At 37.1% G+C, this 72,089-nt stretch overlaps 1 protein-coding gene across 1 annotated transcript; it reads left to right on the top strand.

The window, feature by feature from the left end:
* The first annotated feature begins 54,751 nt into the window (after positions 1-54,751).
* LOC127122383 (uncharacterized) lies at positions 54,752-55,263 on the top strand. The gene is made up of 2 exons (XM_051052723.1): positions 54,752-55,060; positions 55,126-55,263. Exons 1-2 carry the CDS (start codon positions 54,752-54,754, stop codon positions 55,261-55,263), a joined length of 447 nt encoding a protein of 148 aa, XP_050908680.1.
* The last annotated feature ends 16,826 nt before the right edge of the window (positions 55,264-72,089 follow it).

The following is a 72,089-nucleotide window of genomic DNA, read 5'->3' as shown; positions in this document are numbered from 1 at the left end:
CTCTCAGAAGGCAATCGAGGGGAGTGTATTGTCCTATTACATCGCCCCGCAACCCATTGAGGATTATCAACCGAGGAAGTTTGAGTTCCCTGATGAGGACATCTCGAGGTGCTCAAATCGAAAGATTGTGAGGCACCGATCCCGGAGGAGGGGCCTGACCCTGAATCCGAACGGATTCTGATGTCTGATGGGGGGAGGTTAATGTGGATGAGTTAAAGCCGTTTTGGTTACGCCGAAAACATCCCACATTCCTTTTGTTGCCCGGATAACATTTGAATGCACCAACAATGGTGGCTGAGTACGAAGCTTGTATCCTGGGTATCGATCTTCGGTGCGTACGTCTACTGGGGCAACGCCGCGCTCGCTCGGGTATGAGATAGAAGTGGTATTACCTACTGAAGTCTAGATCCCATTGTGGAGAGTCCTGATGGATGAGAAATTAGAGAAGGCTGAGTGGATAAGGACTCGGTGTGACGCGTTGAGCCTGACTGAGGAAAAGAGGCTGGCAGTTATTTGTCATGGGGCAGTTGTACCCAGTGAATGAAGCATGTTGTTGACTGAAAAGTGCGACCTCGGGCGTACCACGTGGGAGAGCTGGTATCGAAAAGGATCCTTCCTTCTCAACGATCGTAGGGGAAAGTGGATATACAATTAAGGATCTCATTCGTGGTCAAAAAGGTTTTTTCTGACAAAGCTTTATTGTCGACGACCACGAATGACGAAGATTTTCCATCCCCTGTGAATGCGGACGCAGTTAGAAGATACTTCATAAAAAAAAAGACCCGCTGGACAAAAAGAATAAAATAGTCCAGGCAAAAAAGGGTATCCCGGTGGACTAAAAACCCGAGAGGGCGGTCCAGGCAAAAGAGGGAATGAAACGAACAACTGCGTCCAGCATGATCGTTTGTGCTTTGGATATGACTTGGATAATCCTCGACAGAGATCGATTGGAAGTGTCTTGTTCAGAAGACAGAAAGTGCGGAAAGTCTTGAGGACATGGGGGGTGTAACCAGGTTGGAACCCGATGAGATCACGGTTTCACATTGCCATTAGGATAGATTTTTCCTTTTGTGCGCAATCACCTCTTTTCAGGGATTGCTTCCTGTGCGTTGCTCAGTTTTGAGCCACCTTTTTGTTTCAGTCAATAAAATGCATGTTCAGTCAAATAATTTTGTTTTGTCTTCATTACCGCTTTGATTGCAAAAACATCCGTTTAGTTTGATAAAGAATATTTGCATTTTGAAACATGGAGATCCCTTCCGATGCATGCTTATAAGATTGAAAGCGTGAAATCTTATTCAGAAGTTTGAGTGACCTAGGTGTTGAAATGTTGGCACGCCTGGGGCACGCTTTTATCTAACGATCTCTTGTGCAGGTGCTGTTAGATGTCTTCATTCATTTGCAGGTTGTGATGTGAAGCCTTTCGACAAAAGATTCCTGCAGAGTCCAATCAGGGGCAAGGGATAGAAGAACGGCGAAGACGGCGAGAAACGTGTGACGATCCTGGAGGGTTAATCAAGAAGACTCTTCAAAGTCTGCAGACTAGAGGGGTAACCCGAATCGGAGGAGATCGTTTGTCTCGAAGCAAAGAAGAGACGAGAATACAAGATGAATCAAAAGAGACTGGATGAGTCTAGGAGCTCTCAAAAGTGGAAAGTCAACACTGTGGTGGGATGGTGAACACCAGTGTTCGACGAGTCGAAGGACGGTCCGTGTCCAATAGGCCGTATCTCCCCAGTGGGTGTGAGAGTGTCATCTCCCTAGCAGATTTGAGATCAGTGTCTCCTCTGCAAGTCTGAAGGTTACTGTCTTCCCAGGAGAGGTTGTGTTGATGGTTTTCCCCCAGCAAGGTCCCCAAACGAATCGGGTTCGGTGAAATTATCCCCATTAGAGATGAGCATTGGTGTTTTCCCCTAGCAGGGTAATCCCCAAGCAGTTCGGGTTCGATGGAGGTCATCCCCAGCAAGGGTTGTCTTTCCCCAGCAGGGTGGAAATTGACGTGGCAATGAAATCCTCAGCATAGTTCCTTGAGCTCCCCGGTGTTGTCTCTGAAGGAGACGTGTTTTTATGCATTCATCATTTTGATAAGCATAGCATATTGCATCATTAGTGCGTAGCATTTCCATGATCATGGAGCATTGCGCTAAAAAACTCATGCATCAGCATTGCAAACATAAACTAGCCCTAAGTCGTGGTGACCATCCGAGAATGGGTTGTCGGAAGAGTTTAGCATCGCGCCATTGGATCGACTTCAGAATTGGGTTCCCCAGCAGGGCAGAGAGGTTGGTGTTTTCCCAACAAGTGACTCCTTAGTTGAGTGGGTATCCCCAACAATGCTACTCCCCACAAAATTGGTAGCATCTTGCAAGCTTGGATCAATTCCCCTAGCAGATGTGGGTGTGTCTGATCTCTCCATATAGAGTCGACCCCTTAAGCATAAAGTGTCTGTCATTTCCTTCTGCACTCCCCGCTGAGTTATATCCTCGTGGATGACGGTTGTTTCCGTTCCCTCCCTGCACACATAACGGGATGGGTTTTCCCTATTGAGTTCTTTCCTCATTAGGATGGGTCTTGATTCAGTCTGTCTTTTTGGATCGATCTTAAATTGGCTTCCTTGTGGCTGTCTCTTGTGCGTCCCTGTGGTATAAATGAATAGTTGCTCACTAACCGGCACTCATTCATCTTATCCTCAGCGGAATTTGTTGGCTTCTACCCACTAACCGGTAGTTGTAAGTCCTATCTTTGTAGTCTTCTACCTACTAACCGGTAGATGTGAATCCTCTGTTCTCCCCTTTGTGGAGTCAACCCTTGTGCTCATCCTAGTCGATGACGGTTACTTTTCCGTGGTTTTCTACCTACTAACCGGTAGATGTAATCCCCTTTTTGCGGTTATCATTATCTAGTTTTTGGTATTGATAGTCCTTTTCCCTCTTGGATATTTGCTTTGATTAAGCAATCTTATCCCCAGCGGGTCTTCCCCTTCCTTTTGGATAATTGCTCCAAGTAAGCCATTTTATCCTCAGTGGGTCCTCTTTCATTTCACTGTTTGCCGGTGATGTTTGTTGTTTCCCCTTTTGATTGGTCGTCCTTTACATACCTAGTCCTGGTATCCTGATGCCTTTCTTTTCGGTTGATTTATCCTTCGACAACCTATAACCCGGTTATGGATAATCTTCCATGCGAGTGTATTATCTGCGTTTTGACGGCTATAGATAATATATCTCATGCGCTCTTTGGTTGAACCCTTTGTTTGTTTCCCCAACTGAGTAAGATTCGTATTCCTTGTGGAATCGAATGTCCATCCTTTAACAAGTTTGCTTTCGCTCTCTTTAGGATGATGAGTGTTTTGGAATACAAACCAATTCACGCTTTGGTCGGTCACCTGTTTTATGCCTACAACCCGGTATCCTTGGTGTTCCTTCCTGTCTGCTCCCTGTCGTGACCTTGATCCCCAGTGAGCCACCTCTCCGTTGGTTTCGATAAACGTCGAGTTTTTCCTATTCGTCCGTTGACGTCTAGTGGTATTCTTTCCCAGGTCATCCGTTGATGTCTGGTCACCTCTCCGTTGGTGTCGATAAACGTCGAGTTCCTCCCTTGCATCCGTTGATGTTTGATCGAGTCTTTCCCAGTTCATCCGTTGATGTCTGGTCACCTCTCCGTTGGTATCGATAAACGTCGAGCTTCTCCCGTTCGTCCGTTGACGTCTGGTCGAGTCTTCCCCAGTCATTCGTTAATGTCTGGTCACCTCTCCGTTGGTGTCGATAAACGATGAGTTTTTCCCATTCGTCCGTTGATGTTTAGTTGTATCTTTCCTGTGATAACAAAATCAAAATCCCCAGTAGAGTCGTTGGTAGACATCTTGTCTGGTTCAATGATAAATATCAGATCCCAGTGGAAGCTTCCGTTGGTGAATTTTCCTTTCTTGAATCCCCACAGAGTGCAAATTTCTACGGTTCTTTGGTATTCAATCCCTGTTTACCTTGAAGGTCTGACAGTCGTTGCTCTCATCCGTTCAGGTCCCCAGTTGATTGAATAGGGGCATCTGTAGCACCTCAAATTTGCACCTCCCATTTTGTATATACATTTTCATTTTAGGTCATTAACATTGCATTGTTCATTGCATAGTCCATCAAGTCATCAGGCAGGACTGGTCAGGAGGTTCAACTGTGCAAGGCAACAAGAGCATTTTCTATGGGATCAAAGCCCTAGGGTTGGTATAATGAGTTCATGTGACCCAAGGATCATTTTTAAGTGATTTGGCCAAGAATTGAAGGCTCAAGGCTCAGCAGTCAATGTGCAAATCATCTGAAACCCTAAAAAGTCAACAAAAGTCAACTGTCAATTCAACCATGGATTTGGTGGTGGGAAATGGTTAGAGATGCCTCAATCATGTGTGAACAAGTCTCATTTGACATTTCAAACATCAACATTGAAGAATTTGAAGTCAGATCAAGACTTTCCAAAAATAGCAGGTGACCTGTAATTTGAACTTTCCAAAAATGGAAAGGTTTTTGACCAACTTTAACTCAAGATTACATCATCAAGAAAGCTTCAAATGAAATTTTGTCCAACATTAAAGTTGAAGATATTTCTCTCCCATTTCCAAAAAGTCCAAGATCATGGATTTCTCATGTGTGGTTAAAGAGATGTGATCAAAACATGGCAAGGTGTACTTGAAGATTCAAATGGGCATAACTTTCAAACCAAAACTCCAAATTAGATGGCTCTTTTTGCATTGCTCTTATTTTGACCTCTAGTTTCCAAATCTTGCATTACATGGCATGCATTATCATCATATAAACATTTGCCATTTCACTTGATTTTGGGAGGGAAAAATTAAAGTTTAAAATTGGTGCATGGTTTGAACATTCCACCATTGCATTTAGCTCCAAAACAGAATTTTGAGTGAAATTGAGTCAATTTTCGTGCACTATTCACCATGCATTTCATGCATAGGGTGAAAAACCAAATTTTCCAAAACACCTTGAAACTTAATCCATTCCATTAGCCTTTGGTTTAGACTTAATTAAACATGATTAGGGAGAGGTATAAAAGCCAAACCCTAACAGTTTTCAGGAGAACAACATCCATTTTTTCAGATCTAGATCCAATTCTTCAAACTTTTTCTCTCAAATTTTCTTTGAAATTCTTCAAATACAATCCACTTCTCTTGATCAATTCATGATTCTGAAGCATCATTGAGCAATATTGGACTTGGAACCAAGAGAATCCGTGCCTGTTGGAAGCATATTGAAGCTTGAACTCATCCATGGCAAATGCAAATTCTGGTGGATTCGTGTGTAATTGAACCTCAAGCTTTCATCCAATCAACTTCACAAGCTTCATAGAGGAACATTGGAGCATTGCAAGGCTTGAATCAACACAAATTCCAGATCTGGTCTTCAAGAGGTCATGAATCGAATCTCCTAATTTTGAAATCTATTGTGCTATTGTTGTTGATCTTTTTATGCTGAGTATTTTGAGCTTTGAACCATGAGATTTCGTGCAAAATTGAATGAGATAGGACTGTTTGAAGTTTGGATGATGATTCTTATTTGCTTCGATTCATGCATGTTTGAGTGTTTCTTGATGAATTAGTTATGGATTCTTGATGTATGTTGAAGGATCTTCATAATGATATGCTTAATTTTAAATTCTGGAACAAATGTTCTTGATGTTCTTGAGAGGCTACTGTTCATGCATGAACGCGTGTTGAAGAAGATGAAGTTCTGGATAAGGCCACGATTTTGATTCCAATTGCCATGAAAAAGCGTTGCTGAAGGTGTTTGTGTAGGGTTTGATTTTGATTGGTGCATGCGTTTGCCATGCAAGCTTCTGATTGGTCCATGCTTTGACCACGTGCGCCAAAGCCAGCGTTTAAATGAAACGTGGCGTTTCATTCTGGCGCGCCTCTCTCATTTCAAATTCACTCCCGGTTCGATCCTCAGCCAGTGTAGTTAATTCAAATGCTTTTTCATGATTTTCCATTTCCCTCCTATTTCATATACATGCTTCACATCTCTTTTTTTAATTTTTCTTCATCTTACAAAATTCACAACTAATTGAATATTGATCCAAAAATTATGTGGGTTTTTTCATTGTGTTGCATTTTCTGTCTATTTTTTTTTTATCATTTTTCCATAAATTGTGCATGGCTGAATATTTTTTGGTGCTAGGAGACTTGAACATGTATGTTTACTTGACATTGCCTTGCCATATCATTTGTGAAATGCTTGATTCTTGCCCAATGCTCATGAAATTTTGCATGCTATAACTAGACTCTTTGCTTGACATTTTGGTGTTGATTTGGTATTTTTATCAATTACCATTGCTGTTTTATGAATGTGCTAAGTTAGGTGTGACAACTTGTGTCACACCTTGTGACGTTCAACTTGATTGATGAGTTTGCCATGCCAAATGATATCCAATTGTCCTGATTTTTTGTATGATGCATGTTATAGATGTTGTGATTGCTCATGATTTTTGTTGGAATTTTTGGAATCATTTCTGATTTAATTGAGATTTTTCCTTCTGGTTGGTCACATTTGAGCTTTAAAATTGCTTTGAACTTCATTTGATTGTGAAATGCTTGTTCCTTATCCAATGAATGTGAAATTTTCTACACTATTTCTAGACATGTTGAGTGTTGTTTTGGCTTTGGTTTGAGGTTTTTACCATGATCCATCTCTGTTTTATGCCTATGCTAACTTAGTGTGACATTTGGTGTCACACATGTGCTTGTTATGCTTGCCTTGACTTATGCAATGTGATTACCATGCCTAATGTTGTCCAATGCTCCTAATTTCTTGTGTGATGATCATGTTGTATGTCCTGTTTACTCAAGAATTTTTCCAAATTTATTTGAATCATTTTTGATTTAATGTGCATTTGTTTCTTCTGATGTCACAATATTGTCACAATTTGCATAGCTTGCCATGTTTGGTTCATGAAATGCTTTTGGTTAATGATATTGATATGGGACCTTTTGGATTATGTTCTTGACTGAATGAGGTTGATTCATGTTAAATTTTATGTTCTGTTTTGAATGTTTGACTTGTCTTTGACCCTAGGCTTTGACCTAGTGGTTTGGACTCACTATTTGGATTGTGGATTTCAGGTTAAGAAGCACATAGCCATGATTGGAGTTGCTCACTCATTTGAGTTGATTAGTTGATTGATGTTGGCTAATATTGAGTTGTTTTGTAGGTTTTAAGAACAAGTTCCATTGAGCTTGTGCCTTGCACATTGTTGCATAATGCCTTATTTGTCTGATTGTGTGATTGACTGTTGTCTGTCTGTTTGTTTGACTTGTAAACTGATTGGTTTAGATTGTTTTCAGGTACCTAAGTTGCTTAGAGTTATTTGAACTTTCTCTTGATTTGTTTGGTTGCTTAACCATTGAGGTATAACTCTCTGACTTCATGTAGTCTGGAAGACCTGTCCTATTATGTGGGTAGGCACCTGTCTGAAGCCCTCCTTAAGAGGCAATGCTTGTGTTTGTTTACTTTTGTGCCAAGCAGGTAAAGACCTCTAAGAGGCAAATTGGCAGATAAAAGAGATGTGCAATCCATCTCCTGCTATTCAGTGTGTCATTCACTTTGCTCACACCATGTGTTGATGCATTGTGGATACTAACCCAAGATCTTTGTTATGTCAGTCATATGTGGAGAAGAGTTCCTACTTTCTGAACTCCCACACTTTCATTTGTCTGAAGCTCTCCCAGGCCAGGGATAAGAGCTGTGAGGTCTTACCCTCACTTCCCATTTCATCTGCTTCACCCTAACTCTCAATGTTGGGGTTAAGAGCTAACTACACCCGATTCCAGTTGGCTTGTGTTTCACAGCCTAACCTTGTATGAGCCCCATTGTTTGCATATAGTGTGTGTGCTTGCTTTTTGTGCTTGTTTGACTTCGCCTGTGCTGTTTAGGATAGCTTGCTCCCTGTGCAAGTTAGATAGAAACCTTAACTTAGGGATCGTATGCATGACAACTTCTAGGCTCGAGTCTTAGTCTCCCTAGTAGTTTGTGTTTCCCTTTGTATCTGGTTAGGCTAGTCCTTTTTCCCTGCGTAGGGGAACTACGTCGCCCTGATCCTCATACCAGATGAGGTACGTAGGCAGGAGATGAGCTGATCTCTTCGGGCGCCCTTTTTCTTTTTCAACCCTTTGTGTTGTGTTGGAGTCTGACATAAGTCCAGCGATTGGCAGTTGGTTTCCTGTGTCTTGTTTGCTTGTTGGAGTCTGACATAAGTCCAGCGATTGGCAGCTGGTTTCCTGTGTGTGTTTGTTGGTTCGGAGTCTGATGTAAGTCCAGCGATTGGCATTCGGTTTCCATGTTTGCCTGTTTGTGTGGAGTCTGACGTAAGTCCAGCGATTGGCAGTCGGTTTCCTGTTTGTGTTTTGTTTGGCGTGCGTTAGCCGAGCTACGAGTTCTCTGATTCTTCTTCTGTCAGAGAAGATACGTATGCATAGGATGCGACATCCTAGCGAGTACGTTTCCCCCTGTCCCGAACTACGTCGACTCTGATGTCTGTGCCTGACAGACTACGTAGGCCCAGGATGCGATATCCTGCCGAGTTAGTTTCTTTTGTCTTTCCTGTGTCTCTTTCCAGCCTTGTGTGTGCAGTTTGTGTTCAGTTTTTAGCAACCTTGTCCTTCCTTTTGTGAGTGGATCCCGTCGAGTACGACGGATGCGTAGGGGTGCTAATACCTTCCCTTCGCATAACCGACTCCCGATCCCATCTCTCTCTGGTCGCGAGACCATGTCCTTTCCAGGTTTACTTTGAGCGTTTCCTTTCCCTCTTTTGGGATAAATAACGCACGGTGGCGGCTCTGTTGTTTTCGTTTTCCCGCCGGTTTTTCGCGTAATGCGACACATACAACTTCCACAACAGCTTCCATATCAACACTTCTCCCCCTTTTTAGTCAAAATTGACCAAAGGTGACCAATCAGACAAAATAAATGTCTATTAGCCTAGAAGAGAATGTTAGAGCAGATGTTATAACATTAAGCATGTTAAAACAAATATTCAGGAAGTACAAACCATCATTATACACAGCTGATAGCTGAGATAATGAACAAATCCAAGGAACTCTTTAAGAGCCCTAAAAATTACACAACAGGCATCAATGAGGACTGCCACACAATACAATTTTCAAAAAAATACAGTAAAAACATCAGCCTTCCAAACAGCAGACCAGCTTCCACCAAACTTTCCAGCACACCTCCCAGTCTTCAATTCAGGCAGGAACCATTAATCAGAAGAAGAAGTATCACCTTCACCTTCATCTTCATCTTCAGAACCCTCAGAGCTTACAGAGCTTCCACTGGATTGTGCTTTTCCATCTGAATCCTTACCAGCCTTCTCTATCTCCTCCTTTTCCAAGCTACAAATAAGAGCTTCCAAAGCTTCTTTTCTTGCCTTGGCCACCTTCATATCCTTCTCCAATTCCTTGCAGGTATCTTTTAGTTGATCAATTAGGCTTCCTTGAGATGCAGGCTCTCTTCTGACAAATGTCATAACAACATCATTTACATGACTTCCCTCAAACAGCTTATAATGAATGGATAGAGGGGTTTTTCTTCTACTTGGCATGTCATTTGTATTGAGGATGCCTGGTTGTTGACTTAAGATAATACCACAAATAATGGATGGGAAGGCAATGGGTAACTTCATAGCATTTGTGGAGGCATGTTTGATGGTTTGGTCAAATAAAAACTTTCCAAAATCATAGTTTATCTTGGTTCCAATTGCACGAATGATTCTTCCAAGAACAATGGAAATGGTAGAGACATGATTAGTAGGAACCCAATTTGCTGAACCAATCTTGTGAAGAATGGCATATTTGACAGTTAATTTACTAGCTGATAGGTGTTTCCTACTAGGCCATTCCTTAACTTGGCCAACTGTAATAATCCTACAGACCTCATTGTCTGTGGTTTCTAGCTCTACTCCTTCATCAGTTCCTCTCCCTAGGAACTTGTTGATGATGGTTGGTGAAAGTTTCACACACTTACCTCTTACAAAAACTTTGCAGACCTCCCTGCTGCTCCTTTCACAAATCTCCTCAAGGATATTCACAATGAATTCTTTTACTAACCCCTCATAGCATTGAGGCAGAGCAGTCACAGTTTTCATAAGACCAGCTGCCTTAATTAACTCCATGACTTCCTTTACTTCCACTGCCTCTTTTCCCAATTCTCTTTCAACAGCTACCCTTCGTTGAGTCACAAACTTCCATTTGGCAGCACCATCTTCTACGTGAAAAGAGATATTGTCAAGATGAACAGCAACCACTTTGTTTGGAGACTTCTTTACAGACTTCCTTTTAACAGGGGAGATGTCTGAGACATCGTATTCGACATCCTCATCAGATTCAGAATTCTCACTTTCTTTCCTCTTCCTGACCTCTACTCTACTCCAAGACTTGGAGGGACCTATACCAGCAACCTTTTTCTCTCTCCTAGTTGTCCTTATCTCAGCCATACTCTTCCTTTTTCTCAGTTTATTCGCTACACTTGTTTTCACAAGATTGACCAAAGTGTCATCTTCTTCCTCAGACCTTTCTTCCTCAATATCCTGAGCAGTATCAGGGGACATGCTAGGTAAGTTTTTTCCAAGAGAACATAGTCCCTCAGCAGCAAGTTCCTTTTTTGTCTTAGATGAGTCATCATCTTTTTCAGCTTGGGTTTCCACCTCAGGAGAGGGGTCCCTTCTGGACAGAGGGGTAAAAATATCCTTGACTCCATGTTCTTGATTTAGTATCCTAGTAACTAGGTTTCTTATGGTGCGATCAGTAAAGTGCATGTCCTCTTTATCAGGAGATTTTTCAAGAGTGTTACCTTGCTTAGCTCCAGCCATGGAAGGGGAGCCTGGGACGTCACCTGGTATCATACGCAGAGGAGTCACGTCCATCAAATCTTCATCTAAAAATTCCATGGAGGAAGTTCTTGTATGAAACGGTTTTAAGTTGGATGTTGATGGATGTTGAGATATGTTGTTGAACTTCTGAGAAGAGTTTCTTTGCCCTAGCAGAGGTTCTCTGAGTAGTTTGATGAAGATGGAAAGAATTGTGTTCAGGCAGAGCGTGCTAATGAAATAGATACTATTTCCAATACTAGGAGATGATTCATTATTAATGTGGCTTTTTCTTTTCATTGGGCAGACAATATTTTTGTTACCTTTTCCACTCCACATTAATTGCCATATTTTCTCAAGAAACCAAGCCCCTAATTTCCCCCTTTCATATTTCAGTTGGACATCATACAAATCCCTTGCAGTCTTGTTAGTTAGTTGCATTTCAGGCTGTAGAACTATGAGTTTGTTTTCCACATATTTTCTAAATGAGTGATGGAAGCAAATAATGTACTTGGTCCAGCTGTGCTGAATATGATCTTTGGACATAGGTGTACCATACAGGTTGTCATAATACAATGTCATAGCATCGAGTGTGACATTGTATATAATTATCAGTAGTTTCATCCAACCTGGTTGAGAATTGTTGCTTTCTATCTCAATTTTCCTTGCACACATAGTCCATTGTGTCTCAGTTCCAGCAAAGCTCTTACTAACTTCAGACTGCATACCACCAGTCATATGTTCCCCTTTTTCAGGTGTTTGGGCCATCATGACCTTCTCTTCCTTGAGGTTAGGTCTTAGCTTCTGGTGTAACATCCTTGTCTGCCATTTTTCATTTCCCTTGAAGGTTCTTCTCGCAACTGTACTCATCTTAGAGGGGTCATCCATTTGAGAGCTCCACATGTAGCAGTTGTTTTTGGTCCTGATTCCTTTCATAATTACTTCATTGTCTTTATTAACAATCAGACATTCAGTTTTAGTGAAGATGATATTCAGACCTTGATCCCCTAGCTGACTGATGCTTATTAGATTTGAAGTCAAGCCCTTGACCAGTAGAATATTGTCAAGTTTAGGAGCTCCAGGACACTCAAGCTTGCCTATCCCCTTTATTTCACCTTTTGCTCCATCATCAAAGGTCACATAGCTTAAGTCATGAGGATGAAGATCAGTTATCATGTATGAGTTTCCAGTCATGTGTCTAGAACTTCCACTATCAAAATACCACTCTTCTTTGTGAGCTATTAGATTTGTAACATTAGTCTTAGGAACCCATTGCTTCTTGTTGATAGGCATGTGTTGTTTGGGTCTGGGTTGATAGTGAGTCTGTTGATGAACAGAGGTAGGGTAACCATACAGCTTATAGCAGAAGGGCCTTGAGTGTCCAAATTTCCCACAGTAATGACATCTCCATCTTTGGTGTTTTCCTTTCTACTGTTTTCTCTTCTGATGATGTGACATATGATGTGACATCTTAGGAATGCTCTTACTATTGCTGCATTTAGGTTTAGCTTGAGGTTTGCAACCAGTGTAACTACTTTCAGCCTTAGATTTATGGTACCCTATTCCAGATTTGGCTCCTGTGATTAGTCCAGTTTGGAGAATCTTGTCTAAGGAGTCAGATCCATTGTTTAGCATCCTTACATACTTGGTTGTCTCTTCTAGTTTTGAGTTTAAGAGCATGACTTCATTTTTTAGCTTGACGATGGTTTCCACGTGTTCTGCCTTTTCATTCTCCAGTTGTACTATCTTCTGGTTCTCAACTTGTTGGCTTTCATCTAGCTTGCCCTTCAGAGCCACAACTTCTGTTTTCAATTTGGAGATGGTTTCCAAGTATTCTACCTTCTCATTTTCAAGTTGAGTTATTTCTTTCTTCTGGTTTAAAACCTGCTTGCTCAGCTCTACACTTTTATGACACAGCTCTCTGTAGGTAGAGGCCAATTCCTCAAAGGTTACTTCACCATCACTTGAGTCTTCATCAGATCCCCATCTTCCTGTCAAAGCAGTCACAAGATTTGCAACCTCCTCTGTATCACTCTCATCTGACCAGGTGGAAGCAAGACTCATCTTCTGCTTCTTGAGGTAGGTTCCACATTCTGTTCTAATGTGTCCATACCCATCACATTCATAGCACTTTACTTCTTTTCCTTCTTTGGGCTTCTCCTCTGACCTTACTCTTCTTCCATTGTTGATGTCAGATGAGATGTTCTTGACATTTGCCTTGGATCTTACATCCATTTTCTTTAACAATCTATTAAACTGTCTCCCCAGCATTGCAACTTCATTGGCCCATTCTTTATCCATATTTTGACTATTTTCCTCTTCTCAGTTGGATATGAAGGCAATGCTCTTGGTTTTCTTTTCAGTTCCATCATTCAATCCCATCTCAAAGGTTTTGAGGGAACCAATTAGTTCATCTACCCTCATGTTGGAGATGTCTTGGGACTCTTCTACGGCAGTCACCTTCATTACAAATCTCTTAGGAAGTGACCTGAGTATTTTTCTTACCACCTTTTCATCTGTCATTTTCTCTCCCAGGGCTCCTGAAGTATTAGCAATCTCAAGGATACTCATGTGAAATTCATGAATGTTTTCATCTTCTTTCATCCTTAAGTTTTCAAACTTGGAGGTGAGCAGCTGAAGTCTAGATATCTTTACCCTAGAGGTGCCTTCATGAGTGGTCTTGAGAATGTCCCAAGCATCTTTGGCCACTTCATAGTTATTTACCAGCTTGAAAATATTCTTGTCTACCCCATTGAATATTGCATTCAAGGCTTTAGAGTTTCCAAGAGCAAGATCATCCTCCTCCTTGGACCATTGTTCTTCAGGCTTCTTCTCAGTGGTGGCTTCTCCTTCTTTAGTCATGACAGGATGCACCCATCCTGTTAGCACAGCTTTCCAAGCCTTGTTATCAAGGGATTTCAGAAACGCTACCATTCTAGGTTTTCAATAGTCATAGTTAGAACCATCCAAAATTGGTGGCCTATGAACAGATCCTCCATCTCTCTCCATTGTACCAGAAAGTATTTCCCCTAGATCTCACCCAGAACCAGAGCAGGATGCCCGCTCTGATACCAATTGAAATTCTGGTATCAGATATAAGATGTCGAAGGTAATGTTACGACACTAATATTTGTTAACACACAATGGATAAAGAATACAGAATGGTAAAGCAATTAACACAAGCAATTGTTAACCCAGTTCGGTGCAACTCACCTACGTCTGGGGGCTACTAAGCAAGGAAGGAAATTCACTAAAATAGAATTAGTTCAAAGACTCTCCGTACACTTCAACAACTTACAGTCTTTCTCACCTAATCTCTACCCGTGCAATTTCTACCTAAGCACTCTTAGATATGAGAACCCACTCACTTCCCTACAATCACACACCAGTGATCTTAAACAACAATCCCTTGTGAAAAGAAAATACTTTTCAATTACACACTCTTGATTTTACTTCACAGTTTCAACCAAGAAGACACACTCTTGATCTTGCTTCACAGCTTTGATCAAGAAGACACACACTCTTGCTTAACAGCTTTAGAGTGACAAATTACAACCACAAATCAGTCCAATTCAATCATCAATGGATGACTTGAATGACCTACAAGTCTTACGACTAAACAGACACAAACCCTAGCTCTCTCTCTATATTTCGCTTTGTCTTGGTTGTGTGTTCAAACAGGTTTTCTAAGTCCCTTTTTATAGAAGCATCCAGCTGGGCTTGGACATCTTGAAAACCCTAAATCTATTTTCCAATCAAATCTTTTTGTAACAGCTGTATAGATCTCCTTGGAAAACAAGTAAATCTGGTTGTAATCCATGATTGAATGCGCCAGCTAATCATATCTTCAATCATACAAAGATTGCCATTAATTGTGCAATCACAAAACACCAGACATTCATACTGAATGTTCTGTGTACAGGATGTCATGACATCGGGTCTGACATCCTGGAAAAATCCTGCATAATCCAATAATTCCTTTTATAACTTCTAGCAGGTACAGCCATATCAGATGCCATGACATTGTGTCTGTCATCTGAAACAATTCTGCATGAACATGTCTTTCATTTAAGCTCCAGCAGGTACATCCAATATCAGAAGCCATGGCATTGTATGTGGCATTCTGAAACAATCCTGCATGCACATGTTCTTGAACTCCAGCAGGTACATAGGATATCTCTTGTTAAGACATCACACATAACATCTTGTGAACACTCTTTGTTTTACCAAAATTGCTGCCAACACTTAGAATCAACACCCAAGTTGACTGTTTCCAGATTCTCAAGATGTGGCTGAATGATCTTCTCTTCGTGCTCAAGCAGATGGGTAATCTCATCAGGAATCTCTTCAACATCATCTTCTTCTGCCTCAAATACAGGGAACTCAAAGTTGGGAGATAGTGTTGGATCATTATGTTCAATGGGTTTGATCAACCTGCATAATGATTTCGGATATAAAAGAGATTTTAGAATTCAAACACGGCAAATCATTATGCAGATGAAAAGATTAATTTTATTCTTTTTTTAGGGTTTTTTAGTGATCACCAATTTCATGCAAAAATCTAAAAAGTGAAAATAATTTGGAAAAACAAACATTTAACATGTAATTATTGAATGAATATCATTGTATTAATGTGCCAACAATGTCATCACTTCTCCTTTTGGCATGGGAGAAGGGTTTTCAAACAAAAGTGAACACATTACGTGGACTTATGGACAACTGTTGGAACATCAACAACGACCCAATTATTGCAGACTCCTCCAGGGATGACAAAGTTGCCAGAATCTTCCTCTGCATCATCTTCCACTATAGCAGCAGCCTCCTGGTCTTCGACCATGTGGGTGAAACCACCACCCTGAAACAAGCCAAGCTCATTGAAAGTTCCTGAAGAGTATCCTATGCCAGCCCGAGATTTATTGTCTTCCAGCTTAATCATTTGTCCTAAACCAGTAGTTGCGCCAGGCTCAATGGCCAACTTCGCATCATTGTAGGACGCAAATGAAGAAGTTCCTTTCTTTAAAGGTTCAGCAATAGATAAGGCTTGGAACGGCGTTCCAACCTCATCCCCAGTATCTATGTAAGAAAAGGAAGACAAATGGCTTACGAAGAGAGCCTTTTCTCCCCCTACTACCACCAACTTCTTGTTCTTGACGAACTTTAACTTTTGGTGTAGGGTGGATGTCACGGTGCCCGCCTGGTGAATCCATGGTCTACCAAGCAAGAAGCTATATGATGGGTGGATATCCATGACCTGGAAAGTGATCTGGAAATCACTAGGTCCAATCTTGATTGGGAGCTCAACCTCGCCAATCACAGTTTTCCTGGATCCATCAAAAGCCTTGACTACCACTCCACTCTGCCTCATGGGAGGCCCCTGATATGAAAGTCTAGCCAGAGTGGATTTTGGCAACACATTTAGCGATGATCCTGTGTCTACCAGCACATTAGACAAGGCATCATCCTTGCAGTTCATTGAAATGCGTAGAGCCAAATTGTGGTCTTTTCCCTCCTTAGGAAGATCAGCATCGCAAAAGCTCAAGTTGTTACAAGCAATAATGTTTGCAACAATGCTATCAAACTGTTCTATTGTGACATCGTGATCCACGTATGCCACGTCCAACACCCTCTACAAAGCTTCGCGGTGTGGCTCGGAATTCATCAGCAAAGACAATACAGATATCTTTGATGGAGTTTGAAGCAGCTGATCTACAATGTTATATTCGCTCCTTTTGATGAGCCTCAGCATCTCATCATAGTCCTTTTTCAATATGTCATTCTGGCCAACAGGGACAGGAGCTTTAGCAACAACGGCAGGTCTATCAACAGCAAGTGCCGGATTCGGAGAAGAAGAAGAAGTCCCCACAGGACGGGCAACATTATCAACAACATCAGTTCTTCTTATGTCAACTTGGGGTTTCGACGGCGCCGAGAAAACACGACCACTGCGGGTCAATCCACTGACATCAGAAATATTTGTAACAGAAGTGGAGGGCAAAGGCACCTCTTTCCCATCTTCTAATGCAACCGCATTATATCGGTAGGGTCTTCTTTTAGAAAGGGAAGACACGGCATGTGCCTCTCCCTCTTTCTTCTTGGAAAACGCCTCATAACGTTTGGCAGAAGAGCCTTCTTCTCTAGTCAGGCGTCCTTCCCTGACTCCCTCCTCTAGTCGCATCCCCATGTTCACCATCTCGATGAAGTCAGAGGGAGCACTAGCGATCATCCGCTCGTAGTAGAAAGAGCTTAAATTCTTTAAAAAGATCTTCGTCATTTCTTTCTCTTCGAGCGGGGGCACAATCTGTGCAGCCAATTCACGCCACCTCTGGGAGTACTCCTTAAATGTTTCCTTCTCCTTCTGGGATATAGCCCTCAGTTGGTCCCTATCGGGAGCCATATCAATGTTGTACTTGTACTGCTTGACGAAAGCTTTGCCAAGGTCGTTGAAAGAGCGGATGTTCGCACTATCCAGACTCATGTACCATCTTAATGCAGCACCGGACAGGCTGTCCTGGAAATAGTGGATCAGGAGTTGATCGTTGTCGGTCTGAGTAGACATCTTGCGTGCGTACAACTCAGCAGCAGATTTACCGAAGAGGTCCTTCCCTCTTAGAGTTTTTAGTTCCTTGCGCAACTCAAGGAATTGATCATTCATAGCATCCATCTTCTCATACACGTCTGGAACTTCAGATGGCTCAGAGTGATAAATGGTGTCATCAACTCTCGGTAAAGTGTGCACAACTGGAGGTGGCACAGCAAGGACCGGGCTAGATGCCGGCAGAGAAGAAAAGGCAGGGAAGAGACCCTCTGGAACAAAATTCGCGGGAATCCCCCAGGGAAACCCGGCTGGCATAGCAGGAGGAGCAAAATGAGCACTGGCAGCAGGCACGGTAGAGGAAGCTACCTCTAAGATGACCGTCCTCTAGGGAGGAGTTGAAGGCATTGGAGAAGACTGGCCTTGGGCGGCCAGGAATGACTCCATCAGGGCAGTCAACCTAGCCACTTCCTCCTTGAGTTCCCTGTTCTCTTGCTCGAGGTGATCCATTAGCTTTGAAGAGTTGGCTCTGGTGTTGTACCGGTGCGTCAGCTTGTCTTCAAAATAAATGAAGAACACAAAGTTAGACCAGTGATCAAGAAGCCCTGAACAAGACCTGCTTATGCATATGATGCATGCAATGCTTATGCATATGATTTATTTTTATTTAGAGGAACTTTTAGAGATCTATTTGCAAATATCTGGAAAATATTAATCATTTTAGACATATAACAGAATATTCATATTAAAATTTACACCAAAGAAGTACAGTCTTGGTAACCAAATACAATACAAGAGAGAATGAAAATGGACATCCTATGGAACCCTAGAAACAATCGTCCAATGCTCTCGAGACCGGAAGATAAGCTGCACAAAGCCTCTTCACATCTCTCTCATAGGCTGCCTCCATATCCGCCTTCTCCTTGGTGAGTCGATCATACTTTCTCTTCCAAAACCTGGATGACTGAGGAAGGAGGGAAGTAACCACATCATCTGGCTTATCAATAATCTGATGCTCCAGGAACTCTATCACAGCATCTTTATCTCTGAGTTGCTGAAGTAGCTCCTCTCGGTCACGGACTCAAGCACGCGAACAGTCTTCATCTCTCAACTCTTCTACTCCTTGGTTAGGGAGGGTTAAAGGCCCAACCACAACCATAGGTGTAGGTCTCGGGTAATCGTAGGGCATGCGATACTCAGAAGCTCTCTTCCTCACCCACGAGGTATAGGGTTCCAAAGCAATACAATTCTTCAGACCAAGCTCTTTCCTTCCCTTCCTATGAATCTTGCGCCAAGCGCGAACCATCATGCCCTTCAAGTTTTGGGGATCTTTACCCTCTTGAAAGAACACACCTTATAACAAAATGTTATTAGGTTTATCCTTTAAGGGGAACCCAAGCTAACGGCGTGCCAAAATAGGGTTGTAGTTAATCCTACCACATGTACCAAGAAGAGGCACATTGGAGAATTCACCACAAGAATCAATAATCTGCACACCATCATACACACGGTTGTACCAAAAGATATCATCATTAGTGAGAGACATAAGTCACGTGGACCACTGTAGACATCCTTTGTTCTCCTTGAAGGCGAGCGTCTGTGGCAAGTGAGAAATAAACCACTTGTATAACAGAGGCAAACAGCACACAATGGTACCACCACCCTTTGTATTCCTCATATGTAAAGAGAAATAAGTGTCACCCAACAGAGTCGGAACGGGATTAAGAGTAGAGAAAACCCTAATAGCATTCACATCCACAAAATTGTCGATGTTGGGGAATAACACTAGCCCATAGATGAGAAGTACAAATATGGCCTCAAAGGCGTCCTCACTCATGGCCTTCCCAAACAAGGTAGCTTGGGCGATGAGAAAATCAGATGGGAGACCTTGAATTCCACCTTTGGTAGTTATATGAGCACCAATATCAGATACATCTATGTGTAACAGATCAGCAATCTCTTGGGAAGAAGGAACTCTCTCCAAGCCACTGAACGGCAACTGATCTAAGATAGGTATACCCACAAGATAGGCATACTCCTCAAGTGTAGGCAGAAGCTAGAAATTCGGAAAAGTGAAGCAACGGTACAAGGGATCATAGAACTGCACCAACACACTCATCAGACCTTCATCCACCTGAGTAGCAAGAATAGACAGAAGCTTCCCATGGCGAGCTTTGAACTCCAAGGGATCTAATACATAGGATGTCAAACTCCTTAATTCTTTCAAGTCGGGTTGTCTGAAACTATACTTCTTCATATTCCTTCTTTGCTTATCCATGTCTGAAAATTTGCAAATAGACCTCTTAAGTTCCTTGAAATTTTCCCATTACTTATGATATGGATGCAAATGAATGCATGAATGCAGCAATCACACTCAAGGATCAAGCAAGTCACACCACACAAAGGTCACGGGATGGATCAAGTCATCCTTAATATCAATCATCCATTTTGGTGGATTATGGTTTACACCTTATCAACACTCAAGTTCCACTGATATTAAGGATATACGAGAACGGATCAACCGTGAATCAAGGGTTTGTTGCAAGTCACGAGCATGGAGTCTCGGTTAAGAACCACCCAAATGGAGGGTACTATGGTTAAACCTGACAATCATGTTCTACAAGAGGTTCCCATAGTCATCATCCCATCTTTCAGATATTATCAGATAAACGACTACTCGTATTCCAAAAATATTCTTAAGAGAGACTCTTATGAGTGTAGTATCGCGTAACAATCGTATCAAATCTTACACTTGAACGACCTTCGCACTACATCCTAAAATAGGCCAAGATGGGCTAGGTAATCTAAGGCCCTTGGCTTCTAAGGTTTATATTGGAAAGAGTAATGCCTAACCACGACTACTCGTGTGACATTATTGATCCCAACATAACCTCCACCAAGTGAATGGACTTGCAAACCAACTTGCTAAGGAATAACTCCACACAAGTCAACAAGACTATACCATTCTCCTATCATAAGTGCACTCGAGTTCGGGTATAGAACTCATCTCACAAGAGACCACCAAGCACACAAGCAATTGATATATATCAAGCAAATCATACATTACAAACAATACATTCATCCCAAATTTTCACAAAAAATATGTCACAAAGAATATAAACATACAATACAACAAAGGCAAAAAAGTAGGCTAAACCCACTAGGACAACAGACTATCCCCAACAGAGTTGCCACTTTTCTGTAGCGGGGTATTCGTTACCTTTAGATTTATTGACTAAATCAAAAGTAAATCATACAATTCGAGTCGCCACTGCACTTCTATTTATCTAAAGGAAAGGTTAGAAAGCAAACAAAAACCGAGAAGTTTTATCAAATCAAAAACTAATAAAAATGCCAGAGATCTGGGTAAGGGGGTTGGTTATGCAATGGGAAGGTTTTAAGCATCCAAAACATCCTTAGTACTCTAAGGGAGCCCTTTTGCAAATGTTGTAAGGTAAGTTGGTATTTGTGAAAATATTTGTGCAAACATGGTTAGGGAGATGAGAAAATAATGTACAATATTTACAATTTTGTTGTTTGAATGGATAAACCCATTGCCTACGTACCATCACAAAGGTAGGATCAAAACCTCGTAGTTCGGGGTAAAAATCTCAAAATGAGTTGGTGAATTGGTTTGTTAAAAGCCTTAAGGTCTTTTGTTATCAAAGGGAGAAAACTCAACCTAAACCACAATCCACCACGTGAGGAGAGCTTCAACATACTAGTGAGGGATCCACCCTATAATAAGTATGGAAAACTTATAGTCCAATCACTAAGGATGAGGTGAGGTTTACATCAACCACTATGATAACTCAAACCTAATAGTTAATGTTTATGAAAAGATTTTTAACAAAGGTGGTCATTGGAACCACAAAAGAATTTGAAGTGAGCTGGATTTACCAATTAGAAGTATTCACAAAAGGAAGTCAAAGTTGACTTAAGGTTCAATTCAAAATAAGTGTTATGAAAAGAGTTTGAAAAATCAAAGGCATAGTGCCTAGGTTTCTAATTTTGAGGACAATGTCAATGTTTGCACAAAATAAGTTTGGCTTGGGTTAGAGTGGAGAGAGGAAGAGAAGGGCTAGGTCCTAAACATGCAAAGATGAGAGAAGAGAATAAAACCACTTGGAGTTCCCTTCTTGAGATCATAAAGATGATCCAAGTTACTCTTTTCCTTTGGACTTAGAAAGCAATAAGCAAATAACTCAAGCAATCAAGAAAATATTCAATCAAGCTCTTAGGATCTCCCAATGTGGACTTGTCTTTCTCTTATCTTGGATGCTTATGTCAATGGTCCTTCTAATTAGCTCAAATTTAGGATCCCTATCACACAAGAACAAACAAATCAAAAAGTTCCACAATGCAATAGAAAGAATGGACAAAGAGAGAGTTTAGATTAAGGGTCCTTTCAATGTCATCTTCAAGATTAAGCATTCTAAAGGCATGAGGCCTAGTTGCTCTTCAACATATTTAGCATTCTAAAGGCATGAGGCCTAGTTGCTCTTGAACTCCATTTAGCATAGGTAAGGTCCTAATTCTAAGTCCTTTCTCCTTTTGCACTAGTTCACACATACAAAACAAAACAAACACAAGGCAATAGTATATACACAATAATGTGCTCAAGTGAGCAAAAGGAAAATGGCATAAACATAAACATGAGCTCAAGTGAGCAAAAGGCAAAGGTAATATGAGTTAATGAGCAAGAAATTAAATTGCATTAAAGTAAATTGCAAGAATTAAATGCTTGAATTAAAAGTTAGTCATTAGTAGTTAGTGTTAGTGTTCCATAAGGCAATTTAGCACTATGTTAAGCAATCGTAAGTGGACTAATGTAGTAGTCACACCTATTTGAGACCGGTTAATAAAACTATAGGCAAATAAACACAAGTTAGAGATCATGACTAGTAAGCCAAGCTCCTACAACTTGCCATGCCAAAAGAAAAGAAGAATGACCTTGTATAGATTTCTGGTTCTTTGCTTGACCAAGAAGCAACCTATCTTTGACACAAATCAATTCACTTGATCTTTGATCAAGATGAATTTTATTTGAATCAAAGAAGGTTAAGCCTCTCATATGTCAAGGCTAACCCCAAATCATTAACTCATTGGTCAAAAGAAAAAGAAGAAGAAGAAGATGGAAATGGAATGTACAAAATTGAAATTCAAAAGACATAACTAACACACATTGATCAAACATGAATGGAATCAACATCAATCAATGGTAAACAGAAGTGAAATGAAGATTGGAAGTCAAGAAAAGTTAAACATATTTTTGGTATTTTTTTTGGAGTTAAAATAATACATGAAATAAAATGAACAAATAAAGGTCAAACTTCAAATCCAATTTAAATCAACTTGGATAAGTCCAATTGGATCATCATAAGTCTAACATGTTCAAACAAGGTTTGACAAATTTTCTCAATCTTTTTTGAAAACAGAAACTAATTTTAAACAATTAAAAATGAAAAAAATAACATAATTGGACTAAAATCTCAAATAAATCTCAAATCAATTAAGAAATTGATGAGAATATTTTTCATAGATTCATCATCATCCAAAGATGTTAAGAAAATATTTTTGGCATTTTGAATATCAAATGATATTTTAAATGAATTAAAAACAATCAGAAATGAAATAATTCACAAAAAATATTAAATGGAATCACAAAAATAATTAAAAATCATTTTATGAAACTAGAATAAAAGAAATTATGAATTTTTAAATGGAATCCAAATAAAGAAGTTATGAATTTTTAAAATAAAATGGAATAAAAGAAATTAAAACAGAAATTAATAAATTGGAAAAAACCACAAGCGTCAGATCCCACTTTATTAATTGACGTGGCTGATCACATGGCTGGGAAACGCGCGTGCATGATACACCTTGGTCAACAGTGTGGCATTCAACATTAAATTAAGTCATAACATTCAACAGCCTATATTAGATCGTGACCAACAGATCCAAGGGCCAAGGTTTGGACGCGTGGGGACGATGGTGGAAACCACCGTCTTCTCCGGTGAGAAACCATAATCCGGCCACTAGTTGCAGGTTTTGAAACCTCAACTAAAACACGCGATTCATATACCATTCAAAAGCTGGGGTGATGCACATCACCCCTGTGACCTTAGTTTCTTCTCAAGATTTTTATGGAGGAAGAAACCTGAGGTTGAAAAATAAGGTGTTCAATCTGAAATTAACTAATTCTCAAAATTAAAACCACCAATCAATTGCCTTTCACATGAGGACTTCAGAGATGCAAACCAAACCAAGCAATGCACAATATTCAAAGAGATTCGAAGGAAAACAGTTGGAGAATAAACCTTTGTAGAGCAGCTTTTATGAGCAAAATCCAATCCAACTCTTGATTGCAGCTTGATCTTTAAGTAACAATGAAGCAAGGCTAAGGAATTAGAAGCTAAAGATCAACCAGGGAAGTTGAAATTTAAGCTTGAAAAGAGAATTGAAATTTCAGAATTCCTTTGGTGAGAGGGTGGGGAATCAATTCTGCAGAGGTTCAGGGGCCTTCAGGTTGAGAAATGAATGAAGCCATGCCTTCTATTTATAGCCACAACTGATGCAAGGATGTGAAGAACTCGTGTGCATGTGAAGTTGGGTCCTCCATGCATGGGCTGTACAGGCGCATGTGAGGCCCAAAATCAATTGGTTTTGCATTCTGATCATCAACCAAAGTGAATTGGATGTGCAAATTGTAAGGCATTAGCTTGTGTATGGAAATTTAACATGTTATGCATAATTGATTATAAAACTTCACCTCTTCGAAAATGCCAATTCGAAAATTGAAACATAAGCATGTGCATAATGGTTGGAAAGGTCTTGTCATAAGGGACAAATGTTATGTTGAAAAAAAATTCATAAGGAGTTTGGAAAATGTTGAAAACTGGCCATGAAGTTCAAGGTGCAAAACATGTATTTGAGAAATTTGCCAAAATAGACCAACTTCAAGCCCTTCTATTTCAATTATGAAAGCCTCAAATGACAAAACCTCCTATTTCAAAGTTGTAGATATTTTCAATACAATCAATTTGGACTTAAAGTTTGAATTATTTGGATTTTTTATGAGAAAGTTATGGGCACTTGAAGTTGGACTTTTTCAAGATTCAATGACTTTGGTCCAAAGTGACCTATAATGTTTTGTATTATCACATGTACTTATTTTAGGATTATGAAATTTCGTCCAACATAAACATTTAATTAAACATCTTAAACTTTCCAATGCACTTGGTCTCATCTCAAAATCATAAAAAATGAAGGAGTTAGGTCCTTGGGAAGTTGACCTAAAATTAGGGTTTCAGTCAAAATGACCTATAATGTTTTGAAATTAATGATGACCTTCCAAGTTTCAAATGAATTTTTGATGAACATGAAAGTTGTTCATATGGTTCTTAAGAATATGTTTTCTCTTGGGGCCATCTTCATTTGACAAACACATCAAACGTTAGGTCTCAGTGGATTTCAAAATAGTCAGATGAATTTACTGATCAACTTCTCAAGTCCAAACTTCAAATCTTGATGAATTAATGATTGAGGACACTCACATGGGCTCATATATGCATAAAATAGTGGATTAAAGAACTTCCCTTGATTGAATTTGATCATGGGTTGAGGTTGCTTCATGAGCAAGGCACAGTCAATGCATAGTTGAATTAGGGTTTCCTTGGGAAACAATCCTCAAGCCCTTTGGTTTATCTTGATCAAATTGACAAATTGAGATACTTGGGAGGCATATATGATGATTGAGAGTTTTTTGGACCATTGTCATGCTTGCTTTCATCTTCATCTGGCCATATCAATGAGCATATGGGCCTCTTAGGAGCCATGGATCACATGACTGCTTAAGCTTCAAAACAAACAAAGTTAGTGACATATTTTTGTGCTTTTGGTTAGTAGACAAAATAAGAAAAGCAATAATATACAATTCAAGCATGCTTGGTGGTCTCAAACCCACTCACACAAGTCCCACCCTAGGGTTAAGGAGCTAAGATGCTATGATCCTTGAGGCAATGTAATGAGCAATGATATGATGCCATGAGGGATCTTAGGGTCAAAATTAGGGTCTTACAAACCCAAACAATCCTATTTTATTCACCCAATGAGCCTCTATCTCGGATTTCTTCAAGTAAAGAGCTCCAGCTACAAGATGAGATATGGGAATCTCTTCTAATACACTAAAAGGCACTTTGTTAGAAACAGGTATTCCCAAGAGATGGGCATACTCCTCCAACGTAGGCACAAACTGATAATCTGAAAAAGTGAAGCAACAGTAGAGAGGGTCATAAAACTGAACCAACACACTCAAAAGTCCTTCAACCACATCAGCAGACAAGATAGACAGAAGATTCCCATGACGTTGTTTGATGTCCAAGGGATCTAATATTAAATATGATAGCTTCCTTAACTCTTTCAAGTCGGGACATCTGAAACTGTACTTCTTAGTGTTCCTTCATCCATAATCCATGGTCTGAAAATATTTTCAAATAAGACCTCAGTTCCTTGAAAAAATATTCGTGTGATGAATGTTATGATGCGCATGGATGCATGAATGAAACAAACACAAACAAAGGTCAAGGTCAATCATCCATTTTGGTGGATTATGGTTTTCACCTTATCAACACCCAAGTTCCATTGATATTGACAAGACTTGATTGGATCAACCAAGAATCAAGGGTTTGTTGTGAGTCACGAGCATGGAGTCTGGGTAAGAACCATCCCAAAGGAGTGAACTAAGGATAACACCTGTAGATCATGTTCTAAAAAGTTCCCAGACTCTTAATTCCATCTATCGGATATTACAAGTTACGATGACTGACTCATCAAATCATAATATTCTCAAGAGAAACTCGTCTGAGTGTAGTATCGTGTAACAACTGTTATCAAGTCTACACTTGAACAGTCTCCGCACTACGTCCTAAATAGGCAAAGATGGGTTAAATGTTCTACGGTCCTCAGCTTCTCAAAACCCAAATCAGATAAAGTAATTCCTAACCACAAATAACTTGTGTGACATCAATAACTCCAAAAGGGTCTCCACTTAGTAGATGGATCTCAAGCCAACTTATTAAGGACTACTCCACACAAGTCGAACATGACTATACCATCCTCCTATCTTAATCGCACTCAAGTTTGGGTTAGAACTTATCTCACCACTCAGAGATCACCAAGCACAACAAGCAGATTTTAAAAGGAGGGAGAGATTTTTGAAATTAAAGAAGTGGGGAGGAGATGAAGAGACTAATCCTAAGCATAAATTTAAAAGTTAAGAGTTGAAAAGATCTGACCAATGGGCTGCAATCCAATAGACAAGAATGTCATATAGAAACCCAAATTTCCCTTGGACTTTAGAATCAATCAATATCAATACACAAATAGCAACGTGAAAAGTAAGGCATCAAATAAAGATAGCCACATCCAAGCTTAGAAACTCAATGATCTTATTCATAATTCTTCATGTATCAGGCGACTTTAAAGATAGGCATTAGACACAGGTTCAAAATAACAACTTCAATATGATCATGTTGTAGATGAACTCAAATGGATCTTCAATATTTGTATCATATGAAAGTTCACTTCACAAGCACTTGGTTTCATGAAAGTTGGCATTGGCCAAGTCCTTTGCATAGGGAGTGTTGCCTAATTCTAAGGCCAATGTCTCAGATCAAATCCAACAGTCCACACAAGATGTCTTTTAGGGTTTTTGTTCTTATTATGCACATTAAGGTCAAAAGACAACAAAAACAAACAAGTATATACAAACACAATATATTCACAAAGTATGGCTCAAGTGAGCAAAGTAAAAATGTCATTAAATTAAACAAATTGAATGGTATGAATAATGGAAAATGAAATAAGACTTGAAATTAAAGTGCATAAAAGTAAATGGCTTGAAATTATATGTTAGTTGTTAGTTGATTAGAAGTTAGTATTACTTTTGCTTTTTTTTGTTTTAAGTCATTCTTTGGAGAACACTCAACCCACTATTCACAAGCATGGATCCTTGAACCAAGACATCTTCCAAAGGAAGGGAAAATGCCAATTTTCCATACAATATCATAAAAGAGGGGATACTTACAATCTCACTTACTAGAATGTTATGCCTTTTGTGTCACAAATTTAGCTCTATGTTAACCAATCGTAATCGGACTTAGTATAATGAATTATGCCTTTTGTGTCACAAATTTAGCGCTATGTTAAGCAATCGTAATCGGGCAATAGAAATTTAGCGCTATGTTAGAGACATAATATAATGAACTATGCTCCTAAAACATACCACACACAAAAATAATATGCAAAAGAGTGGACCTAATATCATCCATACTCATGTTGATTTTACAATCGACTAGCCTTAGGATATAGAGATATCATAGGTCCATGACATGAATGAATAGAGAAGGGGATTGAGATGAATAGGGAGGGAGAATGAAATCAACACAAATTGGTCAAATGAGGACTTTTACCAAATTAAAATCATTCATTCATTTTGGGAGATGAAATGTACATTTCATCAATCCCCTAAATCTAATGATTTTAACTCAACAAAGTCAAATCAACTTTGACCAAGGCCCAACAACACAACTCAAACTCCACAAGTCAATATTAGAAGCTCAACACAATTTATTTTGCATTTAAATAATTAAAATCAACTAAAATATGCATTAAATTAAATTATGGTTGGTCAAATTCCTAAAACCTCATCAAAACACCAAAGAAATGGCCATGAGATTTATCATAGGTCAAACAAGGTCAAAGGACCTTGGAGAAAAAATTTCATAATTTTTGGAAACTTAAAACTATTTTTAAACAATTAAAAATATTCAAAAAATCAATTAAATCATGAAAAATATTAATCATGATCCAAAAAATACTTTTAATTCAGAAAATGAAAGAGGAATTTATTTTTTAAAAATTGGTGAAACTCTCATATTTTTTGGATCAATATTAAAATTAATATGAATTAATGAAAATAAACTAAATAAAATAAAAATCAGAAAATGAGAAAAAGCGTGGACCACTTGATCTCCCTCATTAATTGAGGTGGCAGATCAAGTGGCTGCTAGCGCGCTTTCCACCATAGTCACGAGTCAATGCGTAACACAAGTGGTAATCAGTTTTAATGCGCGAGATTAGAACAATTCAAATGGATCATGTGGCTCTGATGACTGCCAACACATCACCGGAGCCAAAGCTCCGGTCTCCTTCCCCAGTGAGCTTCACCAGACTGGTTCAGTCACAACCATCACCAAAATTAAAAGTAAGGATATGAATGTAAAGTAAAATGCCATTGAACTCGAATTTGGCCTCAATTTATCCTAAGTCTAAGTATATTGAGAGATACAAGGAGTTGAAATTTGAGGTGCATGATCTGAGTTGCTTCGATTTTACTTCAAAGCAACTCAATTTTGTTGCCTACATTGGTAGGACTTCAGATAGCCAAGGACCCAATAGAATTATGGAGAATTAAGTGAGAATCGAAGAGATGAAATTTTCTGGAAAATACCTTCAATGCAGGTCTGAATTCGATTGATCTTGCTCAGGACACTTGAAGGAATAGAATTGAATGATCAAAAGGTTCAGGATCCTTGGAGATTTGAATCTCAAAATAGTGAGATTCAAACTCAATTTCCAATGGAAATTATCAAGATTATCCTCTGAAATGAAAGGGTTTGAAGGTTTAGAAGCAAAGTTGGCGCACAGGGTCCTTCATTCTGAGCATAGAGGGCTCTATTTATAGCCAAATGGTTTGATATTTGCACACTTGAAATGGAATTCCAAAAATAGCAATGTTTATTTGCATGGATGCACGGGCGTGTACAGGCCCATGAAATCACTTCTTCTGATCCATAATTAAGTACAAGCAATGCTGAGATCATATTGGAATGTTAGGCAATGGTGTATGGAATGATCAAGCTCAATCTTGCCAAATGATGATGCAATGTTCAAGCCATATGCAACCCAAATGAGTAACGTTCCTTCATCAAAGTTGTATCTATATCAATGTCCTTCAAAATGGTCACAAATGTGACCTCATTTGGATTTAATATGAAGGAGTTATGCATTTTTGAAGTTGAGGAAAATCACTTGTTCAATGGCCTTGGTCCAAAATGACCTATATTGTATCCTTATATCAGATGCACATAAAAGTTGAATTTGTTCTTTCTCAAAACATCAAAGTTTAAGTAGACATCTTGAATTGGATTGTGAAACTTGGAAATCTTTCATCTCATAAAAATTGAGCAAGTTATGGTCTTGGGAAGTTGACCTCCAAATTAGGGTTTAGACAAAATGACCTATAAACTTTCACTATAAAAAATGACTTTTGAAGCAAAACTAGATCTAGACCCCAACATTAAAGTTGTTTTGAATGTCATTTAGAGTAACTTTTCTCTTGGAATAATTTACATATGACAGAAATTGTAGGAGATAGGGTCTAGGGAACCCGAGTTTTGATCAAATGAATTCCTCTTGTCAACCACCATCAACCAACTTGCTAGCTTGCAATTATCTTGAATTTTGGGACTCATGGGAGATCATATATGCATAAGATGATGAAATTTGAAGAATCCCTTCAAATATTTGATCAATTGTTGAAGAAGTTACACAAGATACCCAGATGAACTAGGGTTTCCAAGGTAAACTAATTCCAAACTCTTGATGATTTCTTGATCAAAATAACATGTAAAGCTCATGGGGGTTCATATATGATGTCTAGAGCCATAGTAGAACAAATCTTGATTGAGCTCCTTGCAATGAGGGTCTTAAACCCTATATATGAGCTTGATAGATCAAAGGTGAGCATGTGCACTACCTACAAAAGAGTTAGACAAATACAAAGGCATATTTTTGGTTTTTTGGTTAGTAAAAATGATAAAATACAAAGTATGATGCAACCAAATGATGCTTGGTGATCTCTCCCAATACAAAACCAATGAATAAGGGGTAAGGAGGATGCTAAGGTGTGATCCCAATGCCAATGTATATGATGAGATGGCATGAGGGATCTTAGGGTCAAAATTAGGGTCTTACACCGGTTACTAGGTAGAATACCGAAAAGGGAGAAAATGTGTTATTGGTTAAAGTGAACATATCAAGGATTGACTCTCTGGGGAATAAAAATGGGGATTACAACTACCCTTTTCACTGGGTAGAAAACCACAAAAAGGAAGAATATCCATCATCGGTTAGGATGAACATAACAAGGATAGACCACCTGGGGAAACATGAAAATGAATCCGCCGGGGAAAGCAAAGGAAGTAGATTAGATTTTATCGGGTATTGGGAAAAAGCAAGGTACTCAAAAATTGAGAAGAATATTACCAGTTACTGGGTAATAGACTCTCAGGGAACCAAAATATCTGTCTAGGTAATAACTAGAAAGAAACGGTCAAACAAAGACTTAACCAATGAGGATATAACTCAAGGGGAGTGGTTCAATCCAGTTAATTAACTGGGGAGGAAATTGAAATAATAATCATCCACGAGAAAATAACTCAGTCGAGAATGAGAAAGGTTAAACTCCTTCTGCTTAAGGGGATGATACTCTACAATTGAAGGAGGACAGACACACCAAATCCGCATGGGTAAATGATATTACTGAAGGTGAGAAAAACAAGAAAGGGGGGGTTTGAATTGTTTTGGAAAATAAGCGCTTTTTCAGAATAAGACCACACAAGGAATTTATACTGGTTCGCTTATAACACAAAGCTACTCCAGTCCACCCGGCCAAGGTGATTTCGCCTTCAAAAAGGACTTAATCCACTAATCTTGAAAGATTATTACAACCAACGTCTAAGAGATGGATCTCTTAGTCCTCTCAAGTATGCAGACTGCGCAGAGTCACTTGAGGAAATAAAGTAATTGATAAAAAGACTTTGTAATCTAGAGTGCTTCTAGGATAAAGCAAATATTACAACAGTAAGAACAAAAGAGTGTTTCACGTTCTAAGCAAAAGCTTCGTGAAAGATTGAGAGAGAGAGAGAAGAAAACGTTTATGTGCGTTGGTGTATCTCTCAATGCTGTTTGCTGTCCTTTATATAGAGATGAAAGGACCGTTGAAATTGATGGCAGATTTGATCTTGAATAGGAATTAATGCCATAACTTCTGTTGTTTCTTGCCAAAACAACTTTGTCTCCCTGAATAACTTCTTTCCAATAATATTTCCTTCCATTTAAATTCGAAGTAGTCGTTACTCTTTCTTATTTAGGAAATCCATAATCAAGGTTTATGTGACTCTGTTAATCTGAGATCTTGCTATGTGGATTTGGAGTTTCTGATGTTTTAATCTCTTAGGGTTCTGATGATGACTTCAGATGACGCTGAGAGCTTCTGGAATTGAGATATACCTTTGTTCAGAGTCAGAACTTCTAGAGCGAACTCCTTGTTCAGATGCCTCTGATGTTTTTGCTGTTTTGCTCAGAGTTAGAACATCTTGAGCGCGTTACTACTTCAGATGCTTCTGATAATTTGTATCTGATATGATTCTGTATCTGATGACGTAATCAGATTCCTTTCTTTTTGTTTAGATTCCTGCATACTTAGAATTTTTATGTTAGAGTGCCATTTTTGGTTTCGTCTTTTGTTATCGTCAAAATCTTGGAATCTGTTGTAGAACAATTTTTGTTCTTACAATCTCCCCCTTTTTGATGATGACAAAACAAACTCAATTAGCAGATGAAACATAAAAAAATATCAGATCAGATAGAAGTGAGCTCCCCCTGAGATAGGCTAGGGAGTTCAGAAGTTCTTACCAGAGCTTCCAAGCAATGAAGTTTCTTGATACCTTCTGCAATTCTTAAGTTCAGTGTTAGATGATTTTAATTTTAGAGAAAGTATGTTTGCAGAGTGCTTAAGGTATTAGGCAATTTTTCATCAGAGCTATATTTGATTTCTCCCCCTTTTTGTCAGAATCAAAAAGACTTAAGGAAAATAAACAACAAAACATTGTATATATAGAGATAACAGACATCAGAGATAAGGGCAAGAAAAACAAACAACAGAAACAAAGATAAGCAAGGCAACAAGCAAAAGATCCTAAGTGCCTAAGGGTTGGGAGGAGGAGGCATTCTCTGAAGCAGTTGAGTCAGCAGGTTCTGGATATTATCGTTGACGGTGTCCTGTTTGTCCATTCTGGCTTTGAGTTCCTTCTGGTCTTTCTGAAGTTCTTCAAGCGTCTTGAGAACCATAGGAATGACAGTAGAGGACTCCCCCTGAGTCAGAGCACTCTGTTCTTCAGCAGCTCTGGCTTCAGCTTCTGCGGCTGCCTTTGCTTCAGCTTCAGCAGCAGCAGCAGCGTCAGCTAGAGCTTTGGCCTCAGCTTCCTTGGCCCTTTCGATTTCTGCTTGTCTGGCTTTTTCTTCTTCTTGCCTTCTGGCTTCTTCTTCAGCTTCTCTGGCCAGACGCTTCTGTAGTCTTGCCTCAGCATCTCTGATGAAGTCGTTTCTGACTTGCTTAGAGATGTGCTTCAGCTTGAAGGCCTCAAAAGTCATCCAGCCAATGACTCTGTTCCACTGTGTCCTTACAGAGTCAGGATCATCACTGATGCCAGAGTTTATGGTCAGAGACTTGACCTTTTGTACTGAAGCCCCTGCGAACAGCATAATGGCTTCCTCTAGGGTAGGCAAGGAATGTTCAGGTTCAGATGTTTGAGGTGGAGAGGTTAGAGGGCTTAGGTTTAGTGTTTGAGGTTCAGGTTCAGGTTCAGGTTCAGATTCAAGTTCAGGTTCAGATTCAGGTTCAGGTTCAGCGGAAGGGTTTGGAGGGATAGTGTCAGAGGTATGAAGGTCAGAGGGTTGAACTACAGAAAGAGTGATGGTTGGTTGTGGTGAAGTTACTTCAGGTGGAGGCTGTGTTGGTTGTTGAGAGGCAAGGCTTTGAGCCTAAAGTTGGGCTAGGGTTGGAGAGGTTGGGTCAGAGTGTTCTGTATCTGAGGAAATGATAAAATAGGGAGGTGATTCTGGGGCTGTGGATGAGGAATTGGTTTGATTTAATTGTTCGGCTTCGGATAGTGGTAGAGAGGTATTGGCAAGATTGAATTTTGGTAGAGGTTGAGAGGTTCTGGTTGTAGAAGGAGGGGTTTCAGATGTGGTGTAGATGGGGGTTGGTAGAGGAGTAGAAGAAGCCAATGGCTGTACAGAGGGAATAGCAGAGGCAGACTTACCAGAAGATTCTTGCAGAGGCACTGGAGGTCTTGATTCAGAAGTTTCTCCTAGCCTTGCTTTCTTCGCTCTTGAAGACTTCTCAGATGGACCTCTTTTGAACTTAACAAAGTCTGATTCTGAATCTAGCATATCGTCTAGTCTGAAGTCTGAGATGTCCACTCCTTCATCCTTCAGACGTTGGAGATAGTGGAGGATTGCCTCTCTGGGTTCATTCTTGTAGAACCTTGCGAGACCATGTGGCATCTTCCTCTGATCTTTTAAAGCGTCCCAAGAGGTGTCCAGCGTAGGTTTGACTTGAATCTTCTTCAGAATTCCCATGCTCTTCAGATTTCTGGAGTTCAGAGGTCTTCCAATGTCTATTGCCAAATCTTCCATGAGTTTGTTTTTCTCCAGATGATCTACAAGCCCATTTTCAATCAGAACATCAAAGAGAAGTCTTCCCAAAGGGATGTAGGTTCTGGGTTTCATGTTGTTCCTGGTCTCCCGTACGGAGTCTCTGAGATATTTGAAGAGGAGGGCTGGGAGGCAAAGCTTCAGACCCTTATGAATACAGTACAGAATACACTTCTGATCTGTATTGATGTAATCTGATGAGTTGGATGTTGGGCGATGATGAATAGTTCCCAGAATGATCTTGAGCCACACTCGGAGATTCTGATGTAGTTCTTTGTTCTTTGAGGGATTTCCTTTTGTGTTGAGTTTGAAGATGGTGGGGTTGATTTCCTGAGCAATGTACCTTGCCCAAGGATTGATGTTGTAAATCCTTCTTCCTCCAGCTTTCTCCATGTTCAGCAAGGAGGCAATTGATTTTTCAGTAATCACTATCTTTACCCCCAGAACGTAGGAGACGATGAAATGGTCGTCAGCGTCAGCAAACCTCCAGAATTCTTTGATGAGGTTTGGGTAAACAGGGCCATAGAGCCGTTGAAAGTAGTTTTCCCAACCTTGTTGACGGAGTTCTTCAGTTAGGTCTACTCCATTCCTCTTCATGTTGTTGAAATCCACAAGAGATTCACACAAAACTTCCAGTTTTTCAAAAGGAGTTGCGAGATTGATGTGAGCCTCACGGTCAAGAATATGAGGTTCCTTGTAAACTGGTGTTATGGTTACGCCTGTAACTGTTGGAGTAGGAGTGCTTGTGCTTTGAGTTGCGTTGCTGGAGTCCATTTGTTGAGAGTAGTTGAATACTGATTGTTGTTGAGAATCCATTGATGATGAAGAACAAGATGAAGATGAACTGCTTGCAGAAATGCCTGAGAGAACTGGTTTTGAGAAAGTGAGTGAAAGTGAAGTGTGTGCACAATGTGAGAGAAGTGTTTATATACTAAAATGAACTGCATGCAAAACGACACAACAATCTGAGTTTAGCACAAAAAAACAAGTATGCACACTGCTCGAGGAGATCTCAAACGTCTGTCCTTTGAATTTCTTCTGGACAGCTGTCTAGAAGTTCCAAGGTTAGACGCAATTCACTCCACGTGTTGATGTATCTGATCTTTAGGAATACCAAAGGATTGGTTCCTGGAGATTTCTAACTCAGATATCTTCTTAACTTGGTAGAAGTATCAGAGTCAGAGGCAGAAGCTCATTTGTTTATGTCAGAGTCTCATTTTACATTTTCAGAGGCACAATTTATTCAGGACAATTTTGAATGTTCAGATTTTCTAGGATAAAAAGAAATCTATCTTCAGCTAAAGGCTTAGTAAAGATATCTGCCCATTGATGATCTGTATCAATGAATTTCAATGTTACTATCCCTTTCTGAACATAGTCTCTGATAAAATGATGTTTTATTTCAATGCGCTTAGCTTTGGAGTGTAAGATGGGATTCTTACTTAAACAAATGGCAGCAGTATTATCACAAAAGATAGGAATGTTACTCTCGAAGATTTGCAGATCTTCTAGCTGATTCTTCATCCAGAGCATCTGAGTTGTGCACAGTGATGCTGAGATATATTCTGCTTCTGCAGTTGATAGAGCGATAGTTGACTGTCTTTTGCTGGCCCAGGATATAAGATTGTTTCCTAGGAGCTGAAAATTTCCAGATGTGCTTTTTCGTTCCAATCTATCTCCTGCGTAATCTGCATCACAGTAACCCGAAAGTCTATACTCTGATGTTTTCTCATACATCAGGCCCAGGTTAGGAGTTCCTTTCAGATATTTCAAAATTCTCTTAACTGCTGTTAAGTGAGTTTCTCTAGGATCTGATTGGAATCTGGCACAGAGACAGACACTAAAGAGAATATCAGGTCGGGTAGCAGTCAGATAGAGAAGGGAGCCTATCATACCACGATAGAGCTTCTGACAAACCTTTTTACTGACTTCTTCCTTTTCAAGAATGCATGTTGGATGCATGGGAGTCTTTGTAGAGTTGCATTCAGCCATGTCAAATTTCTTCAGAACATCTTTTATGTATTTGCTTTGATGAACGTACGTGACTTTTGAAGTTTGGTTAATTTGAATTCCTAGAAAGAACTTTAGTTCTTGCATTAGGCTCATTTCAAATTCTGCTTGCATTAACTCAGAGAATTCTTGACAAACAGAGGCGTTAGCAGAACCAAAAATAATATCATCAACATATATCTGACATATCATGAGATCATTGTTAAGGTTTTTATAGAAGAGTGTGGAGTCAACTTTCCCTCTGATAAAATTGTGTTCCAGAAGAAAATTACTTAAACGTTCATACCAAGCTCTGGGAGCTTGTTTAAGTCCATATAAAGATTTTTTAAGTTTAAAGACATGTTCTGGAAAATTTGGATTTTCAAAACCTGGAGGTTGGTTGACATACACTTCTTCTGATATATAACCATTAAGGAATGCGCTCTTGACATCCATTTGATATAATTTAATAGAATGATTAATAGCAAAAGATACAAGAAGACGAATAGATTCTAACCTTGCGACTGGAGCAAAGGTTTCATTGTAGTCAATACCTTCTTGTTGACTGTAACCTTGAGCTACCAGTCGAGCTTTGTTTCTGACGACTTCTCCTTTCTCATTCAGTTTGTTTCCTGAAGACCCATCTGGTTCCAATAACGTGAGTGCTTCTGGGCTTGGGAACAAGATCCCAGACATCATTCTTTGTGAATTGATCTAACTCTTCTTGCATAGCTGAAACCCAGTCGTTATCTTGAAGTGCTTCATCACAGGACGTAGGCTCGATCAGAGACACTAGTCCCAGAGGTGTCGCTTCAGAAGTCCTTAAGGTAGATCTGGTTCTGACAGGTTCGTCTTTGTTGCCCAGAATCAAATCTTCAGATACGTTGATGCGACTTTTAGCTTTCTTTGGAATTACTGGGGAATTAATTTCCTCAGAGTTCTGAGTGGCATTTGCTTCTGGAGCTTTATCAGATCCTGCAAGAGTGATTTCTAAATCTGCAAAATTTTCAACTAGCTTTGACTTTTCAGGGTCAAGCTTATCGTCAAATCTGACATGAATTGATTCTTCCACAATTTTGGTTTCTGTATTGTATACTCTGTAGCCTTTAGAGCGTTCTGAGTATCCTAACATAATACCTTTCTGTGCTTTGGAATCAAACTTGTTCAGATGTTCTTTAGTGTTTAAAATAAAGCAAGAACATCCAAATGGATGGAAATATGAAATGTTTGGTTTTCTTCCTTTACACAGTTCATAGGGAGTCTTTTCCAGAATAGGTCTTATGGAGATTCTATTCTGAATATAACACGCTGTATTTACAGCTTCGGCCCAAAAGTGCTTAGCCACATTTGTTTCATTGATCATGGTTCTGGCCATCTCTTGGAGTGTCCTATTCTTCCTCTCTACAACTCCATTTTTTTTGTGGAGTCCTAGGGCAGGAGAAATCATGGGATATTCCATTAGAGTCAAATAATTCCTCAAAAGTTTTGTTTTCAAATTCCCCACCATGATCACTTCTGACTCTAATAATTTTAGAGTCAAATTCTTTTTGCACTTTGGAGCAGAAACTAGTGAATACAGAGTGTGACTCACTCTTGTGCTTTAGGAATTTCACCCATGTCTAGCTACTGAAATCATCAACAATGACCAGTCCATACTTCTTTCCATTGACTGATGTTGTTTTCACAGGACCAAATAAATCAATGTGAAGAAGTTCCAGAGGCTTAGAGGTGGTAACAATAGTTTTCTTTTTGAAAGAGGTTTTTGAAAATTTTCCTTTCTGACATGCTTCACATAGAGCATCTGAAGAAAACTTCAGTTTAGGTAGGCCTCTGACTAACTCGAGTTTATTTAGCTGAGATAGTTTTCTCATGCTAATGTGGCCCAAGCGTCTATGCCATACCCATTGCTCTTCGTGAACAGACATCAGACATTTCATATTTTGTTCTTTTAAATCAGAAAGATTAATTTTATAAATATTGTTTTTCCTCTTGCCTGTGAATAGGACAGAACCATTGTTTTGATTTATGGCTTTACATGTTTTTTGATTAAAGATCACGTCATAACCGTTATCACTTAATTGTCTTATGGATAACAAATTATGCATTAATCCTTCCACGTAAAGGACATCAGATATAGAGGGAAGAGTACCATTACCAATAGTTCCGGAGCCTCTGATCCTTCCTTTTTGATCTCCTCCGAAGCCTACGAATCCAGCGTCTTTAAGTTCCAGGCTTTGGAACATAGACTTTCTTCCCGTCATGTGTCGCGAGCATCCAGAGTCCAGGTACCATGACTGGTGTTTGAACTTTGCTGCATAGGATATCTGCAACATAAACAATCTTATCTTTTGGTACCCAGAGTCTCTTGGGTCCTTTCTGATTAGTTTTCCCAGAGTTTCTTATAACTTTGGGTTTTCTAGCATTTTCAAATTTTTGTTCTTGTGTGTGTGTGTAGTGATATGAAAATGGAGATTTGAGTTGGTCACTAGTAGAAGTTTTATCTTCCTTAGGATCATACCCAATTCCCTTTTTATTGTTTTGACTGACTCCATAAATCATGGATGCCATAACACTCCTTCCTATCCCATTTTTCAGAAATTCTTGAAAGGCTTCTTCATATTTATAGATTATTGTATTTGAAGTCTGTGGAGCTTGAGATAATGCTTCTTCCAGTTCTAAACGATTTTTATTTGCAGCGTCTCTTTGTAATGTTAAAGATCTGATTTCATCTTCTCGTTTTAGAATTGTCATCTCAAGCTTGCCACATTCTTCAAATTTTTCTTCAAGACTGCCTTTTATTGCTTTAAACTTTTGTTTTAATTTCTGATATGAGCTAAGAGTTTCTGACAAGCATGATTCTAGATCAGATCGAGAGAGTTCAGAAAATACCTCTTCAGATTCTTCATCTGAACTGTTCCTGGATGTAGTAGCCATGAATGCCACATTGGCATGTTCATCAGAGTCAGATTCTGATGAGTCAGATTCGCTATCATCCCAGGTAGCCATTAATCCTTTCTTTGTCCTGAAGGTATTTTTCTTGAAACTTTCTTTTCTGGAACTATCTTTCTTTAGCTTGGGGCATTCATTCCTGTAGTGACCTGTTTCTTTACATTCATAACAAGTAATATCTTTGTTAGTTTTACCTTTTGAGGTTGATTTTGATCGATCCCCTCTGGGTTTTGGTCTTCTGAAGTTGTTGTTCCTCTTTTTCCAGAGTTGTTTAACTCTTCTGGTCAGGAGGGACAATTCTTCTTCCTCATCAGAATCTTCTTGTTCAGAGTCATCTGCATCTTCTGTCTCAGCCTGGAATGCTTTGGTTCTGTCAGATTTGCGTCTTTCAGATCTGGACTTTAATGCTACAGACTTGTTCTTCTTCTGAGGTTCATCTTCCTCTAGTTCTATCTCATGGCTTCTGAGAGAACTGACAAGCTCTTCAAGACTGATATTGTTCAAATCCTTAGACAGCTTCAGAGCAGTGACCATGGGTCTCCACTTCTTTGGCAAGCTTCTGACTATCTTTTTGACGTGGTCTGCAGTTGTGTACCCTTTGTCTAGAACTTTGAGACCTGCAATAAGAGTTTGGAATCTAGAGAACATTACCTCTATGGCTTCATCATCCTCCATTTTGAAGGCTTCATATTTTTGGATAAGCGCCAGAGCCTTTATCTCTTTGACCTGAGAGTTTCCTTTATGAGTCATCCTTAGAGAGTCAAGTATGTCTTTCGCTGTATCTCTGTTGGTGATCTTTTCATACTCGTTGTAAGATATAGCATTGAGAAGTATGGTTCTGGCCTTGTGATGATTTTTGAAAACTCGCTTCTGATCATCTGACATCATACTTCTGGGAACTTCAACTCCATCCTCTGTGACAGGAGGTTTGTATCCATCTGTGACAATGTCCCAGAGATCAGCATCATAGCCTAGAAAGAAGCTCTCAATCCTATCTTTCCAGTAGTCGAATTTTTCTCCATCAAAGGCAGGAGGCTTAGCATTGTAACTGTCTCTTTCATTTGTGTGGGCCATGGTTTTTCTCGTTCTGGATCTCTCTACACTGTTAAGTGTTTGATTAGAAAATCAATAACAGAGCCGAAGCTCTGATACCAATTGAAGGTGAGAAAAACAAGAAAGGGGGGGTTTGAATTGTTTTGGAAAATAAGCGCTTTTTCAGAATAAGACCACACAAGGAATTTATACTGGTTCGCTTATAACACAAAGCTACTCCAGTCCACCCGGCCAAGGTGATTTCGCCTTCAAAAAGGACTTAATCCACTAATCTTGAAAGATTATTACAACCAACGTCTAAGAGATGGATCTCTTAGTCCTCTCAAGTATGCAGACTGCGCAGAGTCACTTGAGGAAATAAAGTAATTGATAAAAAGACTTTGTAATCTAGAGTGCTTCTAGGATAAAGCAAATATTACAACAGTAAGAACAAAAGAGTGTTTCACGTTCTAAGCAAAAGCTTCATGAAAGATTGAGAGAGAGAGAGAAGAAAACGTTTATGTGCGTTGGTGTATCTCTCAATGTTGTTTGCTGTCCTTCATATAGAGATGAAAGGACCGTTGAAATTGATGGCAGATTTGATCTTGAATAGGAATTAATGCCATAACTTCTGTTGTTTCTTGCCAAAACAACTTTGTCTCCCTGAATAACTTCTTTCCAATAATATTTCCTTTCCATTTAAATTCGAAGTAGTCGTTACTCTTTCTTATTTAGGAAATCCATAATCAAGGTCTATGTGACTCTGTTAATCTGAGATCTTGCTATGTGGATTTGGAGCTTCTGATGTTTTGATCTCTTAGGGTTCTGATGATGACTTCAGATGACGCTGAGAGCTTCTGGAATTGAGATACACCTTTGTTCAGAGTCAGAACTTCTAGAGCAAACTCCTTGTTCAGATGCCTCTGATGTTTTTGCTGTTTTGCTCAGAGTTAGAACATCTTGAGCGCGTTACTACTTTAGATGCTTCTGATAATTTGTATCTGATATGATTCTGTATCTGATGACGTAATCAGATTCCTTTCTTTTTGTTTAGATTCCTGCACACTTAGAAACTTTATGTTAGAGTGCCATTTTTGGTTTCGTCTTTTGTTATCATCAAAATCTTGGAATCTGTTGTAGAACAATTGTTGTTCTTACAATTACCGAGGCAGGAAATCAGAGTAAAGAATCAAATGCAATAAGATGTATAATGAAATATTTGATGTTATGTTTTATGCATGAACATGCATGTATATGATTTATGATTATGCTGACAAATAACAAAAATTTGAATCAAAGACAATAACAAAAATTTGAATCAAAGGGTACAAATAACAAAAATTTGAATCACCGATGTAACACTCGGCTAATCTCAACAAGATGGAAATACCAACTGGAAAAAATTCTAGGGATGAAAGTAAATCATCCAGCCCTTAATAAATCAACTCTAGATCGGAAAGTCATGGAGAACATGCTTCCAATCGATCATGGGAAACTCTACAGGGAGAGTACACTACTGAAGGATGATCAACCAAACTTGCCGAGGATAGAGAAAAGATCTGTAGAGGATCCAAATTGATCAATGTTGCGGGGATTTTTAAGTCAACACCATATCAAATGGGGGACAATCTTGTAGGGGACAAAAATCAAATACTGCTCAGGATCCAATACTGTAGGAACCAAGGGATCTTTATATCAGAAGACGAACTCTGTCGGGGAACACAAGAGGTAAAACTCTGCAAAGGGATCTAAGAAAACTGTTGGGGATGTTATGACCAAGATCGTCACATTCCTCAATAATCATCGAATTCTTCTTGGAAATTGCGAAATAAACCAATTCCACGACAAATATAACCGGATCTGATTCGCACAAAGAAGAAACTACCGAAGTTATGCAACGTAATTATGAAAATGGAAACCAAATAAAGGTTCTAGATCTCCAGGGCCCAAACACCAGACTGAGGGATATGAATTTGCAAGGTATCAATTATCAGCTTAACTGGAGATGAGGCCTACTGGCTTTACTGGCGATGATGAAATATTCAGGAAGAAACTCATCAACCAAGCTGGGGATAAATGACGAACTGTTGGGGAGGAAAATAGTTACCAAATCAACTGCTTGGGAAAGATCAACAAGGCTTCACACTCCAAGACTTACCTGTTCTCAGATTGTTGTTGACATTCCTTACTGAAATCGATTATTCTTAACGTGATTGTTTTTATTAATTTAAGAAAAAATTATTATTCATTAATTTATTTTAAAATTATCATCATAAAAATTCAATTTTATTTAGCAGAAATAAATAAGAATAGAAATAATTGGATAAAAGCTCAACTTTATTTAATAGAATGATAGTCCGTAAATGACGAGACTCCATGGATCTTTACAAAGTTTGAAAATGGTAATTTACACGGAAAAGGGCTACATTGAATACAATGATCACTACTCTCCCTACCAACTTCACCATCCATTGCGCTTGTCTTCAGTTGAGAATGATGAGTCAGAATCAAATGACTTGCTCAAAACCGCTTTCATGATCAGGACCAACCGAATGCATTTACTTGCCATAATCCTTAATTTTTGCCTAGATTTCCCCAAGGTGGGGTACTCAATCTACCGGGATAAATTTTATATTTTATGTCTCTAATTTTTTCCTGGATCTCCCTTTCGGGTTTTCAATCCACTAAGACGCTCATTTTTGCCTAAGTCGCCCTTTCGGGTTTTCAACTTAGCGAGTTGTTCTTTTTCTTTTTAGGCAAAGTATTTCTTGAATGCATTGGCGTCCACAGGATGAGTGAACTCTTCACCATCCATAGTTGTAAGAATCAAAGCACCGCCTTAGAAGGCTCTCTTCACAACATATGGGCCTTAATAATTGGGAGTCCATTTGCCCCTAGCATCAGGTTTGAAAGATAAAATCTTCTTGAGCACGAGGTCACCTTCTTTAAACACACGAGGCTTGACCTTCTTATCAAATGATTTCTTCATTCTTTGCTGATACAACTGACCATGACACATGGTAGTTAACCTCTTCTCTTCAATCAAATTCAACTCATCATATCTGGTCTGGCACCATTCAACTTTTGTCAACTTGGCCCTGTCAACTCTTCTCCATACCATAAACAAGAGAGAAAGGGGTTGCCCCTGTTGAAGTGCGAATGGATGTACGGTACCCATGCAAAGCAAATAGTAGCATCTCATTCCAGTCTTTGTATGTCACAACCATCTTCTGGATGATCTTTTTAATGTTCTTATTTGCAGCTTCAACATCCCCATTCATCTTAGGTTTGTAAGGAGAAGAATTATGGTGTGCAATCTTGAAGTCTTTGCAAAGAGCTTCCACCATATTATTGTTCAAGTTAGATCCATTATCAGTAGTGGTCTTACTTGGCACATCATACCGGAATATAATTTGATTCTTGATAAATCTTACAACAACTTGCTTGGTCACATTTGCATATGATGTCGCTTCAAGCCACTTTGTAAAGTAATCAATATCCACTAGAATGAAACGATGTCCGTTCGACGCTCTGGGCTCAATCATGCCGATCACATCAATTCCCCACATGGAGAAGGGCCATGGAGAGGAAATAACATTCAACAGTGTTTGAGGGATATGAATTTTATCTGCATAGATTTAACACTTATGGCATTTCTCCATAAACTTGCAACAGTTAGATTCCATTGTCAGCCAATAGTAATCTGCTCTCAACATCTTCTTTGCCATAACACGTCCATTGGAATGAGTACCAAAGGAACCTTCATGGACTTCAGTTGTCAACAAATCTACTTCGTGTCTATCCATACATCTGAGTAAAACCATATCGAAATTTCTCTTATAAAGTACACCACCATTCAGGTAGAAGTTGCTAGCTAGTCTTCTCAGTCTTCTCATCTTTCAAAGATGCCCCAGGTAGGTAAATCTGGATTTGGAGGAAACATTTGATATCAAAATACCAAGGATTTTCATCTTTGATTTCTTCAACCGCAAACACATGAGTTGGCCTACCAAGACGCATCACACTCAAATTGGGAAATTCATTCCAAAATTTTACCACAACCATTGAAGCCAACGTTGCAAGAGCATCTTCCATCCAGTTTTCATCTCGAGGGATATAATGAAACTCAACCTTTTTAAAGAAAGTTGAATTCCTCCTTGCATAATCTCTATATGGAATCAAATCGGGTTGATTCATATCCCATTCACCTTTGATCGGATTCACAACCAAAGCTGAATCTCCATAGACGTCAAGATATTTTATTCTGAGATCAATGGCCTCTTCAATCCCCATAATGCAAGCTTCATACTCGGCCATATTGTTTTTACACTTGAAATCCAATCTAGCTGTAAACGGAAAATGAGTGCCTTTAGGAGTAATAATCACTGCCCAATGCCATTACTATATGAATTAACAGCTCCATCAAATACCATACCCAAATGGGAACCAGGCTCTGGCCCTTCTTCAAGCAATGGTTCATCGTAATCTTTCATCTTAAAGTACAAAATCTCTTCGTCAGGAAAATCATATTGCACTTACTGGTAATCTTCAATCGGTTGGTGAGCCAAGTGGTCAGCCAAGACACTACCTTTACTAGATTTTTGAGATCGGTATTCCATATCATACTCAGATAACAACATCTGCCAGCGGGCAATCCTCCATGTTAAAGCAGGCTTCTCAAAAATGTACTTGATTGGATCCATTTTAGATATCAACCAAGTAGTATGATTCAACATATACTAGTATAGACGCTTAGCAACCCAAACCAATGCGCAACATGTCTTCTCAAGCATAGAATATCGAGTCTCGCAGTCGGTGAATTTCTTATTGAGGTAGTAAATTGCATACTCTTTCTTTCCAGATTCATCTTGCTGACCAAGAACATAACTCATACTCTCAGCAAGCACAATCAAATACATTATCAACGCTCTTCCTTCAATAGGTGGAGACAGAATCAAAGGCTCAAGCAGATATTCTTTGATACTGTTAAAAGCTTTCTGGAAATCTTAGGTCCAATCACAAGACTGATCTTTCCAAAGGAGCTTGAATATTGGCGCACATGTGGCAATCATATGCAATATAAATCTTGAGATATAATTCAAGCGGACGAGAAAACCTCTGATTTGCCTCTCGATTTTAGGCGTAGGCATTTCTTGTATTGCTTTGACCTTGGCAGGATCAACTTCAATACCCTTGTCACTGACAATGAAGCCCAACAACTTACCAGAACGAACACCAAAAGTACACTTATTGGGATTCAAGTGGAGTTTATACTTCCTCAAACGCTGGAATAACTTCAACAAATGCTCAACATGTTCTTCTTCATCACTTGATTTGGCAATTATATCATCAACATAAACTTCGATCTCTTTATGCATCATATCATGAAAAAGAGTGGTCATAGCTCTCTGGTATGTTGCACCAGCATTCTTTAAACCGAAAGGCATCACTCTATAACATAATGTTCCCCAAGGCGTAATGAATGTGGTCTTCTCCATATCTTTGGGTGCCATCTTGATTTGATTATAGCAGGAAAATCCTTCCATAAATGAAAAGACTTTGAATTTTACTATACTGTCTACCAACATATCAATGTGCGGCAGAGGAAAATCATCTTTCAGACTAGATTTATTCAAATCTCTATAATCAAGACACATGCAAACTTTTCCATTTTTCTTAGTAACATGCACAATATTGGCCACCCACTGCGGGTACTCGAAGGTTACAAGAAAACCAACATCAATTTGCTTTTGCACTTCCTCTTTGATCTTTACTGCCATGTTAGGATGAGTTCTTCTCAACTTCTGCTTGACCGGCGGTCATTCTGGATTCAATAGCAATCTATGCTCCACAATCTCAGAATCCAAATCAGGCATGTCTTGATAGGACCAAGCAAACACATCAGAATAATCTCGAAGAAGATCAATCAACCACTTCTTAGCTGCTAGACACAGTTGAGACCCAATCTTGACTTCCTTCACGTCATCCTCGGAACCCAAGTTGACTAATTCAATCTTCTCTTCAAACGGCTGAATGGCTTTTTCTTCATGCTCAAGCAAATGAGATAATTCATCAGATACTTCTTCATCATCAATCTCTTCCTCAACTTTAAACACAGGGAAATTATAGTTTGGAGAGGGAGTAGGATCATTGTATTCATTGGGTGTGAGAGCCAACCTGCATAATCAATTTGATAATTTGATTTTAGAGATGTGGAGTGTGAACAAATATTATACAGATGGAAGATTATTATTTATTTATGTTTTTTGTGATTACCATTTTTAGAAAAGCAAAAAGTATAAATAAACATCATAGTTGTGGATGAATAAAATTGTATTTTATTGATGATAATAATAAAAATTCCCAACAATGTTCACTTCTCCCTTAGGCATAGGAGAAGGATTTTTCTTAAAGATAATAAAACAAATTACTTAGAATGATGAATGACAATAGGAACATCAACAGCAACCCAATTGTTGCAAGTCTGGCCATGCGTCACAAAGTTGGCGCAAGCTTCGTCTTCATCACCACTGTCTTCAATAATGGCAGCTGAGTGTTGATCATTCCCATGAATGAACCCTCCACTACAGAACATTGGTTGCATAACTTTGACTTTAGCGTTGAACGGCCCTGGTTGAAATCCTAACCCAGCTCTGCTCTTGTTCTCGTCAATATCTAACACACGACCCCATTTGTCAACGCTGCCAGTTTGAATAGCCTCTTTCGCATCTTTCAAAGAAGACATGGGTGCCCCATTTTTCTTCATTTCATCAACAATAGATAAGGCTTGGAATGGTGTTCCAACCTCCTCATCAATATCAACGTATGTAAAAGACGAAAAATGGCTCACTAACAATGCCTTTTCTCTACCAACAACAACAAGCTTACTGTTCTTCACAAATTTCAGCTTCTGGTGAAGAGTAGACGTCACTGCTCCAGCTTCATGAATCCATGGCCTTCCCAATAGACAACTGTAAGTCGGGTGGATATCCATTACTTGGAAAGTAATTTGGAAATCACTCGGACCTATCTTCACTAGAAGATCCACTTCACCAATGACAGTTTTACGAGAACCGTCGAACGCTTTGACAACTACGCCATTGTACCTCATTGGGGCACCTTGATAAGAGAGTCTTAATAAAGTTGATTTGGGCAGCACATTCAAAGATGGCCCAATATCAACCAACACGTTGGACAGAGAGTCCTCCTTGCAATTCATAGAAATGTGTAATGCCAAATTGTGATTTATGCCTTCCTCAGGAAGTTCTTCATCACAAAAACCCAGAATATTACAAGAAGTAATGTTGGCAACTATGTGATCAAACTGATCCACAGTAACATCATGCTTAACATAGACCTGTTCCAACACTTTCTACAATGCCTTTCTGCACACTTTATAATTCATCAACAACGACAACACAGAGATCTTTAACGGAGTCTGGAGCAGCTGCTCTACAACGTTGAATTCACTCCTCTTAATCAATTTTAGCGCCTCATCATCATCGCTAGTCTTCAACTTGATGGACTCGCCAGACTGACCCGTTGGAGCACTAACAGGATCCACTACTGGAATCTCTACCTTCTTACTTGTGGAAACATCATCTAAAATCTTTGGAAATACCAGATTGAATACACGACCGCTACGGGTCACCTTCGCAATATCTGTAATGCTCACCACTGAGTCTGAAACTGGTAGAGGAACCTCTTGACCATTTTCTATTATAGTGGCATTGTATTGATATGGCATAATTTTATCGAATGCATACGGGATAGGACCCTCTAACCGTATAACCAACGGTGATACCGCTTTATTGACATTATTGTTGCTGCTACTATCAAACTGAATAACTACCCGCTCAGGGGCTTTGAACACTGGTACAATCACATTTACATTATTTCCCAAATGAAGGGACTGGAAAATCTGAATAAGTCCTTCATCCATCAGCCTTTGGATATCCCTCTTGACAATAACACACCCACGAAGGTTCACACTGCAAATCACACAATCATTGGGATCATGCTCACATTCACTGACCAAACAAATGTATTTATGAATTTACTAAAGATTGTCTGATATGGCGGATATCATAAACCTTGAACTCACCCGAACAATCATCCCCCATGTTCACAGACGCGTTACCATGAGGAGGTAACAGATTGGCTTTCACATTCAGCACTTTACCCTCAAAGGACACCATACCACTCTTTACCAGCTTCTGAACTTCATATTTTATAGGATATCAATTCTCTATATATCATGGCTAGGGGCTCCCTGGTGAAAGGAACAATGAAGTTCAGGCTTGAACCATCATGGTAGTGGCTCAGGAATTTGCGGAGGACAAACTTGTGATAGTGGTGTATACCATCCTTCGACCTGAAACCACTATGGACCCTAGATCTATAGTCGAGTGCTTTATTGCTGATCAATCATTGTTCGTAACTAGATGACCATAAAGACAGTTGATGGGTACTCCACGAAGCATGCTGAGGGACATGAGTGACCTAGATGGAATTTTCCCATCCTGCGTAACAGGATAAATATCTAAGGGCCCAATATTGAACTGGACAAGGATGACACGGTATATGCCTTGTATTCAATATAGACATAAGGGCAAAAGGGTAATTGTACACACAAGTATTATTACAAAAGGATTTGTCAGATCACATGACATTTTCGAGTCTTGGGTAGCAGTGATGTGTTGTTATATATTGCTCACTGTTTATTATGTTAAATACATGATTTAATATAATTGCCAATGTCGCGAAAACCTACAGGGTCACACACAAAAGGACGGATTGCTGAGAGATAGAGTAAATAAGGAACACCATAAGGTATGGTGAACTTAAGTGAATTGTATAACATCGTAAGGTACGGTGCACTTAAGTAGAATACAAAATATGGTAAGGTACCACGCGCTTAAGTGATTTTTGGTATATCATAAGATATGAGCCACATACACTTAAGTGGGATTTTTAGCTTGCAGCATACACAAGTGGTTCTATAAATAGAACCCTTGTGCAGAAGAATTTCATTAGATGAAATTTTGTTTCTCTCTCTCTAACTCAAAGCCTTCATTCGTAGCAGCTAGCACTGAGACTGAAGGAATCCATTCGTGTGGACTGAGTAGAGGCATTGTCACCATTCAACGTTCGTGATCACTCCTTCGACCTACGTCAAAGATTTCAATCGCCACAAGATGTAATGGTTTCTATCACTGATCATGCCCATTCGTAAGGATCACTAAAGGAGAAAATTTTAATTTCCGCTGCGTTTTGGATCGCAATTCTCCTTCATATTTCACACTCACAGCCACCTGTGAACCTATCTTCAAATTTCTCAAGAAAGATCAGACCATCGAGTGGAATGAAGGTTTTCATAAGGCTTTCGAGAAAATCCATAAATAATTACAAGAACCATGTATATTGACGTTACCAGTTCCAGGAAGACCACTTATAATGTATCTAATAGTACTTGACGGTTCTATGGGATGTGTATTGGGGCAACAAGATGAGACCGGAAGAAAAGCGCATGCAATCTACTACCTAAGCAAGAAATTCACCGATTGTGAATCCTGATATTCGCTCTTGGAGAAAACTTGTTTTTGAAAAAGCGCTTATTTTCCAAAACAATTCAAACCCCCCTTTCTTGTTTTTCTCACCTTCAGCTTCATACTCTTCCATGTTGTTGGTGTAGGTAAAATATAACCTAGCTATAAATGGAATATGATAAACCATCAGAGAAGTTATGATATCCTCGATCCCATGTCCTTCTGCATTTAAGGCACAATCAAATATGATATTCCATCTAGATCCTGGTTCAGGTCCTTCGTCGGGGTCTGGAGTCTCACAATCCCTTATCACCATAACGTCTTTATCGGGGAAGTCAAATAGTATATGTTGATAATCTTCCATTGGCCGGTGAGCGAGATAATCTTCTAACACACTTCCTTTGATGGCCTTTTGTGTGACATATTGGATGTCATACTCGGTCAATAACATCTGCCACAATGCTATTCTTCCCGTTACTGTTGGCTTTTCAAAAATATATTTGATAGGGTCCATCCTGGATATTAGCAAGGTAGTATGGCACACCATGTATTGACTTTGGGATTTCTGGGAATTTAATTTCCTCAGAGTTCTGAGTGATAGTTGCTTCTGGAGCTTTATCAGATCCTGCAAGAGTGATTTCTAAATCTGCAAAATTTTCAACTAGCTTTGACTTTTCAGGGTCAAGCTTATCGTCAAATCTGACATGAATTGATTCTTCCACAATTTTGGTTTCTGTGTTGTATACTCTGTAGCCTTTAGAGCGTTCTGAGTATCCTAACATAATACCTTTCTGTGCTTTGGAATCAAACTTGTTCAAAAGTTCTTTAGTGTTTAAAATAAAGCAAGAGCATCCAAAAGGATGAAAATATGAAATGTTTGGTTTTCTTCCTTTACACAATTCATAGGGAGTCTTTTCCAGAATAGGTCTTATTGAGATTCTGTTCTGAATGTAACACGCTGTATTTACAGCTTCTGCCCAAAAGTGCTTTGCCACATTAGTTTCGTTGATCATAGTTTTGGCCATCTCTTGGAGTGTCCTATTCTTCCTCTCGACAACTCCATTTTGTTGTGGAGTTCTAGGGCAGGAGAAATCATGGGATATTCCATTAGAGTCAAATAATTCCTCAAAGGATTTATTTTCAAATTCCCCACCATGATCACTTCTGACTCTGATAATCTTAGAGTCAAATTCTTTTTGCACTTTGGAGCAGAAACTAGTGAATACAGAGTGAGACTCACTCTTGTGCTTTAGGAATTTTACCCATGTCCAGCGGCTGTAATCATCAACAATGACTAGTCCATACTTCTTTCCATTGACTGATGCTGTTTTCACAGGACCAAATAAGTCGATGTGGAGAAGTTCCAGAGGCTTGGAGGTAGAAATAACATTTTTCTTTTTAAAAGATGTTTTAGAAAATTTTCCTTTCTGACATGCTTCACACAGAGCATCTGAAGAAAACTTCAGTTTAGGTAGACCTCTGACTAACTCAAGTTTATTTAGCTGAGAAAGTTTCCTCATGCTAATGTGGCCCAAGCATCTATGCCATACCCATTGCTCTTCGTGAACCAACATCAGACATTTAACATTTTGTTCTTTTAAATCAGAAAGATTAATTTTATAAATGTTGTTTTTCCTCTTGCCTGTGAATAGGATTGAACCATTGTTTTGATTTATGGCTTTACATGTTTTTTGATTAAAGATCACGTCATAACCGTTATCACTTAATTGACTTATGGATAACAAGTTATGCATTAATCCTTCTACGTAAAGAACATCAGATATAGAAGGAAGATTACCGTTACCAATAGTTCCGGAGCCTCTGATCCTTCCTTTCTGATCTCCTCCGAAGCCTACAAATCCAGCATCTTTAAGTTCCAGGCTTTGGAACATAGACTTTCTTCCCGTCATGTGTCGCGAGCATCCAGAGTCCAGGTACCATGACTGGTGTTTGAACTTTGTTGCATAGGATATCTCTTCAGATTCTTCATCTGAGCTGCTTCTGGATGTGGTAGCCATAAATGCCACATTGGCTTGTTCATCAGAGTCAGATTCTGATGAACCAGATTCACTATCATCCCAGGTAGCCATCAGTCCTTTCTTTGTTCTGAATGTATTTTTCTTGAAACTTTCTTTTCTGGGATTGTCTTTCTTTAGCTTGAGGCATTCATTCCTGTAGTGACCTGTTTCTTTACATTCATAACAAGTAATATCTTTGTTAGTTTTACCTTTTGAGGTTGATTCTGATCGATCCCCTCTGGGTCTTGGTCTTCTGAAGTTGTTGTTCCTCTTTTTCCAGAGTTGTTTAACTCTTCTAGTCAGGAGGGACAATTCTTCTTCATCATCAGAATCTTCTGGTTCAGAGTCATCAGCATCTTCAGTTTCTGCCTGGAGAGCTTTGGTTCTGTCAGATTTGCGTCTTTCAGATCTGGACTTTAATGCTACAGACTTGTTCTTTTTCTGAGGCTCATCTTCCTCTAGTTCTATCTCATGGCTTCTGAGGGAACTGACAAGCTCTTCAGGACTGATATTGTTCAGATCCTTTGACAGTTTCAAGGCAGTGACCATGGGTCTCCACTTCTTTGGCAAACTTCTGACTATCTTTTTGACGTGGTCTGCAGTTGTGTATCCTTTGTCTAGAACCTTGAGACCTGCAATAAGAGTTTGGAATCTAGAGAACATTACCTCTATGGCTTCGTCATCTTCCATTTTGAAGGCTTCATATTTCTGGATAAGCGCCAGAGCCTTTGTCTCTTTGACTTGGGAGTTTCCTTCATGAGTCATCTTCAGAGAGTCAAGTATGTCTTTGGCTGTTTCTCTGTTGGTGATCTTTTCATACTCATTGTAAGATATAGCATTGAAAAGTATGGTTCTGGCCTTGTGGTGATTTTTGAAGACACGCTTCTGATCTTCTGACATCTTACTTCTGGGAACTTCAACTCCATTTTCTGAGACTGGAGGTGTGTATCCATCTGTGACAATGTCCTAGAGGTCAGCATCATAACCCAGAAAGAAACTTTCAATTCTATCTTTCCAGTAGTCGAATTTCTCTCCATCAAAAACAGGAGGCTTAGCATTGTAACTGTCTCTTTCAATTGTGTGGGCCATAGTTTTTCTCGTTCTGGATCTCTCTACACTGTTAAGTGTTTGATTAGAAAATCAATAACAGAGCCGAAGCTCTGATACCAATTGAAGGTGAGAAAAACAAGAAAGGGGGGTTTGAATTGTTTTGGAAAATAAGCGCTTTTTCAAAAATAAAGACCACACAAGGAATTTATACTGGTTCGCTTATAACACAAAGCTACTCCAGTCCACCCGGCCAAGGTGATTTCGCCTTCAACAAGGACTTAATCCACTAATCTTGAAAGATTGTTTACAACCAACGTCTAAGAGAAGGATCTCTTAGTCCTCTCAAGTATACAGACTGCGCAGAGTCACTTGAGGAAATAAAACAATGGATAAAGAACTATGTAATCTAGAATGCTTCTAGGATAAGCAAATATTACAACAGTAAGAACAAAAGTGTTTCACGTTCTAAGCAAAAGCTTTGTGAAATATTGAGAGAGAGATAATGTTTCAGTGTATGCTTCTTCTTAACCTCTCAATGTTGATTGCTGTCCTTTATATAGGAGTGAAAGGACCGTTGAAATTGATGGCAGATAATTTGTTTTGAATAGGAATTAATGCCATAACTTATGTTGTTTCGTGCCAAAACAACTTTCTCTCCTCGAATAACTTCTTTCCAAATATAGTTCCTTTCCATTTGAATTTGAAGTTAACGTTACTCTTTCTGTATTAGGAAATCCATTTCCATATTGAATTTGAAGTTAACGTTACTCTTTCTGTATTAGGAAATTCATTACCAAGGTCTGCGTGACTCTGGGAATCTTGGAATCTTCCTGTGTTGATTCGAAGCTACTGATGAAGTCTTCAGATGACGCTGAGAGCTTCTGGAATGATATACCGTTGTTCAGAGTCAGAGCTTCTAGAGTGCACTTCTTCTTCAGATGCTTCTGATGTTCTGCTGTTTTGCTCAGAGTTAGAACTTCTTAAGCGTGTTTCTACTTCAGATGCTTCTGATGTTCTGCTGTTTTGTTCAGAGTTAGAACTTCTTGAGCGTGTTTCTACTTCAGATGCTTCTGATGTTCTGCTGTTTTGTATCTGATATGATTCTGTATCTGATGACGTCATTAGATCTCTTCCTTCTTTCCTTAGAACCCTGTACACTTAGAAACTTTTCGTTAGGGTGCCATTTTTGGTTTCATCCTTTGTTATCATCAAAATCATGGAATCTGTTGTAGAACAATTTTTGTTCTTACAGAAGCATGGATCCTACGACTCAACGAAGTAATCGACCTAAGGATCAAGATCTTAGAAGTTTACGGAGATTCTGCTCTCGTTATCAATCAAATCTAGGGAGAATAGGAACACATAATGCTAAACTAATCAAGGACCGGGACCACGTCCGAAAGATGATCCCCTACTTTTATGAGATTACTTTCCATTACATCCCTTGAGAAGAGAACCATCTAGCAGACGCCTTAGCTACTTTATCATCCATGTTCAAAGTCAAATGGTACATTCAAGCACCTTCTATAAGGATTCAACGTTTCGATGAACCGGCATATTGCATAGCAGTGGAAGCGGAATCGGATAATAAAACTTGGTATTACGACATTAAACTGTTCCTACAGAAACGAGAGTATCCTGCAAATACTTCAAGCCAAGATAATAAAACACTTAGAAGATTGGCATCTCAATTCTTCCTCAATGGTGATGTTCTCTACAAGCGGAACTACGACATAGTCTTACTCATATGCCTAGACGGATACGAAGCGAACATGCTTATTAAAGAGATTCACGAGGGATCCTTTAGCATTCATGCCAACGGACACACCATGGCTAAGAAAATTCTCAGAGCGAGGTACTACTGATTAACTATGGAGTCTGATTACTTCAAATACATCAAGAAATTTCACAAATGCCATATCTATACGGATAAAGTGCACGTTCCACCTAGTCCCTTGAATGTCCTGACCGCTCCATGGCTTTTGTCCATGTAGGTTATTGACATAATCGGGAAGATCAAACCAAAAGATGCGAATAGACACCGATTCATCTTGGTTGCCATCGATTATTTTACCAAGTGGATAGAAGTTGCTTCCTACACCAATGTGACGAGGCAAGTGATTGCATGATTCATAAAAAAACAAATCATTTGTCGCTCTGGAGTTCCTAATAAAATCATCACGGATAATGGGTTGAATCTGAATAGTAAAGTAATGGACGAGTTATGCAACAATTTCAAAATCGAACACCATAATTCATTACCCTACAAGCCTAAGAAGAATGACGCAGTAGAAACAGCTAACAAGAATATCAAAAAGATTATCCATAAGAGGGTGAAAACCTATAAATATTGCCACAAGATTCTACCTTTCGCATTACACGGTTATAGAACATCGGTCCGCAATTCGACAGGAGCAACTCCATTTTCTTTGGTATATGGCACTGAAGCGGTACTTCCTATTGAAATCAAAATTCCCTCTCTGAGAGTCCTGGTGGAAACTAAATTGGAAAAGGCAGAATGGGTACAAACAAGATTCTATAAATTGAACCTCATATAAGAGAAACACTTGGATGTAATTTGTCATAGACAGTTATATCAGCGGAGGCTGAAGAAAGCATTCGACAAGAAAGTTTGCCCTCGTCTACTCGAAGAAGGCGACCTAGTGCTCAGGAAAATCTTACCCGTCCACAAAGATCCTCGCGGAAAATGGACCCCAAACTATGAAGGACCATATGTCGTGAAAAAGACCTTCTCTGGCGGACCCTTAATACTCACAACCATGGATAGAGCGGAGTTACCACGACTTGTGAACTCCGACGCAATCAAGAAATACTATGCCTAGAAAAAAGGATAAAAGACCACTAATTCGAAAATCCGAGAGGGCGACTTAGGAAAAAATTAGGGTGCACCGGTGGATTGAAAACTCGAAAGAGCAATCTAGGAAAAAATTAGGGACTTGTATAAAAAAATATAACCTGATAAGTCGAAGACCCCAAAAGGGAGGCTTAGGAAAAAAAGGGTATATCATCCCAGTGGACTAAGACTCGAAAGAGCAGTCCAGGTAAAAGTTAGGGATATCCAAAAGACATAGAACTATAACGCTTAAGTCGTTCAGATGATTCAATGCGTCCCAAAGATCACACAGCCAGTGTTCTAGATACCATATGTTGGGAAAACTTCAATCTTGAAGTTTAACTGGATCAATCTTGATGAACAAGATTCAATCTCTCTGATTAATCACGTCTCTTGTTCTTCACCATTTACTCAGGTGAAACAACCAATTTGTGGTTGCAAGATGATTCTACACTACATAGAGAATTAAAAAAAAGAAAATAAGACAATTGAAAGTGAGAGAAAAAAGAAACTCTGGAGGAAGAAGATGATTGTATTATTATTCAAGTTGCACTTAAGGTGTTTGCTACAATGTGTGTTAATAACCATTATGATTTTTGAAACTACACAATACTTACTTGCAAATGCAATAGAGCTCCTCTCTATTTAGAGATGAGATTATCTGCACTCAAAGTAATCATAAAATAACTAATTCAATTAAAACTAAGCTAGAATAAACTTGTTCGACTCTCTCGACTCCTTCGATAGCTACATGCTTCGACATACTATATTTGATTTTTTTTGTCAAATACGATTAATACAGACTTTGTTCGGCATAAACTAAAACACATTTCAATACCCGTCGAATACAAACACACTATTTCGACTTTAACCCAAAGAATTACAAATTTAATATTTTTTAACTCTCTTTTCTGAAATAAAAATAAAAATGGATGTTTACCAAAAGGTAGACATTTTTATACTTCTTCACTACCTAGTTTTACATATGTACTCTCTTTAATAGTAAGATTTTTAATTGTTATTATATAGTGTCTTGATTTGTGATTTCTTGTGCTATATTGGAATTAGATAATCTAGAATTGTTGAAATAAGTACTCCCTTGAGACAATGAAGGATTCGGTTATCATTTCACATCATTTAAAATCAATTAAAAAAATAAAAAAGAGATAATGATATTTTTATTAAAAATTTTTTTTATTAAATATTAAAAAAAATGAAAATAATATTAATTAAATTAAAAAATTAAAAAATATATATTAAAAATTAAAATGAATCATTTAATTTTAAATACTTTTTTATTTTAAATATATCACTCATTATAGAACGGAAAAGAATATTATACTATTAATGTTTTAACCATTTTATGTCTATAGTTTACACTCTAGCTTTTGCACCTTGGTGGATGCATGCTCCGATCCTTATGAAAATGTAATTGTGTATATGAAATTAGATTGTTTATTCCCTATTCCATGACATGAGTTATCAAAGTAATTAAAATTGAATCATGAATTATCAAGGTAATTAAAATTAGAATAGTTAAGAGTTTAAGGTTTAAAGCTAGACAAGTCCTAATGACATATAATTTTAAGTTGTTTCAATATAATAGATTATATGATAGTAACATAAATTTTAAAATAATTGCATATTTTTATAAAATACAGTTTTTCTTTGATAAAGAATTATATCAAAAACATGTGTCTACCTATCCAAGAACACTTTTAATATTTTGAAAAGAAAATAATTAATGGCCGTAATGGACATTACACTATATCCATGGCCCATTTAATTTGAAACAAGAAGCCCAACATTGTTTAAAAAATGAATCATGGTCTCCAATTAAAATTGGAAATTCTTAATACACCTCCAACAATTTTATGGACCTTCCAAATTTCTAAGTGTAGTTTATTTCAAAAAAAAAACTTTTTTAATAAATGTTTTTAAAAAGATCTTCATTTTTCATGTTATTATAAAATAAATATGATAAATAGTTGAAGTTAATTAGTGGAAATTTTATAAAATCCCTATAAAACTCATCGTTCAGGTAGTTTATTTCTCATATTCTAAAATAAATATATTAAATATGAAAATTAGTTAGTGAGTGTGTTTTAAGATCTACAATTTTTTTCCGACAAGAGGAATCCTACTAGAATATTAATTTTCATGTTTTAAATTTTTTTAGTGTTATGTAAAGAGTCTTTATTTAATTCGGCTATGGATAGTTTAGTCTATTGATTATTTTATTATATATTTCTTTTTTAATTTTTATTTGTATAAGTTATGTGATTCATATTATTGAAACCTTACTTCTTCTTTTTTCTCATCCCTATTTTCTTATCTCAATTGTTAGCATAGTATCATTGTTTGGTTTGATCCTTCTTGAAGTAATTGTTGATATGTCATTGAGTTCCCAAAAAAATAGGAATTTGTTTGTTTTAATTTTTAATGATAAGTTTTATTGAAGAAAAATCTTTCCATGGAACCGCTAAATTGTTTTAATGATAAGTCTATTCCTGGATTTAGACCTTTGGTTGTACCTTCTTGATGTTATACTAAATGGGGGTAGTTCTTATTTTAGTGTTGGTCTGACCTTGCCTCTTATCTGAGAGAGTCCGCCACCTTTTAAGGTGGTTGTCTTTTAGCAATTTCTTTAGCATATAATCCCCATTTGAGTTAATATGTTCACGTGTCAGATTAATTTGGACCAACTTAGCATCACTTGTTCCTTTTATCCAGGTGTTCATGAGACGATATCTCATTTTTTCGTTTCGTGTGAAAAACGGTATCGTGTCAGATCAACACACGATACATTTTTCCGTTTCGAAACAAAAAAAATTGCTCGAGTTGGAAGCAACGATTTCAAGATCCGTCGAAGATATTGTGAAGATGTTGAAGGATCGACCTGAATATTGAAGTGTAATATTGCATTTTATGTTAAAATCATCTATATAATGCTTATTTTATTTCATGTTAATTTTATTTTGTCAAATTACATGTTTTGGGTGTCTGCTTCTGCTATTAGTATGTAAATGCTCCGGAAATGCATCTACGGATATCTATCGGAGATGCATCTCTGGTATTAAAATAACTCAACTTATATGGTATCATTCATAATGGCTTATGTTGAGTGTATATTGGGTACGTTCGGAATAACTCAACTTATATGGTATCATTCATAATGGCTTATGTTGAGTGTATATTAGGTACGTTCGGAGATGCATCTTCAAAAACTGAGAGGCATTTTAATATTTTTGTAACATATAGGTGCATAAAAAAATCCTCATTTAAAATTGACTCTAAAATTAGTTTCTAAGTCCAAACTTATTTTGACTACGTGTCTTTTTGAATATGGCCATATATTTTATTTATGATAAAAAGATTATTTTAGATCAGATATAATTAAATTATTTTATCAAAATAAAAAATGTTAAAAAATATACAATTTTTTAATCATTTGGATCTTTCAATAAATTGAAATTATATTAATATAAAAATAAATTGAATCTATTTGTTTTTTTAATGACTGAAATTCACCCTTTTAAAAGGGAATAAACAAAATGTCGCGGATTCAAACCTTTGTCAATGTATATGATATCTCCGCACAACGATCAACTGGACTAACTTAATGAGATAACCTATTTGTTTTAATTCACCACATGATTTATAATATTTAAAAGTAGAAAATAAATAAGGCTCAATAAATAATAATATACTTAATTAGAGTTTTGGTCCCTCTATTTGATCTAATTCACGAAATTGATCCTCTGATTTTAATTTAAACAATTTTAGTCCTCCTCTCATACATTTGCATTTAAAATTAACAATATTTCTATTTTTTAAATGACAAGTTTTTTGTGAAACATGACAACTTAATATATATAAATCTATTGTGGAACTTTATAGACAAAAATATAAATTAAAAATGAACATCCCATCAATATTTTAGGAAAAAACGTGTGAGGAGGACCAGGACCAAAGTTGTAATTTAGTCTAAATAATAACTAATTACTATTCAACTTTCATAGAATTTGTTTGATTGTATAATTTTTATTGAATTTATTTAATTGTTTAAGAGGTGTCAAATAAATGATAATAGTTTGACCTTATAATTTTGATGACATAGTTTAAATATTTTGAAATAGTAAAATGGTCATTAATATCACTATTATTAATAATACTTTTTAATTCTCCAATTTAATTTATTTTTATAATAAAATATATATTATTGAATTATTTTTAAATAAATGCTTAACATGTGCCTGTATATTCTTCATTTATGATTATGAACCAAATTCAATATTTTACATTTTACAACACTTGAATACTGTACATTAAACCCGTAATTTTAATATGCGCTAATAAACATAATTATACACAAACAAAAAATAAGTAAAAAGTAATTAAAGACGAAATAAAACCTAGGAAATACATGAAAAGAAAACACTAGGAGATATAAAAATTCGCAAAGGGCCTATAAAAAAATTGGAGCTTCAATTTTAGCTTTTAAGGCTTCAAAAAGTATAAATTTCATATATATATATATATATATATATATATATATATATATATATATATATATATATATATATATATATATATATATATATATATATAAATATATATATATATATATATATATATATATATATATATATATATATATATATATATATATATATATATATATATATATTACTTACGCATTTACGGGAAAATAATAAAATATCTTTTAAATTTTAGATATGCATCTCCAGACGCACCACACACCAATTTTATGGTGCACCAAATGTGTGTCCCCTAGATGAATACTAAAAAAAATTGAAGATGCATCTTCGGATGTTTTCAACAAATATAATAACAATTGATCAACTCAATGGACATTTCGGAGATGCATCTTCGGATGTTTCGGCGGGATTTTGAAATTTGTGGTCACCTTTGCATGTCTGATATTTCTAGAGATACATCTCTAGAATAATTTGATAAAATACAGAATTGCATGATCCCACAACCATACTTGTTTTTCACTCAAAGCCCTCACCTAAAACCCTTCCATTCTCAATTTACATTTTCACTTCAAATCTTCAATTTATGTTTCATCACATCAAAGGGAGTAAAAGAAGTTGAAATTCTAATAAAGATCATTTATTTCAAACCTCATTGCTCACATTAATCTTGTTTTTTGTCTGGAAAACTAACGTTTATTCCGAATATACATTTCTGGACGAGTATGAACATACCCGGAAATGCATCTTTAGTATCTGTCTATGTTTATTTTTCAGCTATGTTTACAACATTAGAGTTTATTTACTATTTTGTGATAATTTTTTTCATTAGATATGATGCACCCCGAGGCTTTCGTCAAACAAGTTGTGTCTCCCACTATCAAAGGTGTTGTTGTGAAGCTGATAGATGTTGCAACCAGTTTAAAAATGAGCAAAAGTTTGAATCTCGTGACCACATGCTTCAATGGATTCGTACGGAGGCCTCCAAACTAGAACTTGGTGTGGTTATCAGAAGGTTCGATAATGGTTCGGATAAAATATGTGTATTTCATTGGATATGTTACAACCCGATGTTTCCCCAAACAAGTTGTGTCTTCCACTGTCAAAGGTGTTATTATGAAGACGGTAGATATTGGCTACCAATTTAAAAATGAGCAAGAGTTTGAATCTCATGATCACATGCTTCAATAGATTCGTACGAAGGCCTCCAAAATGGGATTTAGTGTGGTTATCGGAAGGTCCGATAATGGTTCAGATATAAGATGTGCTTTTGTGACAATGATGTGCTAAAGAAGCGGGAACCATATACTTCATCTCCGGAATTTTAAATGAGACGACACTGGTTCAAGAAAACGTGAGTGTCCCTTTAAGATGTGTGGTTATATGTTGGCAAACAATAATGAGATATTTAATGTCATATGTGGTTTGCATAACCTTGATTTATGTGAAAAAGTTAGACCACCATGCAATTGCATGTCGCCTCATGCCGGAAGAGAATGAATGTTTTGCTGACATGACATTGAATTTGGTTCAACCGAAAAATATACTTGCAACTTTGAAACGTAAAAGTGTCTTTAAAGGATCTCACATTATCAAAATATACTCGCCAACTCCAAAATCTCAAAAGAATATTTTTAAAGGAGCTCGCATTAGCAAAGCAACTCCTTCACCGCCTCTACCAAAGATTACATTAATTGACGAGATGCCACTTTTTATGCACAAATACGTCGAGCGGATCATCAATGTTTAGGGGGGCGGTAATTGCGGTTATCGAGTTGTTTCAGCTTTACTCGATAAAGGAGAAGATAATTGTACATTTGTCAGCCATCAACTTATCCAAGAGTTGAGGACTCATAAAGCATCATACACATGACTATACTGAAAGAAAGAAAACTTCGATGAAGTTTATGAGTCTATTGTTCCTTGTCTTAGTGGATCGACATTGTAGGCAAAGTGGACGCGCTTCCCTGAAATGAGTCACCTCAATATTAATGAAGTGTAATATATACAATTTCTTAATATTTTAATATATTTTTTTATTTTTCCCATAATATTTGTTCATTTGTCAAAAAAAAATCTTCAGTTAGATTCTATTTTTAAATGTTATGTTTTCTGCCTGTTTAGGAGATGTTCTGGATATGTATCTCCAAAACAAGATAATAGGGTGCGGAATCTGAAATATATCTCCGAAGTCAGAATGCCAGATTTTGAATGATAAACATTTGTCTACAATTTCTATAAATTAAGGTACTCTTATTTTTTATTTCACACAAACTGAAAAACATCTCAAATGTCACAAATAACCATCAGCTGGTATGTCGCAAATATCTCCTTCTCCAGCGTGACACTAAAACAAAAGTTTAAGCTCAACGAGTACACTTCACTTATATATCTGAAATACAAAATCCATAATCTCATACCTTACAAAGACAATCGAAAAATTGTGAAGCTCGAGTACCGTTCACCATCGATTGACAATGGAGAGAAGATTGAGTTCAACAACTTTGAGCTTAAGAGGAATGCAGATGTAAGGACTATATGGAATATATTTTTCCATTTCGAAACAAAAATTCTACTCGGATTAGGAGCGACGATTTCAAGATCGATCGAAGATATTATAAAGATGTTGAAGCATCCACCTGTATACTGAAGTGTAATGTTGTATTTTATGTTGAAATCATATATGTAATGCTTATTTTATATTATGAATGTTAATTTTATTTTGTCAAATTACAAGTTTTTGGTTTCTGCCTCTCCTACAGATGTGCATACGTTACAGAAATGCATCTACGGACATATTTCAGAGATGCATCTCCGATATTAAAAAAATTAACCTAATAGGACGACACACAGAATGACCTACGTTGTGTGTGTATTTGATGCGTCCAGAGATGCATCTTCGAAATCTGAGAGACATTTTAGTATTTTCGCGTGGTTTATAAGTAACATATAAGGTGTATTAAAAAATTCCTAAATATATGTTATTTGGAAAATAGAACAAAAAATTACAACAATGGAGCGGTGAGGTAACTCTATAAATCCTTTGACTCGGGTTTGATTCTAGTCAAAAGTCCATTTTAATTTTTTTTAGTATTTTATTGATTAACCATTCATTTGGACTTTTTGTTTGTTTGAACTAATTTTATTATTTTATTTATTAATCAAATATTTATTTTCTTTTAAACCAATTTCTTTAATTCTATTTCATTAATCATATTTTATTTTTTATTGAAACTAATTTATATAATTTTATTTTAATAACCAAATTTTAAATACAAAATGCTACTTCTTTATCCTTATAATTTTATTTTATTTATTAATTATAAAATTTAGATAATATTTATAGGTCATAATTAAATGTTTAATTTACCATATAATCAAATAATTTGCTATTAAATTTTTAGAGTGAAATATAACACATTGTTATTTCTGATGGATCTATTATTTTTATTTTTATTATAGAAAAAATATCGTTAAAATTTATTTTATAATAATATATTAAAAAGTTAGTAAAATAAATATTATTTTTAATTAAATCATCCTAATAAAATAGAAAATAATATAATAAATCAAATTATTAGGTTTAAAATGATTTTTGAACAACTTTTAGATTTGTTTAGTATAAGTTAGTATTTATAAGATTCATAATTTTTCTATATAATTGAACTTATTTAAAAATATTTGTAAAACAAAGTTCTTTTGAATGCTTATATTTCTCTATCAATGTGAATTAACATATGATTATAGTTGATATAGTTGCAAAAATCAAATTTGTATAAGTCAAAATTCTTTTGAAATATTTATAGATCATTTCGTTGAGACATTTAATGAAAGATATCTTTTTTATCTATTAAAATTAGTTGATTTTGATAGAGTTTTGAATAGTTTGAATGGTACGATCTCAGATTTTAACCTTAGCGGTACAAAAAAAAATCCTCTAAAATCCAAACATATTTTTGCAAATGTCATTTATAGTAAAAGTGTTCGGTATGAGTGCTCAAATTAATGGGTTATTTAAACTATCCATATGTATATGCAAATCCAATTATTAAAAATCGATTAATTATTAATATAGTTTTAATCAAATTCATATTTTTGGATATGTTATTAATATGGTTTTAACCAAATCTATATTTTGGACATCCATATCCAAAATGAAAATCAAATTAATTTATTTTTTAAATTAAAAAATTGAATTTTTTTTTCTTCTAAAATAATCGTATGAATTATGTATAGTTAACAATTAGTTATGGAAATTAATCGTCCATAATCATCCCTAATGTTCGGCATATGAAAATAAAATTTGACACAACCTTAAGATATAGAGAAGATTTTGGATGGTTTGAAATAAGACATACTTAGAATTTTCTCCTAACTATTCTTGTTGAAGAGTCAAATCAATATATATATCACTAGTAGAATATTGTACTATCTTTATAACATGACCTCCAAATATTTATTAGGAATCAGATTTTTAAATTAGAATAGAGTTTTCAAATAATTTGAGACAATTATGTAAAAATTCCTTAACAATTGATGTGAGAATGTTAAGTAGATGAATGTCAATGATGATAACACTCTCACGATTAGGAATAAACTAAAAATATTAATATTTGTTAATTTAGAAAAATAGTATTATATATATATATATATATATATATATATATATATATATATATATATATATATATATATATTATATATATAATATATATATATATATATATATATATATATATATATATATATATATATATATATATATATATATATATAAGTTAATAATTATAAAATAATAAAATTTTAATTTTTATAAATATTTTATCTTGGCTTCTAAGGGACTAATTGATACGCATGTCATTTGCAATATGATCAATTGTTAATTACTGACTACAGCAATCTGTATGCTTCTGTATTACTTCTCGTTATCAAGAATAATACACCACACATTAATTATGCATGTACCTCATAATTCAGTCTAAAATCCAAGTCAAAATGCATTACTTAAAAGTCACAAAACATATATTCGAGAACAAAATCAAATGAGTCATAAGATCTTCTCCTAGTGGAGATTTTCCCCATAATGATCTTTGCCACTTTTTATTTATTTTATTTATAATTTTTTTTCTTAATTTGTATTAATGGGATTGGAAGAGTAGTGATGTTTTCCCCATGATTATTAATTCCCATTCAAACATGAATTGTGATATCATTGCAAACGCCAATATATAGAACGTGAGTAGCATGGTAACGATTGTGCTTGCGTAACATGAATTGTTAAAGGAAGCATGCATAATATATTATGCTAGAATTAAATGGGACAAGACAAGACTTATAAGCCAATTAACTTCATGTGTCATATTCTTTGACTATGGCTAATTCAATTCAACTCTAAATAGTGTAGCTCTTGTAATGTCACTATTTTCATTAGCGTTTTTGAACATATAAGCATTACCCTTTTGACTGATGAGTTTGCAAAGGTCATGTCATTCATACATAGAGAAGAAATTAAACTTTAAGTTAATTGATCATGCAAATTTCCATATTGATGTTGTCTTTTTGAATACCAACCCACTAAAAAGAGTGATATATGACTTATCTTTTCTCTTAGTTAATTTTTGTTGTTGTCTTGTTTGCTTTTATTATTTTAACCTTCTAGAATTTTTTGTTAGTTAATTTTTGTTGTTGTCTTGTTTCCATATTGATGTTGTCTTTTTGAATACCAACCCACTAAAGATTTACTTCCTTTTCTTAACTCTGTTTCATAATCTAAGGTGTCAAACTCAGATTTTGATATAAGTAAGAAGTTGAATTAGATCAGAACAACCCGTTTAGGACTTTCTGCTCTGCCCGCAAACATAAGACTCTAATGCTCAATCACACCGATCAAGACTTCCTTACTCTCCCCTCAAGCATGAGACTTCAATGCCTGAACAACCCATTTAGGATTCCCTGCTCTGCCCGCAAGCATGAGACTTCAATGCTCAAGCACCGAGCAGGAGACTTCTTTGCTCCTTTTAACAGAAAGAGACTTACTCTGAGCGCATCGGCTATAGTCTTCAAATTCTCTTAACAAAAGAGTATGGTATTAACTTTGTATTTATGTGAGTGCATTTTTGTTAAGAAGATACACAAAGATTACACACTGTTGAGCAAAATATAAGTTGATTCCTCCTAAGTGTGGAAGATTGAAGTTTTCAATGTTCTTCTCTTCAAGCACATATTTCCTTCTTTGTTGTGCCTTTCTATTATGATGATCTTCTTGATCATTTTCACTCTTCTCTCACAAACTTAACCCTTGTGGTTGTATTTTCAATTTAATGTGTTTCTATTTAGACTGAGATAGATCAGTTTAAATAGAAAGTAAAATAGTAAGTAAAAAGGTTTAACCAAGAGAAAAAAGGTTTAACACAACTAGATTTTGAAAAGACAAATCTCATAAAATCTTTTGGAAAACAAACAAGTGAGATAAAAAAGTACAAAGAAAAATTACGACATGGCGAGAGAGAGAGAGAGAGAGAGAGAGAGAGAGAGAGAGAGAGAGAGAGAGAGAGAGAGAATCCAAGGAGTAAAGCATTACTACTCTACAGATTCTTCCCAAATAGCTTCACAACTTGGCATAGCAATTTTCAAACATGTGGATTTTTATAAAAAGTTATAACTAATCCTTATTCTTTTTCTAAGCCCCATGACCTGATACTTTTTCAGAGGCTACATGTCATCAGGGTCTGTTTATGACTTTGATGAAGCTACTTCTGATTAACATTAGTCTTTGATACTCTATATTCAGAATCAAGATTTTAAAATATGATCAGAAACCATTTCTTAGATAAGAATTAAATATTTAAAAGACAAAGGGTAAAACAATCAAAACAACTCATTAAAGAATTTACTTGAATAAACAACACTTTTCTGATCAAAACTTTTGAGCCCACGATACTTGGTTTTGAACAAAGAATATGAGCAAGGATAAAAAAAATTCACTTGTTCTGAAAATTCTTATGCAGACATATTATCTAAGATATTTATGTATCAAGGAGATAGATACATAGACTACAGTAAATAATATCTCTTTCATAAAAGTTGTCTAAATAAAAAGAATGAGTTTAGACATACCTTGGTGTTGCTTTTGAGCATCTTTTGGTTCCAACAATGTTCTTACTGATGTGAATCAGTCTTAAACATTCTTGTTGATGAACCTGATCCTTGTTCAGCAGAGTTTTGGAGTAGTACTAGTGACCATATTACTCTTTTTCAGCTTTTCTCTAGACTCCAACTTTCCTTCCTCTTTTAGAGTTAGGAAAAGAAAATATGATTTCCTCTTGATATAGGATGTAGCCATCTATTGTCCACAAATTAGGACGGATAAACTAACACATAAGCATATCAGCAAATACAATTTCAGATTTTGGAACCCATAATCTTATGAGTCCTTTTATGTTTGTTACTCTAGGCCTTTTATGAATATGTTCCTTTGCCTTAAAGTAATGTCTAGTCTTATTCCATATTTTCTTCTTAAAGAAATTATGTCATGGATAAGCTTTGACATTAGCTTCTAATCATTTTAGAAGCTTGGATCCAGAAGTTTTAGGTACTAAATTACCTTGACTTTTTGACTTTTGGATCGTAGTGTATAGTTTCATCAAAAACACTAACTTTGAGATCTCAGGTTCTGACTTTTGCAGAACTTTTGACCTTGAGGTCTCTGGTTCTATCAAAACCTTTGACTTCTCGGTTATTAATTATGATGGATCTGTAACTTTGATCCCTTCAGTATCAGACACCAATAATTCATAAGCATGATTTGAAGAAGATGGTTCTGAAAGATTCTTCCATGTCAAGGTTCGGAAAACCACATATTTCATGAAAGCTTGGATCATCTCTTTTGATTTTGCTTATTCCATAGATCATGGATGCAAGAGAAATTCTGTTAATATCTATTGTTAAGAAATCTTGGAGAGCCATATCCTGCTCAGTTAGCAGTTAGATTTCTTTCCAATGTCTCAACGGTTTCTTTAGAAGATTTTAATTCTTATTTAAGAAACTCAAGTTGTTTCTTAACAATCTTCATGTGCCTTACCTAATCTTGACATAAGATCATGAAATAATGAATAAGATCAGACCAAGATATGTTAGAATATACCATATCTTCTTCATTAGATTCAGAGCCATAACCTGACTCATACTTTGAATCAAAGAGTGTAAGAGCCATTAGTGAAAGGATGGCTTCTTCAGCTTCTTTGTCTGAATCTTCTTCATCATCAAGTTCATCCCATATTTCCATGAGACCTTTCTTGAACTTGCTCTTAAACTTTCCTTTAGAAGTATTCCTTTAAATGATTTATCCTTTTGTTAGATTGGGACAATCATTTCATAAGTGATCAGGCTTGTTGCAATTGTAGCAAATCTTTTGATCATCTTCTATGATCTTGAAATTGAAACCTTTGAAGTTAGAGTTTCTACCAAAGAGTCCCATGTTACTCTTGGTCAGTTGTTGAAATCTCTTGAAAAGTAAGGCCATTTCCTTATTATTAGAATCCCCATTAGAATCTTCTCAAATAAAAGCTTCTTCTAGTTTTTCTTCCTTTTGAGGATCTGGAAATCTGACCAGTCTTCCTTTTAAAGGTGCGGATCAAGATTAAACCTTGATTTCTGCAGCAAGCACATTTACCCCACGAGTCATTATTAAGGATTAAGAAATCCTTTCATACTCTTAAAGCAAATTACTTAAAGCAGAAAAGGTTTCTTGATTTCTTCAACAAGCACATTTATCCCACGAGTCAGTCTTAAAGATTAAAAATCCTTTCATACTCACAAAAAAAGTGACTTAGAGTAGAAACAAGTTTCTTGATCTCCTTTAGCTCAACTTTATTTACCTTCTGTAGTTTCCATTTTCTAACTAATAGAGGAAACTTCAAGAAAAGATGAGCCACTGCTTGAGTAGCTTTTTCTCACTGGATCTTTTTTGTTTCACGGTTAAGTGAAATAAGCACAATCAGGCTCTAATACCCACTAAAGGTGAGAAAAATACAGAAGAATGGGGTGGGGAGGGGGGGTTGAATTGTGTATACCCAAAAATCTCTTTTTACTTTTGATTTTGGAACATCAGGTTCTAAACCACGTTCAGAGTCTGATACCAGAGTGAGTAACAACAGGGAAAGGTTTACTTCCTTTTCTTAACTTTGTTTCAGAACCTAAGGTGTCAAGCTCAAATTTTGATACAACTAAGAGGTTGAATCAAACTAGAGCCTGACTTCAGAATTTATTGCACAGCGGAAACATAAATGTAAAAGTATTATTACAATTGCTTAAGCCAGCAATATCTTGGTTCTTCTCAAACCGAGATTAGTCCAGTCCCCTTCCAGCACAAGAGATTTTTACTAGAATCCGACTTATTACAATTGCTTAAGCCAGCAAATCAAGACTTCTTTCTCAATCAACCTAGATCGATACTTCCTGCTCTGTCCTCAAGCATGAGACTTCATTGCCTGAATAACCCTCTCAGGACTTCCTGCTTTGCTTGCAAGCATGAGATTTCAATGTTCAGCCACACTGATCAAGACTTCCTTGCTATACCCTCAAGCACGAGACTTTAATTCCCGAACAACTTGTTTAGGACTTCTTGCTCTACCCGCAAGCTTGAGACTTCAATGCTCAAGTACCCCACAAGAGACTTATTTTTCCAATATAACAGAAAGAGACTTACTCTGAGCATAACGAATAGAGTCTTCATATTCTCATAACAAAAGAGTCTAGTATTAACCTTGTGTTTATGTGAGTGATTTTTTGTTAAGCAGATATACAAAGGTTACACACTATGAGAAAGATATAAGTTGATTACTCCTAAGTGTGGATGATTGATCTTTTCAATCTTCTTCTATTCAAGCACATATTTCCTTCTCTGTTGTGCCTTTGTGTTCTGATCATTTTCTTGATCATTTTCACTTTACTCTAACACACACTTAACCCTTGTGGTTATATTTTATATTTAGTGTGTTTTTATTTTATCCGTGTTTTCTTTACAAACACATATTCTCTCTCTCAATCCATTTTGTGAATTGGTATCACATCTATGTGAACACATCCATGGATTCTTCAACCCCATTCATTTGTGGTCAGAGACAACTGACACTTTAAATGTTTTCAATCTTCTTCTTAAATAGATACTAAGAATAGATCCGTTGAAGATTCAAACTACTAAAGGTACAAGTAGCCATTGAAGGTCTTTAGCCGTTGTACAATAGAGTGGGCTACAAACTCAGGTAGTCTAAAGACATTGAGAGGAGTAGAGCAGAGTTCAGAACTTTTGAAGAGATCAGATCCTGACAAAGTTACTTTATCTTGATTTGACATAAATTAGTGTACCATTGTCATATGATATTCTTTGGATAACTTCTGAATGGAGACTTCTTGTATACGTTTATTGAAGCTGAATTTGAGTTATTGTTATCCTTATCTTTAGCTTCCTGAATCAGAGGCTTTTGATAGAATTAGTTAAAGCATGATTAGAAGCTAAAGTATGTCTTCAGAACCTGGTTGGTGTGAGACTTTAGAGTCTAGAGTTCACAAGTTTTGAGCTTACCTTCATCAGAGTCTTAATTAGAACTAGTCTGGATAAGTACTTTCAGAGTTGATGACTTGATGTAGACAAATTCCCTTGAAGCAATATCTTCATAATTGCTGATGAAGCTTGTTCAGAAGATGCATAGTCATTCATTTATAATAGAGACTGCTTGCTTCAAATGATTCCAGTCTTTAGAGCTTTGCTAATCTTTGTATTTCAAGTAAGCTTAGGTTCAACATATGAAAGACTTGAGTAGACTCTTCAGATTCTGAAAGCTTGGTTCTGATCCTTCAGAAACTTTACTTCAATTTAATGTTTCTTCTTAGTGATTAACTTGATTTATATCAAGGTTAATGTCTTTTGATCCTACACACTAGAATAACCATTAGTAAACCCTATTGTTCTTTAAATATTTTGTTATCACCAAAACCTTTTAGGGTCATGAACAAATCTTGTTCCAACAAAATTGTTATCCCAAATTTCAACTTCATTTTGGAGAGTCATCACTTATCTGAAAATGCCACCACACGAAGCTTATTTAGAAGCATCTAATATAATATCACTAGTGTTACATTTAGGCTATGTTTGGATTGATGGAACATAACAGAGCAGAATGAATTGGAACATGACAGAGAGGAACAGAGCGGAGCAAAATGTGTATAGATCCCACTCCATTTTTTGGTTATTTTATTAAAAATGTATCATTCCATCACATACACCCCAAATTGGATGGAACGAAAAATAGAGATTTGGATGGAATTGGATGGAATGGGTTCCATCATCTTCCATTTCATTCCATCCACTATTTGTAAATCCAAATAATAAAATATCATTAGTTACCACTCCACTCCATTCCATTTTATCCCATACCACCAATCCAAACATACCCCTAGTGTAATAGGGGATATAGGGTTCTAGAGCACTTCCTTTATGAAATCAAACTTTGGAGGATAGGATTTAACATCAAAGGTTTTAAGTACCACAAAATCTCTGAAGAAGCTAGAGCTTGATTTCTTGGACAAGTTTCTACTAAGCTTAACATTTAAAATTATTAAATTATGAGTACTTTTTCGATGAATGGCTTTATCTTTGAACCTTTTTTTTGTTTATGCAAACCAAATTGTAGTAAAATGTTTATGAACCTTTTACAATGCCCAAAAAATCATCACATTAAGGTACCTTTAATTTAAAGGCAAACCATTATCCACATGAGTCAGATTTAATGGATTAAAAAAACCTAACAGTTTCCCACTTGGCTCATGTGGTGACTTTGATGTTTCAATCTTATACCATAATTGTGCACCATTCATTGAAATTATCAAGTCATTATCTTTAAAATGAACTAAAATGATCAAATCATGATGGTTATAAGTTATCAATCAACTTAATTCCTTCCATGTATCACAAATCAATCCAATTCAAATAACCCTAAGGGATACAATAATGTGTCTTTAAAGTATCTTCAAAGACACCTTTTACGTCACATATTAACAATAATATATACGCTATAATATGGATAACAAAATTGTAGTGTTATATTTGTGGGGTCCTAAAATAAGGTGCCCTCGTCTAATAACAGTTCCTCCTGATCAGTCTCCAATTCTACTTGTTTTCTGACACTCATTCGTCACCTT

The sequence above is a fragment of the Lathyrus oleraceus genome, chromosome 2, assembly GCF_024323335.1.
Source record: "Lathyrus oleraceus cultivar Zhongwan6 chromosome 2, CAAS_Psat_ZW6_1.0, whole genome shotgun sequence".
In the NCBI taxonomy this organism is placed as follows: Eukaryota; Viridiplantae; Streptophyta; class Magnoliopsida; order Fabales; family Fabaceae; genus Lathyrus; species Lathyrus oleraceus.
Note: the sequence above shows the minus strand (reverse complement) of the source record. Positions and strands in the feature narration are given on the sequence as shown.

What these genes read in the sequence shown, in the direction of transcription:
- LOC127122383 (XM_051052723.1), top strand. Translation starts at nt 54,752, where the DNA reads ATGGACGAGTTATGCAACAATTTCAAAATCGAACACCATAATTCATTA. An exon ending in AATTGGAAAAGGCAGAATGG is followed by an intron (nt 55,061 to 55,125) that starts GTACAAACAAGA and finishes AATTTGTCATAG; the next exon opens with ACAGTTATATCAGCGGAGGC.